Source organism: Electrophorus electricus, chromosome 3, assembly GCF_013358815.1.
Source record: "Electrophorus electricus isolate fEleEle1 chromosome 3, fEleEle1.pri, whole genome shotgun sequence".
Classification (NCBI taxonomy): Eukaryota; Metazoa; Chordata; class Actinopteri; order Gymnotiformes; family Gymnotidae; genus Electrophorus; species Electrophorus electricus.
In genome coordinates, this window is record NC_049537.1 from 4,721,782 (window position 1) to 4,785,000 (window position 63,219).

The window sequence follows — 63,219 nt, forward strand, 5'->3', positions numbered from 1 at the left end:
GAGGTTGTGTTTGTGTCTGTGTGCTCAGGCTGAGGTTGTGTCTGTGTACTGTGGCTGAGGTTGTGTTTGTGTCTGTGTGCTGTGGCTGAGGTTGTGTTTGTGTCTGTGTGCTGTGGCTGAGGTTGTGTTTGTGTCTGTGTGCTGTGGCTGAGGTTGTGTTTGTGTCTTGAACATTACATGGCAGCAAAAGTAGAGCAGGATGCTAATGTGTAAAACAGGGAAGGATTTTGTAACAATCACCATCAATAAGGATAACACAATACCTTAACAAATCTTAACCTCTGCTACCTTACCATTGTATGCAGTGAATTATTATTCTACAGTACTCATTTTTTACATATCTCCATATTCAAGTTACCCACGTCTTTTTAATAAATCCAATGAATAAACACGGCGATCAGTAAGCTTAAACAAAATGACAAAAATTCCTTTAAAGAATCCCTCATACAAAACATGAAAGAACAGCAAAGAGAGGCCAGAGCACCAGCCGCTGACAGAAGCGCTGACCCAAATGTCCCATTTGGATGCCTCTATACAATAAGGGACAGAGCAGGGGAAGAGAGAAATGCAGAAGGAGAGGGCAGTGCCGCATGGATTCTTGGCGAGCTCTAAGGCCGTTGTCTGCTGTGCCAGGGAGCAGCTGGACTGGGTCTGATCAGCTGCTTGTCTCTTGTCTGAGGACCTCATGTCTCACTCTTATCTGATCACCCTTTCTTTTGCTGTCTCTTTTCACTCTACCTCACCTCTCACTCTTTTCTGAGGACACATCTCTCTCTCTCTCTCTCTTTCTCTCTCTCTCTCTCCCCCCACTCTCTCTCTCTCTCTCTCTCTCTCCCTCTCTCTCTCCCCCCACTCTCTCTCTCTCTCTCTCCCTCTCTCTCTCCCCCCACTCTCTCTCTCCTCTCTTCTCTCCCCCACTCTCTCTCTCTCTCTCCCTCCTCTCTCTCCCCCCACTCTCTCTCTCCCTCTCTCTCTCCCCCCACTCTCTCTCTCTCCCTCTCTCTCTCCCCCCACCTCTCTCTCTCCCCTCTCTCTCTCCCCCACTCTCTCTCTCTCCCTCTCTCTCTCCCCCCACTCTCTCTCTCCCCCCACTCTCTCTCTCTCTCTCTTCTCTCTCTCTCTCTCCCTCTCTCTCTCCCCCCACTCTCTCTCTCCCTCTCCCCCCACTCTCTCTCTCCCTCTCTCTCTCCCCCTCTCTCTCTCTCTCTCCCTCTCTCTCTCCCCCCACTCTCTCTCCCCCCACTCTCTCTCTCTCTCCTCTCTCTCTCTCTCTCTCTCTCTCTCTCTCTCTCTCTCCCTCTCTCTCTCCCCCCACTCTCTCTCTCTCCCTCTCCCCCCACTCTCTCTCTCCCTCTCTCTCTCTCTCTCTCTCTCTCTCTCTCTCTCTCTCTCTCTCTCTCCACTCCCTTCCCTCTTGTTGCAACTCACTCTCAGGAGTTTTTACAAATCAGCCCAAAAAGCAAGTCTCCCACCCCAATGGCTGTGGGTTTCCTTTTTATCTCCAAAGCCATACTGTTGAGACACTTTGTGGTTTTTCATCAAGCATGACATAAACGTTCTTACCTCGTTGGGTGACACGCTCAACACACTTCTGCTCTTCTTCATCTTATGTGGAGTCTTCCCTGCCCTGTCCAAAAAAGGCCAGCTCCACTTGCACACCTGGGCGAAAAAAAAAAAGAAAAAGATTTAACATTTTAGAAAAAGAGATTAAATCAATTTTCTCTCAACCTAACTACGTGTATTATGTCCAAGATAAGCAGAAAGCCTGTGGCATATACAAGCCATGCCCACACTGCTATACTGACCAATCAGCTGCCATTAACACTTAGACATAATACACACAGTTCTCTATTCAAAGTTGGCATGGAGAACTATAAAACTAATTTACATAAAGGGAACATAAAGGGAATAAAAATAGAATATTACATTACAAAGGTGAGAAATCGAGGATCACAGTGGCCTGTGTAAATAAAAACTATTGGAAACTAAAGTGTAAAAAGCTCTGAACTGTGAGGTGATACTATAAGTCTGTTTACTTAGAAGTGTACACGTTCCCTTTTATTCTTTTTCTCCAGCAGTCTAGGTTTGTCCAGACCGCTCTAGCAGTTCAAACATACAGAAATTCTAAAAATAAATTCTCATCAATTCTCACTTTCTGTTTGTCTCAGAGTGAACATCTAGATCAAAATGTCTGTAATAACATTAAAAAAAAATACAAATTCAGTCGCGCACGTCCAAGCTTTGATTGGCTTTGTGCTGTGTACTGATCCTGAAACGAAAACATCCAGAAATATGCTACGACGACAACATTATTTTATAGTTCCCTTAACAGTCACACCTCATAAACTGCACACGGGCGTGTTGATCATCTTTACTCTTCCACAATCACAAGCTGTAAATCATCTGTAAACAAATAACCATTCTAATACCACTCCATTCAAATCAATACCTGACCTGCAACTAGCTGCAAAGTGCTATGCTAATACATACTGTAGAGCACACTCTCATCAGTATTCCTCTCACAGAGAGAATGCCGGTCCTTTCATGTTCTTTTGTTGTCTTCCAAACCCATGTCATGCTTTTACTGGCTTGTGAACTAAATTGTTGTGTTCCATTTTATCTAGTCAGAATTTTTCTGATAATGTACTTAAAGGTAAAATCAGAGTTCAAGCATTAACAAGTACCACCAAAGGTACCAGGGTACATCATAGTCTTAAAACATGGTTGAGCATGTTCCTGGATATCTTTTAGCAGGTACAACTGCTATGGTGTCATATGTGTCGGTTTCTCAATGCTGCTTGACCTATGGTTGCGTCTGTTGTCAGACTTTCTAATCTCCAGTACGGTATGAGGGAATGATCACAGAGGATAGAAGCGCCACGCTCATGAGCATGGCTGACATAACAATAACCGCGGTGCTACGGTCATCAGACGAACGTGGCTCCAATCTGCACGTTACACTGCACTCCTAAACACTCTCCCTTTAAGTACTGCACAAGTGCACCATGCTTAGCAGCAATACATTTCCATTAAGTGCTCTCTCTGCACACCTCTTTATAGAACACGTGAAGCTCTGTTTCATGACGAGAAGACGAGGCATCCGTGGACGTCCTTAATGACTGTCATTTTCAAAATGGGACAGGTGCGAATACACAAGATAAAGAGCAGGGAACAAATACAGGGTCCATGACAGGACTATGCAGTTACACTGTCACATGGCTTATACATCACCTATCTGTAGGAAGAAAAACATGCAAACCATTGTCTAGCATTTCAACACACATGTAAGTGAAGGGCGGTCCAAAAATAAAAAGCTTGTTCTGGATATTTCTGTAAATGTAGTTTGCCTTTGTTGATGGGCAGTTTGCCTTTGTTGATGGGCAGTTCAAGATGAAGTAGTCATTTTAGGAGTTTGAGGATTTCTGGATTTTGAATACCAGTGTGATGTACATCTTAATGTTTCATGTAAGAGAAGGGTTTGAATATTTTTAAAAAATTTAATCTCAGGTTGCCTAATACCAAGAGCAATTACCAATGTATAAAACTACAAAACAAAGAGAGCAAATAAAAATCATTTGAACACTTTTACAAAAATCTACACCCACACACACACACACACACACACACACACACACACACACACATGCTGCTGTCATGGGTCTCCACCCACTCACTCACTCTTACGCTCCCTAAACCTCTGTCTTTCTCAGCCTTTCACCATTTGGGTTTCTCAGAGTAGTTAAGACGTATTTCGCATGTAGCATTTTTGAAACACTTCCAAGCAACGTAGACATTTCGAGTTTACTAAACTTACTGCCACCATCATCGGTGCATCAATATCATTAAAAGACTAGAATTAATCACATGTTTTATATAACAACCCCTTGATATTCTAGGCTTTCCCCAGACTCTCATACAATTGTGAACTCAGATTAACAGCACTAATATAGGATAAAGACACAAGAGGACTGAAAAACGTGACAAGTTCAGAAAACACAACCCACTGTAGATGAGTGCAAAAGCATCCTTACCACTCAGAATTATAATGATTTTAATATGAAAATGTAACATTCTTGTGCATAGGAGACCATAGGGAAATTATAAGTAAATTGTTAGTTATTTTAGAGGCCGTGTTATACACTGCTATAATGCTACATTATAGATGCTGTATGGAATAAAGACCTGCTGACCAATCAGCTGCCATTAACACTTAGACATAATACATGTAGTTCTCTATTCAAGTTGGCATGGAGAACCATAAAACTAATTTACATAAAGGGAAATAAAAATAGAATATTATTTAAAAAAAACATTTTCAGTAAATTGTAAGTTATTTTAGAGGCCGTGTTAATAAACGTACATGTAGCACATCTAGAGCGGTGCTTGTGGGCGACTATACACAGTTATTATTCAACTGGTAATTTATCTCACGCTTGACAAGTCTTTCATGTTTTAAGATGATGATTAGATGAGGATGCTTAAAAGGTGATGTGGTCTGTGCATTATCCTGGAATATTTTGAAGTGTTTAAGTATAATATTAGCCACTATTTGATTTGTAGGTTGATAAGAGGTTTATTTTTTTATGTTTTGCTTTTTTTGGCAACTCAAGTGACCTGAATTGCTTAATTTGATTAAATATATCCAATAAACCATGCAAACACTTCACTATCTTTCCAGTATGTGACAAATGAAAAGAGATACTCAAATATGTTTATTAATTCAGGAGGCACAGCACGGGCACTTGACTTTGCCTCTTTATTATTAACATTAAAATCCATGAAAACATATTTACTGATTTCACACTGTGAAGATACCTGTAGTGGCACTACAATAATCTGACTTTACTGTTTAATCTGAGAAGGCCTTTACTGTATACTCTGAGGAGAAAATGACTACATGGCCACTAATCTGCTCCCCACAGTGAGGTAATTCATATTTCTGTTAAAAAGCTGTTTTTGTGTCTAGGGATTTCTTCATCAGTGGAGCAGTAATAACAGCACTGGGTCTTGTTGCGTGTCAGAGGAATTATACACATTTCTGAAGAATGCTAGGGTTCCATTTGCAGTTATATTACTGGGCTAAGGTAAAAGGATACCAGTCACCCTGGGTTTTGAAAAGACATCTGGACCCGCTACAGTTTCACTGTGTAATTGAGTAATGGGGCCTTGTATTGGTTTTGTGCAGCATCAGCATAGTCATATAGTATTTATTTGGAAGAAGTAAAAAGCACATTTTGCAACATTTTGTAAATATACATTAAAGGAATGAAATGTGATACTTTCTCAGCCTTTATATTGTAAATCCCCCCTGTTTGTCTAAAATTGGTAATCCCCATGCTTGTTAACTCTATTATTCATACTTCTAAACTGTTGCAACCAAACCTGGAGTTCTAAATTCATACTGGCTTTAGAAAAGTCAATACAGGGAGTGATGCGGTGCACAGGTGCTAGCTATATCTAGTGTCCCACTGGTGATAGCTGTAATTTATCAAGTTATACCACTAGCATTACTTAACTGGGGCAGCAATTTCCACTACAAAATCCACACCTAAAAGTAGATATTGTATTATGAACGTTTTCTGCTTCACTGGATTTGGAAGAAACATCTTTTAGTAATTATTCCTGTAGGCTGGTTCCTTCATCACACTACCAGCAACGTGTTCCACCCTAGCCTAAGCTTTTCCTCAGAAAGGATTTTATCAACATTTTTATATTATGTAGTTTCTGCTTAAAAAGCTTATGAAGAGGTAACTCCATATCTGCTGATATTGGCTGATACTAATACTCTTTCGCATGACTACATTTGAAACAAGGTAGTTATCAAATTAAACTACATAGAAATAAGTTTCCTAAATTCAGATTTTCATGTTGAGCCCAATCCCATGCAGTTCCCGAATTCCCCGATTCAAGCCAGTCTCACTTCAGAAGAGTGGTACTGTTAACAAGCGCTGGCGCACCAAAGGTTAACTGGCAAGTCCTAGTCTCAATTATCATGCCACTAAACAGGTGCTTCTGAGAGGTGTTTTCCTCCTCCAGATAAAACCAAGCAGGCCATACACCAGGTTCCATGAGACACCAGCAAAGCTTCACCCCATCTGCAGCACAGGGCTACAGTGGTATCTGGTGTACTAAACAGCACTCCACATGGGCGGCTCAGTCAGCCAGGGCAAAACCGGCAGTATTCGCATGTAGGAAATATGTCATTGTTCCACATCAGCTGCCTTATAATTACTCCTTCAACCTGTTGCTGTTTAAGGATTTTGTGTGTGATTAGGGGGGAGGGGGTGTTACTTGAATGTTAAAAACCACTGGTTACTTTTGATTTGTACATTTTGACCATATCTATTTTTTCAAACCTTGGTTTTCCTGCACTTATGTTCAGTTATACACTTTAATTTCACTGCATTATTTCATAATTCACATGCTCTATTATCTACCACACCAAAGGGCTTGTGACTACTCACTAATAAATTATTCTGATGTTGGTTATTATGGCCTATGAACCACCATTTACCCTAAAAAAATCTGAGTGAAATATCCACTATAGGACATTTAAATGTGATCAGCCAATTTAACCTGTTATTATTTAAACTAAATGCATTTTATGTAGTAAAGGCATATGACTTATTAACTACATTAAAACTAATATTAAAGATATATCTGAAAGAGGGAAGAATTCTGGAATCAGGACTGTCTGAATTTAAGGGGTCTAATTTGTCTTTGGCTTACCTGAATGGATTTTTCTAGTGGCAGCTGAAGGAAACTAACACAGCCAAATTCCAAGTTAAAAGGAGAGCCAGAAGTCATCTTGCCTCCCACTGGACTGCAAGCTGTTTTCATGAAATTTCCACAGCACAAACCACATGGAATCTACTGGAAGAAAAGACACTGTCTGTATAGACAAAGTCTCATGCTGTGGTCAAAATTGAAAACAACATTGTGCCTCTCTAATATGTCCTAGTTTCATTCAAGTAACAGAATCTGACCCACCGGTTGCCTAAAGTCCGTACTGGAGATGACGGAAAGACTGTTAACTGCACACTGATGGTTTGGCCTGGTCTAGGCTCAGACCACAGAAGAAACGAAAGGAGAGCACTAATCACTTATTTTATTAAGCAGCAGCAATATCGGAGAGCCGGCAAGGCCAAAATAATCACAGCTGTAAAATAAAACTACCTTACCTGCCTAATCCAAAGTGAAACAAAAGAAACATAGTTCCCTAACTCCCTAGTGATACACAGGTGAAAAGGTTCCCCAGTACTTACACTCATTGTTGGGTATTTACAAATTTATAAAGTATTTATAATCAAAAAGGTCAAATCCAGAATGGCAAAGACAAAAGACACAATCAAAAACAGCCGAATGGTTCCTGCTACTCTTACAACAATAATCAGATTTCCAGTGCATCCCCTCCTGAGTCACAACAAGCTTTAGAGATTCAGCTTCATCAGACCTTAAAAGCCACACTAAGAACATGTTGCGTATCTCAGGAGAAAGACTGGGATGAGCAAATTCCACTTCTATTCGTTTTTCACGACTCTGTTCAAGAATCGTTTGGCTTTAGTCCCGTTGAGTTGATCTTGCTCATTGGGTTCATGGACCTTTGAAAGTCTTACAAGAACAACTCCAGTCTTGAGCTGTGAAGGAGGCACTGTGACAGTACTCCCAACTGTTAGAGAGTGCTAGCTGTCTAAGTAGTGGTCTGGTAACAGCTTCACAACAGTCACCCTACCCAACTGTAGTGCTGGCTTCAGTCTAACGCTGTGAATAGCTCAGTTTTCTTGCAGCTCATTAACATGTGGTTCTAATTTAAATGGTCACTTAATCGCAAACATTAAGGAACAGTGCTGTTTGGTTATACCCACCCATTAACAACATTAGTATGTCTGGTGTATCTAGTCTACTAAAACACATATTGTAGCCATTGTGGGTGAAAGGGGTAAACCCCCAGCCACTCAGTAGAAGCCAGACAGCCTGCTCAACCCAGGCAAGATGAGATGGTGTCAATATTTATCACACACCAGTGAGTGCTATGGAGAAAATCAATGGTTGGGCACTGGGGGTGGTGCTCCATAATTTTACAGCTCACAGGGTAACATGGTCTGCTCATTTCTGAAAACCCAAACAGAAGCTCCAGGATACGGCAGCAGAGTATTTCTTATGCCAAAGGAACAAATCATGTTTATCAAAATATCCCCACACCCATGACTGTTTTTAAAGTTTTAAAATGCCCATGCTAAAGGAGCATTTTAAAAATGAATGAAGGTGCCCGGTGTGTGTGAGGAAATGCACATGCTCACAGGCACGTCCACGGGGCAGGAGACAAGTTTCCACCAGCATGGACAGGGGACCTGAAATACACGACGGGCGAGCGGGGAATTATCACCTGCTGTACACATAAACCCACACACACATACTGGTGACCCAGTTGTCATGACACTGGCCTGATCCCAGACTCACAGTCGCATTACTCTCAGTAGGGGGTGAGCATGTGGGAAACACCTGCCTTCCCTAGCCAGTGAATAAGGCTCAGGATTTAAACAGGGCTTGTGCAATGCCACTAAAATATGAAATTCTCATCATACAGTACATGATAATGTGACACAATGTAGGATGAACAACCACGCCTGTGCGTGTAAGATTACAGGATTAATCATCTCTTAGACATATTGAGAATTAAGAGAAATTGGTGAGGCAGTGCAGTTTCAAATTGTGCCCATACTTAGTAAAGTACAGCACTATAGTTATCCGCACAGGTGTAAATCATAAAGATTAGATTTATCTGTATGGATGTAAATCATAAAGATTACTTTCACTGTACACTATGATAAATACAGCTCTAAGCACAGAACATAGTGTGATTTATGTTTGAGGACGGTATTTCTCCAGCACTTTTCTGAATGAGAATTCACATCTTTCCATTTGCCACAGTGGCACTTTCACCTACTACTACTCTCACTCAGCTGTGTTCCAGAAAAATTACCATTAAACTAATATATCATTGACATATAACACTGGGCCTTTAAAAATGTCCATTAATCAAATGCTATAATGAGGAGATCCTCATTAAAGTCAAGTGTGCACAGCTGTTGCAAAGTATTGATTTGCAAACCAAATGGTATATGAGTGCTTCTTCCAAAGCAGTGTCATATTTTGCTTGAAAATATTTTGATTACAACAGATATGTGGTTATGGTGCTCATACTCAAACACTCATGTATACACACACTTCCACATACACACTTGTTTTTGCTGTTACAATCACAGTAAACATATCAAATGTTTGAATACTACATTAAATTGTATATAGTTCTTTCAATTAGTCACGTTTTGCCTTGATGACAGCTTTATACATTCTTGGCATTCTCTCAACAAGCTTGACGAGGTATGACTATCATCTTTTATATATGTATATATACACAGACATACCACAGAAACAGGATAGTATACCACCAATCTGTACACAGAAAACTGTAGGCTGAGGCTGCTTGAAGTACATGATGTAGAAATGTAGAGGGGAGGCAAACTCCATCATCCACACAGATATCCACATCATCCACAGATATGAATTGGCTTCTAGTGTTGTTGTCCAGTGTTCCACTGGATGGTGTTATGGTGTTATTGGCTTTATACAGACCTAGGCAATTGAGTATTCAGGTGTGTGCCATTGAGTCATATGCTTTCTTGTAGTCTGTCCAGGCAGTGCTTAGGTTGTTCTGTCTGGTTTAGAATCCTGGTAGACAGCTCTATCTGTCAGTAGGTGGTGCTTTGAGCCTCTGATGTTGTTACCAGTCCCCTTTTTGAGCTGTGCTCATGTACTTGCTCATTCAGCTTGAAGGATAGTATTCCTGACAGGAGCTTCCATGTCGTGGATCAGCAGGTTATTGGTCACTGACCAGTACTCCCCTGCCTTCTGTTTGCCAGCCTGGATGCGAGCTGGTATTTAGCAGCTGGTTCGTTTGTTGTGCTAGTCATTCCTGCAGACCTGTTAGGTTTTTTTTTTTTTTTTTAGCTAGTAGTCACAGATCGGGACAAGACCAAGGGCTGTCCAGTTTTTCATGTTTCTGACTCTCTCTTGGACTTCAACTGTTGTAATGCTGACTGGTTCCTGCTCTGGGAGATTGTGATGCTCTGCTCTGAGATCTCTTAACCACTGAGCACTGGTGTTATATGATGATTCATTCACCCATATGCTCATCTAGTACTGTTCTGTTTCAGCTCTGGGTGGATTCACTGACATCGTTCTGTTGCATCGCAACTAAGAGTACACTTTGAATCGTTCGTTGGCAAAGAGGGCATTTACTCTTTCGGCTTTTGCTTCTTTAGTACATCTCTGCGGTCTGGATGCCAGTGCTGTTAACCTTTGGTTAGCAGTCACTATTGCCCCACTGATGGGCAGCCCATTGTATTGCCTCTATAGTCATGCCCCATCTTTGATGCCCTTTATGTCCTTCTGGAGCTCTGCCAGTTTACTGACTTCCATCTGAGTTGTCTTCATCGTGGTTTTCAGCCTTTATTTCCAAGGAGGACAGCGAGAGTTGCCTATGGATTTTGTTTTGTAGCCTAGGGCTAGTGTCAAATATACTGGTTGTTGGGATCATGCTTATTGCTGCATTCATGTTATGACGCTGGGAGGGAAGGAGCAGGATGCGATTGTGGATATGGAGTTGCTTTATTCCCTATGACAGCAAAAGGGGAGCAGAGAAGCACAGTGGACAGCTAGTTAAAACAAAACAGCAATCTAATCAGCTGGCAGAACAAATTCAAAGCACTGTGACGTGATAAAACAGCAGTAGGCCTTATAGCACAGAAGACGCGTAATGCACAGCACTGAAGAAGAGCACCTGTGGGCTTTATATAGGGAGAGGGAACAAACAAGGAATAGGTGAATGTGATCAGAGTGTGTGTGTGTGTGTGTGTGTGTGTGTGTGTGTGTGTGTGTGTGAGTGTGTGTGTGAGTGAGTGTGTGTGTGAGTGGCAGTGGGAATGTCCTTGAGGTGTATTGTCTGGGGGAACACTAGACAATATTTGTCAATCCACCAGACTATAATAATATAACTATAGTAATTTACATTTCATTTTTTCAACATGTGTACGTTACACACATTACAGCAAAACAATAATGAATAGTTAAAAAAACACATTTGTGTGACATTTGGTGCCTTCTGAATAAGGAAATGATGCAGTGTCTGGTATTGTTGTTAAAGCTCATTTGAAGCCAGGACACACACTTCCCTTGTAGCTCACATAAATCAAAATACTGTTCAACAGCTCAATCTCAGATATTGATTATGTAACTCAAGCAGTGTCTGTGTGCTGTCACAAGCTGATCTACGGTTGTAAAACCAACCTTCCCCCAAAGCTATGTGAGCTTCAGACAAACACTTTATGTATGGAGAGAATAAAAGACTCCATTGTGGCCCTACGTCTTTGATGCAGGTCTTACTGGCACATAATTGCTTTTCAGAAAATGTAATTTTGCAAAAACACATAAACAATAGATAATTCATGATAGCTGACCACGAAGCCACAGTACATCTGTGTTTTAGTGGACTCAGTGAACAGCTCGCAAAAGAATTAATTTCCAGCAAATCTTGAATGTGGTTTTTAACACTTTCAATCAAATGGTTTCATTCCTGATCAAAGGCATTTTTCAGTTCAGCAGCCAGTTTCTGCGCTTTAATGTGCATGTCTAGTTTTGTACAGTAATCCTGTGGTGGCTTTTTATAACCACTCAGTGCTTTGCTGTACATATGTCCTTCAGCTGCCAAGCACTGCCAGCCTCAGGGCTGTTAGTTTGGATTCTAACTTTCCACTGTTTAATGCATTACGTTATGTTCTTCTAAAAGTATCTAGTAATAGCATAATCTTATACATTTTAGCTATTTATGCATAAAACAGTTGCATGTAAGCCCAAACTATATAAACCTTGATGTACATCTAAATAGATGGAGGTACAGTGCAGAGCTTTCATCAAGGTAATAAGAATATATATACACCTTTATAGAAATTTTAGGACTGCAAGAAATGTCTGCTTTATTGTTGCTTTGTTCTAGACTGGAGAAATTATGACTCAAATTCTCATATTAATATAGTAAATTGAGCCTCACAGGCATGATAAACATAACAAGCAAATAGCAAGGATTGACATCTTTTCCTTTAAAAAAAAAAAAGGCCCTCTTGTGCAAATGAGTATCCAGAATATCACAGAAATTACACAGGGATAAATTATGATTTGAAGATAGTGGAGATCACATTCTGCCGTTTATCTTAAATGGCCTGACTGAAAAATCCAATCATAGCCACAATTTACATTCTGTGTAATTCACCTAGGGCTAAATTTTCCCACTTTCATTCAGTTTAACGCTTCAAACATTTGGCAAAACATTTTCTTTGTTGTAAATATATATGGACACTGGCTTTGCGAGGCTGGTTATGAGTGACATCCTGTTTGGTTTGTAGGCACCTAATCTTTGCATGCACGGTCATGCTCTGGTTGATCGCATCAGTGTTTAGTGAAAATCAGAAAACGGCAAATAGCCGCTGGATTGAATATGCTCTATTTAAGCTAAGATACTTCATTACTGCTACATTTACCAAACATAAGTGAACAGGTCATGCCCCATCAGAACCCATTGCATCATATAAGACCCACAGGCAATTAGATCCAAACTCTGGCAAAGGGTAGCTTTTGCCTGGACAATGCACAGGGCACCAAGTCAAAAATAAACTTTTCTACTGAGAGCATATCAGCAATGTACATGCCAAGTGAAATCAAATTACAGGAAACTAGGCAGAAAATAACCCCATTTTCAGTGCATTCATTTACATTCAGATTGGCAGTGGTTTACATGCGATTGGGCACCTTTCTCCGAGGACGAGGGGCTGAACTGTGAAATGAAATGGAACGGAGCTGCTATGCTGAGTGGAAAAATTACAACTGCTATCACGCGTCAACTCATTTCACAAAAACTCATACCTTGCTTTTTTTTCAACCAACCAAAGAATGTTAATTGTGAGAAGAAACATTCACAGAAGAGCCTTTCACTTAACAAAAAAAATGCAATTTAGAGATTATAAAAACACTGAATCCTGTTACACTTCTGTTCTCTTACATTTTTATGACTGCGATGCTACTGGATTATTTACGAGAACCTTCAGGACGAGTTTTAGGATGAGTTGCATAAGTTGCATATTGTTTTAAAAACACTAGACATGCACAAAAAAGCTTTAAGCAGTGCCAGTCTGAGGCTTTCAGCTATCATAAACTCATGTCCTTTGTCTTACTCTTTCATGGTTTTTAAAAAACTTTCACCAATCAAACAACAAACTTGACTAAATCACCATAACGTGAGATGCCTGGTTCATTCAAGGTTACAATGATAATACACAGAGAGTAGGAGTTAATAGTGACCAATACAGTGGATGGTTAGTGACAATACAGCTTTTCTTGTGTTATGACCACTAAACAAGGTAGATGCTATATTAACACACATGGTTTCATTCTCCCCTCAGTCACATACATGTCCATGTGTACACCTCTTATGCATTCTCCTTAATGTCGTTTTCAGTAAGCAGGCCAACACAATCACCTGATACAACACCTCCCCTTCTAGAATGTAGCTTTTTCAACTCAAAATTTTCAGGGACTAATATAACTCTGTACCACACATTAGATGTTAATTAGGATTATTCCTTCAAGAATAATACACCATGCACCTAGAACAACCAAACAGGCACACGTATGCATTAGTTATCTTGTAATCTCCCTTTTTTCCTTTTACAACCAGATTAGGGTTGTTTTTTTTTGTTACCCTAATCTGACTGCATATAGGGATTATCCCGTGCCAGTGGGACACTCAGTTCCCAAAAGGCACCTGCCATTAACAAACTAAGTCTTTCAGGTGCCAAGGAAGCTGGAGTTGCCTTTTTAGGTATCAGGTCTCTCCATTCAACACAAGTTGAGATGACTCCTTATCAGGTGGAACCATATCAGGAGATACTGAGGTATCCTCCATCCCTATGAAGCTGTTAGGAAAACTGATCTGCTTCCACATCTGGTGCTCTGAAGCATACTTCTAGGTGTCACTGTGAGGGAGGACAAGGTTGGTTGGTTCCTGACAGCACTGTACCTTTTTCTTTTATGTCTTTGATCTACACAAATGCTCCTTTGTTCAGATCAGACAAATCGTGTGTCCTGAGTCTCCTGTGACATTCTCGTTTGAAAATCACAGTCGGTTGAAGTGAAATCTCCCAAAAGGTTTTATAAATGTAACTTCTTAGGGGAGATGCACCAATCGATCGGCCAATGACCGGAAGCGGCTGGTTTTCAGCCAGCCGGATTAGTCTCACATTACCGATTCTGTGCCGATTCTGTGCCTTGATTTTTCATTTGTATTACCTGGTGCACTTGTTCTCATTTGGAAAAGTAAAAATATTGCTCTTTATTTTATTTGTAGGTTTGTGAAAAGAAAAGATTTGTCCTGTAACCTAGTGCACATTTTTATGTTGAGATGTAAGAAGTTTCCATTAAAAGAAATGTCACGGAACGCTCGCCTCCCGCAAGGCACGTGGTTTTGCAAGCCACGTGCAGGGGGAGGACTTTCATTTGTGGCCACACCTGCACGTTGTTTTGTCTGTGTGTATTTAAACTTACGTCAGGGTGTGCGGTGTGATTGGTCATTGTCGATGTAACTTGTTGATGTAACGTGTTAATGTTCCTTCGTCCTTGTGAAAGGGTATGCGTGTGAATCATGTTTGTTTAAATGTCAAATTGTTTCATGTTCATGTTTATCATTTGTAATAGGCGTGCGTGCCACTGCCATTTATGTAATAAATGTTCGTCCCTGTCGAGGGAATAAATGTTCGCATCCTGCTCCACACCCTGCGGCACTCAGGCCAACACGTGTTACAAGAAAAGCTGAACCAAAAATGTTTCTGTATGCTCAAATTGTCCTAGTGTATGTTCCACAGCAGGTAATATGTCCCGCTGTTATTTAGCTCATTTAAACGCACTTTGACCAGATGATATACCAGCACCAAGTCTTGAATGGCCACCTGCGCAGTGTGTAATTCTTCTTACCTGGAGTGAGGAATAGGTGCTTTGCGGTAACCGTGATGCGTGGAGTTAGCATGGAGTGACACAGACACTATTGTGGAAACTCTGAAGGTCTCATTTATCCTCTACCCCAACTATACCAAGCCAGGTGACACGGCTACCATTTTTACATAAAGGAAACCATATAAAGCACTTTACAGCATGACTATTTACACATACAGTATTTAGCTGACACTTTTTATCCAAAGCAACTTACAGCTCTAACTGAACACAACTAGAGCAACTGAGAGTTAAGGGCTTTGCTCAGCGGCCCAACAGTAGCACCCTGGCAGTGGTGGGGCTTGAACTGGCAACCTTCTGACTACTAGTCAAGTAACATATCTATAGAGTCTCCACTGCTACCAAAAAACATTGAGACCTGCAGCAGAGCATTTGCAAGGCCCTGTAAGACTGAGCTGATTTTCCACACCTTTTGTATGCTACACATCTGATTATTTTGCTTTGCAACAAGAGGTGATGTCTTCACATTTCCTTTTCTGTACTTTTGCTTTGCACCCTCCTCTCCTAATTGCATTAATACTGTCCACCATTGCTGTGATGTTGTCACTCTAAATATCCTGTTGCTTTTTTTTTCGCTGGCAAACCCTTGCAATTGCCCGCTCCACTCTGGGTCCATGTGTAGCTGCTATGAGAAGCCCACTACAAGTCTGTCACATTTTGCTATGTAACGCACCATATCTGTAGTGCTCTGAAAGACAGTAGACAGTGCTGACAAAGCTGTCAACAGTCTCTCGAGCTTCTTGCCGTTTTTGGTTAAAGTTTGCTTGTTCATAAATGACATTCCTCAGAACTACAACGTGGGTGTGAAGCTTGGCTTTAACTACGCCGCCTCCTCCACCTTAGCGATGTCAGACCATCCTCTTCTTGTTTTGCAGCCCTCCAGAACCAACACCAACTACAATTCCCAGAATCCTCCGGGGATATCATCGTTCCCAGAATACTAATCCAGCACACCTGTGCATCATTACAATCACCTTTATATACGCTGCTCACACGCTTCCTTATTATGAAGTATTGCCTCTTGTTACTTGAGCATTACTGAGTGTTGTACATTGACCTATTTATGTTTCTAGTCTGTTTATGAGTTTTGCCTTGCCCTTGTTACTCATGTTTGCCCTGTCCTATTGCCTCGCTATCTGCTACTCTGATTCTGTATTTGCCCTTTGGATGTGTCTGCCTCTTGAACTTTCTCTCAGGAGTTTTACATGAACCATGCATTAAGTTAATAAACTGTTTGCCTTTTGCCATCCGCCAGCATCTGAGCTGTCTTGCTGCGTGACACTTCCCCTCTGGTGTCAGAGTCTTAACTTCCTTTTCCTCCAGTGAGTCTTCCAAGCCAGAGACTTCTCTTGAAAAACTATACACACTTCGGCCACTTCTGGTGTGCTAAAGTTAAACATGGCTGGTTGTGGAAACTGAAACTGGTCCATCTTGACCTCTGCCACAGAGCGCTTTTCCTGAATTTGAAACCAAGTGCCACCCTCGAGGCAAAACTAGTCGCCAATGTCCTGCGGAGCTTGTCGTGGATGATATGGTGTAGTCCAAGTGATGACTCCTGACACTGTGTGTGTCAACATCAATCAAGGACAATGCTACATTAACATATGTGGCTTCATTTTTATTTCAGTCACATTCCTGTCCATGTGTACACCTCTCACACACTCTCCTTAATGTAATTTCCTGTAAGCAGGCCAAAACAATCACTGTTAAGTAAAAAATGTTAAGCACTTTACCACTGCAAGTGCAAGGTAAATCTTACCCAAGTATTTAAGCAAAATCATTTATTATTATTTTGTCTGCATAGCTGTTTCTAATGATGACTCTTGTATTTTAAATGCTTGTATGGAGAACCCAGTGAAGTCCTGGTAACTACATGTGCGATGGATAATTAGTGATCGTCACATGCTGTTCAGGGAACAAGTGTTAACAGCCAATGATTAATCAATAAGCAAAGGATGCCAGTCATTGAAATGAGATTATAATAGCGAATGTCTCTTAGCACACTGACAAAAATAAATGATGTGTACTTAGATGATAAACATGGTACAACATAAGACTAATTCACTAATCCAAAACTGTATTTTTTCATCAGTAATCGGTTTCTGACCACATGTTGGCTACTGGCTTGGTATTTTGTGCTAGCAGATCTCTCTCAATTCAGTAGTAACAATGGTGTGTCAAGACGTCAGCTGGTGGGCCTGACACGCTTGTGTAAATGCGCAACTCCCACAAGTCCACATGTCAGTGTCACTGCTGGGTTGAAAATGTTCCACCACCTGAATAATATCTGGTCAGCAGTGGTACTTTGGTCAAAAACCGATCATTGAGAACACATTAGAGGGTGACTGACAAATTAGGAATGGCTTCAGGTATGCTACAGTCCATGTCTGCACTTCTAAGTGTACCTAACAAAAGGCCAGTACGTGTAGACACAAAGTAGGTGTAATGCAGCAGCCAGTGAGTGTGTATGGGCATACGTGGGGATGTGAAAAATCTAGAGCCTTTAAGCAAGTCATTCAGTATGTCTTGAAACTCTCGACTCTCAGGGATCCAATTTTGGAAAGTTATTATTGTTTGGAACCACCCCTCAGCACCACCACCAACACCACCCCCTGAGTAATTCCTTCTGCTGTCTCCTACTCATTCATTCAAAAAGCAGAATCAGTATGATCATCTTTAGCCACAGGCTTTTCCACCTCAGAGCTTCCAGAGTCAGGAAAGAGGCAGCACCAGTAGAACGGTAAGATCTGCTTTTCCAGAAGTGGGATCACCTGTGGAAGCACCTGTTCTGTTGAATAAAATGTTCCTTCTGCATATCACACCAATTTAGTTCAAATTTTTCTCTCATAACAAGCACCCACCTCTGTTCTTTCCTTGCGCCTAACCTTTTGATATACTAAATCATTACTGGACCATTTTAGTCATCCTTAACAATTTTCATGAAATTTAACCTTTTTAGTTTTAACAGCTATGAATCCCTTCACAAGCGCACCCACACAAAATGCTAATGTAAACCACATGAAATATGTATTTCAGAAATGTAATGCCACCCGCAACATTTCCGTAGCTCCAGAGTATCCGCACCACCCGGGTAAGATGCTCACTGTCCTCTGTTAACCTGTGACACTGTGACACTGTGGGCTAGTTGGCAGGCCAGCAGACAGCTGGTCCTGTGGAGCTTTGGTAGGGCTGGCAGCATCTTTAGCTGACAAACCTTTAGCAACTGTCACATTGGAACATATGGTTGAAAGTCAACTGGTCATTCAAGTGCTTCTCCTAATGAATAAACTCCGCTGCTGGGCACAGGGAATTTTAATGGCGGCTTGCGGAATTTCGAACGCTGTCCACTGCTTTTCTGCCATTGCCCTTTTTTTTTAATGAAAGTCTTTCATTTTCCAAAAGCCTTCAAAAAACATCCGCATGGATCCAGATAGGTCTCAAACCATTCCAAGAACACGCAATCATTCCTTATTTAGACTGGTGATGAAACTTGAATGGCAGCTGCCTTACCGGGTGGGGCAGGCAGACGTGTGGAACCAGTGGCCCTGGGGAGGGACGGCTTCTCCCTCCTCACACGCACGCTGCCCACCATAAGGCTGCAGCTCGCTAGCCTGATACAAACATCCACTACTCGAGTTTTAGTCTTTTCCCTGTTATAAATAAACAAACAGATAAATAAATAAACAGTAAAAAAAAAAAAAAAAAACACGTTGTAATGCCGAATGCAGAAATGTAAGATGAAGACGATCTGGGCGACTCAAGCAGGCTCGCTTAGATTCTAAAAAATGCACCAGTACTATTTTACTACAGCTTATATCTTACTAACACCTTAAATTAGAATGATAGGAGGTTGGGGGATTTAAAAGGTTTGGCCTATTTAACTGTCAAAATTGAAGGTTGACTGCATTTCTGCGCTGATCATATTAACGACACACTACTAGTCACATGGTTGTGCGCATGGATGTCATGCCACAGTCATAAGACTGGCGGGGGGGAATGCAGCTATACATCTCTTCAACTCAGTGTGAGCTTTTAAGCACTCCGATTGTGCCAACTCAACACCAATATATTTTTGATAAAAATATATGGAGTTTACTTTTAGCCTGTGTCTGTGATGGAGACTGTGATCACATGAAGGAAAGGGCAGTGTGACTGACCACCATCCAGGAAGGTAAATGCCAGGGAGCTGGCATTTTGGTCTTGTGGTCAGAACACCTGTTCACCACCTAGAAGACCCCCAGTGGAAGATGTTGCTGAACTGCCTGAAGCTGCGACTTCAATAGACAATGCTCTACTCTGAGGATGCTACCCATTATCCTCACAAATGATCTTTAAACTGCGAAGGCTGCTTTTTATTTTAATGAACTGAATGAATAATTGCTGAGTAAATTCACAAAGCCTGTGACATTTGATTGAACAGAGCTGGTCTGACTGGTACTGGAAAGAAAGCAGGCACATAAAACCGAGCGCTGGAAAGAACGGACGAGCTCCAACTCGTTTCGCTGTCTGCACAGTCGCCTCATCTAATGAGCCATCACAAAGCTTCCCCACGTCTTTCCTTTGGCACTTTGACAAAAACTTGCCCCATTTTCCAACAAGGACAATATTGACGTTTACATTTTATATTATAAAAAATGTATGTATGTATGGTAAATGAAGCATTGCATGACCTACCAAAAGCCCTAGCAGTAGACTGTAATACTACAGATAAAAAACAAATGTCCGAATTCTTCTTTAAGATGTTCTTTCTCAAGGAATCATCTTGCCTTCTGTAGTCTAAAAACATCACAAGGTGGGGGATAAAAAGATCATTCAAAGCCAATTCCACTGGGCAGAGGCACTGGTACACCATCATGAGTCTACGGAGCATGTCCCCACAACCACATGTTCTCCTTCCTGAGGAGATCTCTGAGACGTCTTGTCTGCTCCGCAATACAAGAGATGAAATTCGCTTGGTGATTCATCATATATCCAGAAAGCCTCCAGCCTTGCTGACATTTTCTGGTTCCTGCATTGCTGACACTGCTCGTTCCTTTATCTACATCAATGCTGACTCCAGAATCCTCCACTATCACCTGGTTCTTGATGTTTGCTGAGTGCAGCTACAAGCCACTGGTCTTGTTTTGTTTGTGTATCTGCGAAAATTAGCATTGAGCATTTATAGTTCTTAGAAAGAAAGAAAATCGGAATTGACCAAGACTTCGGCACATGCCTACTTACTACATCCCTAGAGAGAGGGACTTGCCAGAATATGTGTCTAGTTTGGAGAACACTTACACCCCCTCAAACTGTCCTAGTGTGTGTTCTAAAGCAGGCAGTCTTTTTACTGAGTCATTCTGCTTAGTGAAATCAAAGCAAATACTCACATTGTTATTGGACTCATATGACAACCATGCCAGCACACCAGTTTGAGAGCATAGTCTAACATCACAGGGGACAGTGGTAGCACAGTGCTTAAGGTACTTGACTTGTAATCAGTAGGTTGCTAGTTCAAGCCCGACAAAGTTGTTCTGAGAAAGGCCATAAATCGCTCAAGTTGTACTTAACCATTGCTTTGGATAAAAGTGTCAGGTAAATGTGATTCAAACCAGTACTGCCAAATATAACCAATACACTTTGGGCACTATAGTAAAATAATTATCCTTAGATCACCATGAATATGTTTATACACTACAGTCACTCTGTATGGTATCTGCAGTATGTAATTCATCAGTTCTCAAGTGTCACTCAAAGCCACATTCACTGTTAAAAAGTCTATGCATTGTAGGTGCACAACCCTACTAATTATTGGGTTTGCATCTTTCAGTATAAAACTATTCAGCCATGCGAACTCCACAGACAAACATTTGCAGCATTATGGGCTGTTCTGAAGAGCTCAGTGACTTTAAATGTGGCACCATCATAGGATAACACCGTTGTCACAAGTCAGCTGTGAAACTTTTACCCTGCTAGATCTGCCTATTACTGTGAAATGGAAAATGGGAAAAAAAATATTATGGAAGTATCTAAGAGCAACAGCTCAGCTCCAAAGTGCTAGACCTCACAAACCCAAAGCTGAAATGCTGAGCACTGAGCACATGGCGTGTAAAAAAAAAACAAAAAAAAAAAACCTCACTGCAGAGTTCCAAACTAGAAGCATCATGAGCACAAGACCTGTGCATCGGGAACTTCATGAAGTGTGCTTCTACAGCTGAGCAGCTGCACACAAGCCTAAGATCACTATTTACAATATCACGCAGCGACTGGAGTGATGTAAGCACGCTGCCACTAGACTCCGGAGTAGTGGAAACATGTCCTCTGAACTTGTAGATCACACTTCACGATCTGGCAGTTAGATGAATGTGAGTTTGGCAGATGCCAGAAGAATGCTCTCTACCAGAGTACGCAGTGCCAACAGTAAAGTGTGGTGGAGGAGTGATAAGTGGTCTGAGGTTGTTTGTCGGGCTTTTGGGCTAGGCCCATTAGTTCCAGTGAAGGGCAGTGTTAATACAGAGCACAGACACATTTCAAACAGTTCAATTCTTTGAGGAGAGCTCTTTCCTGTTCCTGCATGGCTGTACCACTCATCAGGAGGAGCTAAACGAGACAAACGGGTAGGACTAAGGCTCTTAATATCATCACTCATGCTCTCTGGTCTTAAACACCTTTTTATTGTATCATTTTATGCAGAGCCGTTCTGTTACTAAACCATTTGATTTTTAGCTTTAGTTTGTATAATCTATATTTATTACACACCTTGTGGTTTTATTATTCATGCTCTTTAAATTGTACTTATTGCACAGCTTTGACAAACATTTCACTACAAATCTTATACATCACATATTTCTAAGAAAATAATAAGTAAATTTGAAACTTGAAACAAAGCAAGATCTTTAAAGACAAGGTTTGAGGTGTTGAGGAATTGCATCGGCCTAGGCAAATCCGTGACCTCAACCTCACTGAACACCTTTGAGATTAATTGGAATGTTGAATGTGTGCCAGGCTTTCTTGTAAATGAGTGGTGCCTGACATCACAAATGATCTTTTGACTTAATGGGCACACATTTCCACAGATCCACTTTGGGCAGGCAAAGCCTGTACACAAGAGTGGAGGGTGCTCCAACTACAAAGGGAGAATAAACTCTTAACGCTTATGGCTTCGGAATAGGATGTCCAACAAGCTCGTATGGGTATGACCATGTCCATATACTTTTGGCCATATATAGATAACATATCTATATGTGTAATCTGAACCTGCGTTTGAAGATTTAGAACGCAAACTGGGAGAAGACTTGGTAAAAAGTTAATCAATAACCTTAGTGGCTCTGTACATAATGAGATCAACATATGGATGAGCTCAGGCAAGACAGAAGGCAAAACTCCCTGGGGAGAACACTATAAGAGTTAAAGCAACACTGCGCTATGAAGGAAAAGGTCTGCTTGCCAAAAGCTGTCTGTCCCAAACCTGTAAGGCACACAATAACAGTTCCAAACCAGGGAGCCATTAAAGCGAGGCAACTTGTTGCACGATTCAGCCAACCTGCTCTTTCAATCTGCAGTATGAGTCACGGATAATAAACTGAAATGTAGCTCTTTTTGTGCATTTCAGCCACATTTACCTCAGAAATGAGCTGCAGTACGCGGTAGGTACGTGAGGTGCCAGAGCACGTACAAAATAAAATTCAAACAATCAAAACACTCTGACAGCAGGTCAAAAATTGCACCATAAGCCTGTTTGCAGAAAAGCTACTTCATAATTGTTTCATAAAGGTAAAGGTCATCTTGGGCATTACATAGATTTGTAGACCTTTATGCCGTAGCCAACAATTCACTTTTTACTTTTTGAAATCCTTTCATGTACACTGCTGACACAGAAGATTTAATTAATGAGACCCATTTAGAGCCCCAATCAGTATAGAACAGTGTCGGGAACAAGCGTGTCCTCTAAATGTCACAGCGGTCAAAACAGCGTCGCCTGCGATTGTGTCTGATTTCAACAAAAAGGAGGAAAATGCCACAAAGACGTTAACAGCTTCAGAAGGAAAAATGCCTAGAGATTAAATTAATCATCTGGATGACAGTCATGATTCTCAACTGCTGGAATTCATAATAGATTACGCATGCACGCAAGATGCGAGTGTCCTTGGGCTGTTTCCTTTCAAACGGAATTTGTGCTGGAAAATATAGGGAAGTCTTCTTTAAGAGATTAAAAAAGTTACTATAAGATATTTCCAAATGCACAAAGTCAGAGCATGTCACTTAAGAGTGCCATTAAGTGAAGACTTTAACCTGGTATGAGACCCGTATGTCGAGCTCCTCAGTGCCCTTAACCAATGTGTCCAGGTGGACCGCAGGTTCTGACTGATGATCAGGGAGATGACGGCCAGTCAACTGTGAGAAGAGTCTGATCTCAGGCACAGCCTCCAGCAAATGAGGGGATATTAAATCCACATACCCATTCACAGCACACACTGAGACACACAGAGTAGCTCCAATGGCAGTGCTGTGGTTTTTCTCCATTATTTTCTATTACTAGGTGCACAGTAAATTGTCCATTAGGGAATCATTTTCAGTCCCCATTGTGCCCGGTTCTGTCCACAGATCATACAGTAAGGAAGTAAATCACACTCTAAGGTCAGGATAATACACTCTGTTTCCACTGTCCACAGCATGTATGCGTCATACCTGAGATGAGATTTTGGTCTGAACGGGGATAATGGTCATTTAGCTGGGATCTGTTTGTGTTCATCAATGAGACTCGATGATAGCACAGCATCCTTCATCTGCCGTCATCTACTCATCTTCATCCGAAAGCAGAAAGTAATATCACTTCCTTTACCCCTTTAAATGCCCATTAAATATGTTCTAGGCAACCAAATTCAGAGTAAACATAAATCATTTGTTTACAATGTGCTACAACACATTTTCTGAAATGATATGATATTATATCCCATTTTTTTCAAACCCATAAACACAAATCCAAAAACTTGAACTCAGATCATCAAAATCTCTGCCTGGCTAAAACAAACTATTGACTCAAAACAAGTTAACTTTGCCTTTAAAATATACACAAATCAATCGAATGCTACACAAATCAATCAATCAAATGCATAGCTGCTACTAACCATTAACTAGACACTAGTGCAATCAGTTGAAAACAGTTATCAAAGCTGATATTGATCATATGTAACAACTGTGCAAAGAAAAAATAATAATAAAAATGAGTACAAGAGGATTCATGCAGTACAAAAAGTGCTAGATCTAGATCTCGTCTTGTTTATGGTGATACAAACGAGCATTTGGAACAAATGGATCAGAATACTTATGTAGTAATCAGAAGGTTGCCAGTTCAAGCCCAACCACTGCCAAATTGCCGTTTTGGATAAAAGCATCAGCTAAATGCCTGAAATGTAAGTGTAACACCAACAGATATCATAATCCTAAAAAGAATGCCTTTAAAATGTCTACTGAAAGAAATGATTTTATGAAAAAGAGGAAGCTCTTCCGTAATTAGCAGGCTGCCTCAGGCAAGAACAAATAATAGTTGAAGCAACTGATCTGAAGATCTTACAAATCTTCAGATATAGCTCAGGGACATGCCATGAAGAGATTGAAATACAAACAATACAACTTTAAAGTGCATTCTGGACCTAAGTGGTAATCAGTGAAGGGAGGCAAGATCAGGAGAGATATTTTCTCTTTTCCTGGTACCAGTTGGATGAATAGCCACTGCATTTTGAACCAACTGCAAGTAAGGCAGGGTTGTCGGATATAGTCCCAACTACAATAATTAATACACTGATTACACAAAAATGGCAAATTGCTGATGCATGTTTTTTTTTTGTTGCAGCGGTTCAAGTGTTTGGCCAGAACGAACCTCCAGAAAGAGGTTCAAAGGCCTCTGGCATAGATTCTACAAATCTCCGGAATTCTTCCAAAAGATATTCCTTTAGCTGAAGTTTTGATGGAGAGTAATGTCTAGTATAGAAGCCCAAAATCTCCCATAAGTGTTGATCTTTGCTGAGATCTGGCAACTGCACGGTGATAGAATATGATTTACAGGATTTTCATACCCATCAAATCATTCAGTGATCTCGTGTTTTGTGGATTTGGGCATTGTCCACCTGGAAGAGACCAGTCCCATCAAGCCAAAGATTCTTCATAATTGGATAAAGGTGATCAGTCAGGATAACTCTATTGACCCGCAGTGACCCTTCCCTCTAAAGGGCCAATTGATCCTGACAGCATAAAGCTAATAAATGCTTGGTATGAAAGTTATGCTTCTGGTTATGCGAGATATATTAGGATATCTGCTATTGGTGTGTATTAAGTGAATATTGCCTAAGGTTGTGCCAAAAAGCTTTCCTTTTCATAACTGAAGAAAACATTTGTTGGACTGTATTCAAGGTATCAAGATTTGTATGTTAGTGTTACAAAAACAGTAGTAAAAGCAGAAGTAGTAAAAGGCAGTTTGCAGTCTAAAGTTGAACTACAGGCTGATGGATCATTGCTTTTAAACAGTAAGTGATATGCTGTAAATATAGATGGCACAAATCCAATATCACATATCGAAATCAGGTGGATATCGGGAAAAAATGCTGGATCCGATATTGAGAGAAAAACGTAAGTTAACCAATCCAATACCATCATGAAACCAGCCTGAAAATAGCACAGAATTGGTTTGCAGCAGCACACCACATGTCACATAACAGCCAGTTTAGTTTGAGCAGGTCGTGACAACAGTTTGAGCACAGTTTATGCACAGATGTAGAGTTTAAAAAGAAGGGTTTTCTTCATATTCGTGATTTTAAAAATTATGTTCAAAATCAAATATCCATGCACTCGCACTCATGTGATGACTTGCATTGCTATCATGTAATTTTGATAACCCAGTGTGGGCGAAGAAGTTCTCCGCCTTCTAGTGAGAGCATTTAAACAAGACTAAAAATGATCAAAAAAAGAACATTTTAGCCATGAACACCACCATGGAAAATTACCAGTGCTGGTTTAAAGGGGAACGATCAGCAAAAACCTGACTACACTGAGCCTGAGAGGAGAAAGAAAAAGTAAAAGCACTCTCTTCTCTAAATCCATGAAGTTAATTACTCTGTGGCTTCAGTATATTCAAACCATATAGAAAGCGGGAAAACTGCTGAGTTTGCTGTTGGCCTGCTGAGTTTTTAGGTGGACTGGAGAGTTTGAATAAGAAGATGGAAAATAAGAAAACTTCAGCTAACTCTTTCCATGTTTTTTTTTCAGTTAGAAAGAATAGGAGTCATTTCAGGAGTTAGTGAATGAAAAAGCTCTCTGTGTGTGTGTGTGTGTGTGTGTGTGTGTGTGTGTGTGTGTGTGTGTGTGTGTGTGTGTGTGTGTGTGTGTGTGTGTGTCTGTGTGTGTGTGTGATGTGTGTGATGTGTGTGTGTGTGTGTGTGTGATGTGTGTCTGTGTGTGTCTGTGTGTGTCTGTGTGTGTGTGTGTGTGTGTGTGTGTGTGTGATGTGTGTGTGTGTGTCTGTGTGTTGGGGGTGACTACAGTACAACTGAGAACCAGGCAGGTGATGACCAAGGAAATAAATATCATCTCACTAAGGAAAACGCTGTATAGCAATGGAAGAAAAAAAATTAGTGGCTTAGTCTTGTAAACAAGTAATTTTTAAGATTTTTTTTTTTATCATTTTATTCTTATTTCTCGGTTGTATCCATGCATAATACCTGTAAAAAATAAAGTATATGTAATACATATCACACAAACAAATCCCCAACAATCACCCAAGCAACTGAATCACAGCTCCACTGCAAAAATACTGGATCGGTATTGATATCGGGTGTCATTCAAATCCAAGATATCAGTATCTGTTCATATAGAAAAACAGATATTGTGCCATCTCTAGTTGTAAATGATACAGCTTTACAGATAATATGTTGGTCGTAGGTGCTACAGGTGAATGCAAAAATACTATTTGTGAGTTTCAAGGCTACAAAACTCTAAAGCCAATCCAATATTTTTACATACGCATGTACAATAGTAAACAAAGCTTTCCAAGTATCATTTGGAGCCTTAAAAAACTAGCTGTATTTCTACTATAAAGAGCAAGGATGATGTAGACATCAAGAGTTAGAGGCATTTCCAGGGGCTAACTATCTTGCATTTTGCATCAAAGGATTGGAATGAGGTACTCTTGAGACATTCCTCTGGTCGATAGGGTGGTGTGCTACAGGGAACAACTACCCCCTACCATATTAACCTGGTTCAAATGGACAGGAAATAACAAGTCAGAAATATCCAACCTCTTTTGAGTAACAAGATTTCAGTTTTCCTCTTTGCTTCCAGCTGAACACTTTCACGAAGAAGCTTTAATATAGCCACGTTATAAAGATACTATTTCGTCTCATAGTACATAACACATGTATGCACATACGATAAGCAAAGATATGCGTACCACTCAAATCTCAGTAGACTCAGAAAGCCAGTAAGGACCTGTTAAAAGCACAGGCACATCGGCGAATGATCGCTGCAGAGCTCACATACCTGTATCTTCTGTTGCAGCCGACTACTTCTGGATGCGCTAATATTAAAGTGGAAACACTTCTGTACTACTTAAGTATCCTAGCTATGTGAGCCCTTGACATGTCTACTTTAGTTTGAATAAGTGTATTTCTGAGTTCTTAAGAAAAGAATGTGGGATTTATTTATGGAATGTGCTAAAAATGGATAAGATGAACCACAAAGAACCAACATCTCTGACTTACGTGGACTATGCCAATATATTTCTAAACAGCACTCGGCAGAATGAATTGATGCAATCAGTAGCTACACATGAATCAGTGGGGATACGTTTAGATTTTTTAAAAATATGACCTTGGATTACATTTAGGTTTTTGATCATTTTTAATATGTTTTGACTTAACTATTATGCCCGTGAAATCACCTAGGTGTAGCTACTGCAGATCATAACGTTAGTAGCCCATGTTTGGATGAACTCTTCTGGTACTGAACAGACACTTTTACTCGCAAAGGGTTAGACTACATTGACGGCTGGATGCAAATAAATGTAAGCAGTCAGGTCCAAGCAGACGGGTTATTGCCTACTTGAGCACATTTCCCTCTAACTATTAGGTTTTTGCACTGCACAGAACCCAAAACCCACTGTATCTTGCAGCCTTATTGCCGCTGATAGTAAAAACAGAAAAACAAGTTAATCAATCGCCACTCCATAAAACTCCTTAATAGCGCTGTATTCAAGATAACTACCGTAATGACAGGAATCTTACAACTGCAAAAGGACACCAGTGAAACATTTAGACAAATACATTGCAATAACGTGTACACTTTAAACAATAGAACAAAAGCGCCGGAGAATCTTGATAGCCCGGACAAAACCCTTACCTCAAATAACAATCCACTTTTCTCACGCTGGAAAGGGAGCAAGAGAAGGTTTGCAATCCGGTCAGGATGTTAGTGAATGAGCGCTCCTGCTCCCAAACAGGAGGTCAGTGGCGTTGCTTGGATGTTTTTGCAGCCCAGGAGGCAAGCTGCCCACACAGAGCCAGCATCAGCGGGGTAGAGCGGGCTTTCACCCAGCCTCTGTCCCGGCGTCGAGAGCATCAAAACACCACCTCCTCCTCCTCCTCCTCCTCCGGCACTGGCGGTTTCGCTTTAACGTTAGAAAGGGAGCGAAAAGGCGAAAGGCGCAATCTTAACAGGTTATCCCAAGGAAATGTTAACCTTGAACTTTAATTGTATGGTTTAACGCTGATGCATCGCTCCATCAATAGAGCAAATCAAACATAGGAAGGGAGGTAGAACCACGGGCAACTCGATGCGAGAGTTCAGTCACTCCGGACTATGGAAACGGTGACCAAAGAATACACCTCCTGTCGCGACAGTTTTCAAGGCGTGTAGGCTATATTTCAAGCACGTAGAAATATGATTGCAGATTATTTCGCATGCTACTCATTTTCAAGCGTCTGTTATTCTGGATTATTTACTTAGGCTACTGATTCGCAATGGAAGGAGCCTTTTAAGACTTACCTAAATATGAAAGTTTGCCTATATATGTGGAACCACAGATGATGAGTTTATACCTGTAGGAATCGCTAAAGAGATGGAAAGTACATTTTAAAAAACGGAACTGGTTGAACAAAATATGGGTTATATTTAAAACTCATTTAAATAACCTGTTACATGTATATATCGCTTTCTCAAATCTACAAGAAAATAAGTGGGGTTTTTTTTTATTTACTGCTGAACAATAGATTTTGAAATATATATTTTTTACTTACGTTCGATCATTGGATAACCACACGGATGTTTTTTTTAAAGAGACCAAGTTTTTAGTTTTCCTTGCTCAATCACACCTATTTAAACCTAAGATTATTTAAACTGTCACAAGTTAAAATATGTTAGAGTAAAGAAGATAGTTTAAAAAGCAGTTTAAACTCAGCATGTGTGTGATAACCCTGCAGCAACTTATCAGGGCAGGGACGCGAATCCGCAGGCTATGGTGGCCATGATTACGTTACTGATTACGGCTTGTACCCTGCTGCAGCTGATAGTGGTAGTGTGTGCTGAGCACTGCCACTGCTACTCCAGACCCTGACTGCAAACTGAGACTATGTTGTCTTATCACACTATAAGGTCAGTGTACAGTAGACAGAATGTTATTGTGCAAAAGGGCTATTCATAGAAGAGGGCGTTTCAAACACTGAATAATTTAGCAAGTACTACACTCGTGACTACACTTTTCCTTTACCAGAGTTGGACACAGTAAGTTAGGAATGGGCTTTATTATTATTCTAGGTTTCTCATTCTCTGATCCTGGTGTTTTATGAGATGTCTAAGCATGAACGCAAAATTTAACTTAACATTTAATGATATAAAATGCACTGGAAAACACAATCAGTGTAAGATTATGTTTTGGTCAGATGGGTGTATACACTGGTTTACTTTAAGTTACAAGACTTTCTTGACAGACAACACCTTACTTATATCACCTACTCTTAACAATATTTGCTAAGTACAGTACCTGTATGTTTTGTGTTACTTTTGTGCTATAATTTTCTTTTTCCTTATGTATGTTTAGTTTTTTTAAGTTTGTATTATTTGCTGACCTATAAGGCCAATTTAGATACCAAGTATTAGAAAACCCTTTGTAAATAAATGTCCAAATCTCAACACACTTGCTTCAAACTGAGTCTGGTTTGTAAGTACTTTCACACAGACTTGGTCATGGGGTTTAGGCTGGAGCATGGCTTATAGTAATCTGTAAAATTGGAAAAAAAAAAAAAAACAAAAAAAAAACCTCCACATATAGTAAATTGTAATATAATCACTTGCCTTCAGCACTTAACAGGGTATCATCTCACGCATGACAACAAGAAGCACAACGCAGTTGCAACTATTAAGTAGCTAAACCAGTGTCGCAGTCAGAAAACCCAATGATGTGAAACTCGAGTTTTCAGTGTTGAAATTCTACACCGCTTGCCGAGTTTGAAAATGTGGGTGAATTGAAAAGAATTCCAAGGGATAAATCCTTAAGCTCATGAGAGCTTTGCCCTAGGATGCTGTGTTCAAAACTAGTCGTAATAGTGTTTGCCATAATAAACAGGAGTGAGGGAGACACGAACCGAGAGCTGGTGGAGGGAAATGGAACAAGGGAAGGGATGAAAAGAGAAGGAAGGAAGGAAGGAAGGAAGGAAGGAGGGAGGGGCTAAAGCTCCTCCCCGGCTGGATTATTTCAATGAGGATTTGGTACTTAAGCACCACGGTCATGATTAGAAATCAGGGCCATCTGCTAGTCTGTGGGAAGGGAGAATGGAGATATCCCCTACACGCACATGTAACGTAGCCAGCTACAGAGCAGAGTTTGGTTTGTGCTTCTGATTGGAGTTCACAATTAGGGTGAGTCATTTACAAGCACTGAAAATAATCGAGCTTGCGATGTACTGTTTTAACCCTCATGTGCTGTTGGCCGATTTAGTGCAGATCAGAATGTCCTGTTTGGTAAGGTAATATGTTGAGATTTCGTATTTAAAAGAATGCAGACTCTACCATACTCTTGGTCATTCAGTCTGTCTCACGATCTCTCACACACAGATATGGATTCACATACAAAAACCACACATAGGCACTGACTGACATGTCTGACACGACACCACTGCCAAGCTGATTTGTTATTATATTGAGTCATATTACACCAGGGCAGGCATACAGCCTACTGCATGCTCAGAATAGCAGTGGAGTTCATTCTTATGTCACTGTTGCATGTTGCATGTATACAACCCCTGCACAACGTCTGAACACATGAACACGCATGTATGTTTAGGTTTTACTCTGCGTTAGGGCTCGTCACAAAGCGTATGATATGCGTAAAACCAAAAGGAGTTTGTAAGTTGTTGCCTAGCAACCACCTCTAGAATTAAATATAGGCAATGCAAAAGATGGATAATTCAAACTTCATTGCCTCATACCCTCAAACGTGGACCCCCATATAAAACACAAGTTCCATGTACACAAGAGACACGGGTCTGAGTGCACATTCCTAAAACGTAACATGACACGCAGCGGGTCTCAAATCTAGAGAGGAAAGAAAGTGCCAGTTCCAGGGTCCCACTGGACACAGTGACACACGCGTGCACACATACAATCGCAGGCTATCTCCTCTCATCTGTTACCAAGTATCACTCTCCCAGTTAGCTTGGCTGAAAGTGATATTTGCGTGTGCTGGGAAGGCTGTTATTTTTTTGTGTTTGTGTGTGTGTGTGGTTGCTTGAAGTTGCATTTTCATTGTCACATAGAGCTGCACTTCTCACATCACGGATTCTTGCGTACTGACTGAAGGAAAGGATTCCCTGACCTCACCTCTAAATCTTAGGATGCATTTATATTTGTAGTTGGTTCCAGAAAGTTGCACATTGTCATGTTTTAGTCCTGGTTTGCTCAGTGTGCACACTGATGTATCTACCATCAAACCAAAGCAAAGAGGGAGGAGCAAAATAAGTATGGTCTCATCCTGAAAGAACAGCTTTTATGACATATTTTGCAACAATAACCTACAAAAACAAAAAAAAAGCTCTACGCTGGGATAAACGCACGTGTGGGGTGTGTGTATTGTACAAGTTTCAAACTCAGGAGCAGGTAAAATGCATTAAGGAAGCAAAATGGCCCAAGGAATTCCTCCACTAAGTCCATTTGGATGTTTTTTGTTGTTTTTTTTTTTTTTTCCAGTAGGTAGAAAACAAATGGCCCAAATGTTAACAGAGCTTTGCACCAAATCGCTAACCCACATTTGACCTCTGCTCAATTTTGCTACCAAAACTCTGATAAAACTCCTCTCATATGGTGTTTAGGATCACATCTTGTGACATCACATCCTGCGTTTGGCCCTTTTGGGGCCTTTGGCACCAGAGCTCAGTTGGAAACGGACTGTGACTGACCTGCTTAGGGGGTCGTGGTCTGCTTACATGGTGCACACCAGGGTTGAAAAGACGGCATTCTCACTTGTTCTAATGAACCATACTAACAGAGCAATCACAGCAGGACTCAGTTTAATTAAACAAAAGTCTGAATGCACCTTCAAGTCGCGCTTTTGAGGCCCATGTGTTCCGGGGTAGTGGAAGCTTCAGGTTATGTCATTGGAGCGCTCCTCGCAGTGAATTTCACACTGAGCAGGGAAAAGCTACTCATCTAATAGAAGACATGCGCACAGGCACAGCGCATCCACCCACCTAATTTGGAGGCCAACCACATGCTCAACCCTCAGAGATGACTCATGAGTCTTTCAGAGCATCATCACACGTAGGCCACCATTTAGTCTTACTGTCATACTTGCATATGTATTGGTCTTTGTCTTTCCCTCTCTCTCTCTATCTCTCTCTGTTAATGAGTTCTTATAATTTGTCTTATGAAAGTTGATACTGATGTGTAATATTTCCAGTTTACAACATTTGTGTTCCTTAAGGCTTCCCTAAGACTTTAAAAGGAATGTTTTAACAAGGTAAATAAGCTAAACCAGCTAAAGAAAGCAGCCATAACTAGCCTCATTAACACTACCATTCAGAGTATGAACCATCTGCAAGACATTATCAGCAACAAGCAAGCATGATGGTGAACGTGTCACCTAAGCTGCATTTGAGATGTCTTACTCCCTCCCTGCCTCTATACAAACCCAATCTCCGTGCTGCTAAATATAGGAACCAAATGGATACAAACACACACGAAGACCTGCCAAACACGCACAGGAGCTGATCAGCTTTTCAGCAAAACCTGCCAGTGTGGGAGAATTCTAATCAGCGTCTGGGTTGCAAACGAGTGTGACACTTGTGCAATTCGTTGTTACTAATTTCGGTGTTAAAAGAGATCATGCAATACCTTTATTCTATAGAACCACAGGAAAAGACAGTCTAGAACTGCAGTATTGTCCAGTTCCCCCAGAAGTCATTCGAAGGCACCATTTTATATAGTTACTCTCATGTAAATTGGTATTCATGGTTCGGTTAGAATGAAGAATAGTTCATTCATTGTCATGTTTTCAAATGCATTCTTGAATCTAATGAAGTATGTCACACACTCACAGAAGCAGCACACCACTCAGTGTAGTTGCACACCAACAATCGAGATTTTGTTTTTTCATGTAAGACCTAGAGGTGTCAATCCTGTACTTTGCTTAATTAATGGAAAAAGACCTCTCTGAAAGGACAAGGGTAATTAGCACTGTGTGCCAAACAGAAATCGCTGTTAATGTTGATAGCACCTCTGCAACACTACTCCCCTGTGCCCAGGTTCAAAAGGTGGACTCTTCACTGTTTACTAGTTGACGGATGGAAAAAAAAACATACCATTGGACCTTTTAGCTTGTTGTTGCTATAATAAGTCTTCACAATTCCTTCACCCTTTCACATCTCTGTACTTCAACCTCGGCTCAGCCAATGGCCTCCCTCCCTCCCTGTGCACCCAGCCAACCTTTCCAACTGAAATCACTTTCATCCTCACCTCTCGTCCCAACCCCCTTCTCACTCTGTCTTCCCATCATTCTTAACTCAACCTCGGCTGTAATTCATCCCAGGGCTTGAGCTAGTCATCGACAGCGTGGTGGCTGCTGCTGACTCGCTGAACTGCTTGGACTGAGCTGTTTAGGTTAGTCACGGGCGGACACCTCATCCCCAGCGCCGGTGCCTGATCCAGGGCGGCTCCACTGGGAAAAAGACTCGGACGGTTTGCTGCTCCCACATGAAGTTCAGAAGTTGTACTCCAACCTGACCAAAGTGCAGCCAGAAGAGTATTTTGTGGTAAGATGCCGAGAGCGCTATGTAGATTTACATACGAATAAAAAACAAAACAAAAACCAGACCCAGTGCAGGCTAAGCAACTGAAGATTGAGGGGCAACTGTAAGGGTAGCTACGGTTCTGGCAGGGCTGCACACATCCACATATGAACAGAACAATCTGTGCCAGATGTAGAATCCAGAAGTGCACTTTCTGACTGTGATGGTAACTGGTTTAAATGGGGCATTGTATAATTGCTCCTGTGTGGGTAGGAAAGGGTCAGAATGTCACCGTGCTCATCCTGCATTTGTCATTTGAAATGGGCTTTGGGGTCACATCTCTCGCTCAAGACCTCAAATTCTTCTAAATTTCTGAATCTAATGCTGTATACCTTGCAGGTGCCCAATTAATTCCTCAAGAAAGATTATGGATCCATCTACCACCCCTTGTGCTTTTAGAATCATTATAGCATCAAAATTCACCTTGAACTTTGGAACGTGGCCATTATAGAGACCTTGTGATTTGGCAATGGTTATCAATAAGGCTGGCAGTATTTCAGCAGATTATTTAGTTTTTTTTAAATGTCTGAATATATTTAAAGAACATTCAACATTTCAGGTAATCTGTTCAGTCATTATAAAACAATAAATGTCTTGTATGTAAACGATCCTGAAAAATCCTCACCCAGAATAACTGCATCACGGGATGTTGGCGAGGTGCAGATGGTGCTATGTAAACAACAAAACTTGTTGAAAGAGGTGGAATGATTGAATTTATAGTACTGTGAAAAAAGCCTTAAGATCTGTTGTTTTCCCAGTGGTATAATGTCCAAATATAATTATTTCTCAGGCTCTTTATTAGGATGGAACCAAGAAAGTTGCATGCAGTATTTTAAAATACAGAAAACAAAAATGAGAAAGAAACAGCTTGTATAGGCTACAGTGGAAAGTATTTAGAACCTGGTGTTCTTAAGCCTAAATGGGATGGAACCTGAATATGAATTCAAAAAACCTCAGAACAGTCTCCCCAAAAGAGTTCAAGATGTGCTTATTGGTCACACTAAATACTGACTTTTGCCTGTAAAAGCCATTTTGTTATGAAAATTGTTTTTATTTAAATTTTTGTATATATATCCTGTATTTTGTGGTTCAATCTCAATAAAGAGATTGTCCATTATATATGCTCATTATTCCATTCCTAAAAAAAAATCTAATGGTTGCCTAAGACTTTTGCACAGTACTGTATGTCAACATGATCTTTTTGAAGAACAGTATTTATGTAGGTTTACTGCAGAATAATAAATTACCTATATAAATCTTTCATGTGACACAAAATGTTTTTCATTTTGCAGAAAGAAATACCACTCTTTTGTGTATTAGTCAATTAGGATCATTCTCCAATTTAAACAATTTTCCTATATTAAACAATACAATTCACACACAACCTTTACAGTTCTCACATTCCATTGTCTACTCTGACCCCTGCCGGTGTTTTTTTGGGCACTCGAGACCAGGAGGAGAGGCGGCACTCGGTGTGAGGGCACGGTGACCGTCACAGCTTGGCTTTTGTGTGTCATGCAGAACAGAGTTGCAGTGACCCAGAACAGCAGGGTCATTTTCCAATTACAATTCCAGCTAATGAGCCCTCGCTGTCTCCCTCGTTCCCTCTGTAGCACGGGAGCTCCCTGTGATGCAGGGAATACATACGCTCCCACAGCCAAGAGCTTCTTTAATGAGCTGCTTTCTCACAAAGCAAGTCTACAGCTGTCCAGTAAATTGTTGTTCTCTTTTTCATCCCCCAATCCCACCGGTACACTCCTAACTTTCCAAACTGCCTTTCACTGTGTAGCCCGTTCATATTTCCTAACACATAGGTTTCCTTAAACTCATGCATTAGCACTGTTCTGTCTTTACTGAATGCCTAATGTAAGTTGCCACAGTCAGTTATAGTTTCAGTTACTATTTGTTATCACTTGCAGATTTTCTGGTGCTAACAGGGCATTAAGAAGAACATATCTGATTTCAGAACTGGAACATTAATTCCAGAGATCAAATTTTAAGGCTCTGCATCAAGGCCATAGCGATAGCTAAGCAAGCCATTTAAGTGCACTTAATCTGCTGTAGTACATACCACACAATCTGGATTTATCTGAATCCATTTAGTGCTTCCAGCAATCTGCAAGCTTCTCTCACCCTACTGTGTCTCATTTATGTACAATGGCTTGGGATCTGACTTTATACAGACCTGAGCTGTTATTGCAGTTTCCCTGGAGAAAACTGAATAGAATTTTGATATGTTTTTGTTTTTTAGTAAATAAATGATCATGGCCATTTGTTCCTTAATATAATGCAGCTGCCTGCCAGCTTACCAACATTCTGTTTCACAGCAAGTTACAAACCTACTAGAAAACCACTACATGAATAACCCCACAGTTGTTGGTATTTATGTTACATTGTGGTAGGAATGTGCTAGGAATATCCTACTTACAGTGCTGACAGCAAAAATACAGGTTATTTCCTACTCCAGTTCCAGCTGCATATGCTACTAATCAGATCCACTGGTGACCTCTCCTCATTCTATATTTGATATACCAACACTAACGAGAGCATCCTCATGGGGGAACATCACAGTCTGGTTTGGGAACAGCACCAAGCAGGACAGACAAGTACTCCAGAGGGTGGTGCGTTCAGCAGAGCGCATCACTCATATGGAACTTCCTGACCTGCAGACCATCTATTACAAGCGGTGCCAGACCAAGGCCAGGAGGATTGTTAAGGACCCCACCCATCACTTCTCTCTTTTGAGGTCATTGAAACGCTTTCGCTCCTTGAAGACCAATACAGAGAGACTGAAATGGAGCTTCTTCCCACAGGCCATTTGGGCCCTGAATCAGGGAAACTGATAAACTGTGGGGACCACCACCACCATGTAAATCACATATATCCATATATACATTGTACATTGTGTATATATACATATTATACATATTGTACATGCATTGTAATATATATATATATATATATAAATAATATATTTCCTTATGCACCTGTTTTGTTTTGTTTTTCCCCTCAGTTTGGACAGAGCACTCTCAAACCATTTCACTGCGAGTTATACAGTGTATGACTATGTATGTGACAAATAAACCAAACTTGAAACTTGAACTTGTACTTGATATTTGTGGTAGGTCGTTCTAGCTTTGATGTTCTGTTTGGCTATATGCTGAGTCACATTACTGACATCTGCCTTTGAACTGACTTAGGAAAAGGGAACCCCGAATAAGACCAAATCCTCATTTGCAGTGGGAGTCAGCTACCCAATGCAAAGAGTATACAAATATGAAGTGCTAAAAGTAATATTTAACAATTAAAGAATAAACTACTGAGTACAACATGCCAAAAGTGAACATACCAACTTTGTCATGCCAAACATTAATACATTTTATAAGCTAGGTATTTTTAAAAAGCTGAATAATATCTATGTGAGTATTGAGAGATTAAAAGATTTGTACAGTGATTTTGAAAAATTGTTTATGTATTTATTTTTAACAGATTTTCATGCATGGCCTTGCATGGCAAATATAAAACAGCTTAGACTGAGACAAAGAAAAAAAATTGCAAATAAGAGTGAAAGAAAGGAAGGGCAAAGAACAATTAGTGAGAAATTACTTCCACGACGCTATAGCCTTTGCTAAGCATGGATAAGTGTCCTCAGACATGGATAAGTGTCCTCTGAAACTGCACAAGAGAAGCAGGCAAGGGAGCATCTACAGCCTCCCGTGACAGCGTTACACACCATAAATCCACAAGCTTTATTTCACTCCACACTGATGAAATATCGTGTACATTCACGACTTTTTCGATCCCGTTTAAAACAGTGTACATGTACTAGCACCTAAAATAGCTGAACTGAAGGTCACTTTTTTTCTTAACAATTCCAGGCACAGATCCAGCTGGCAGACTTACTGTAGGGATTAGAGAAAACAGAGACGGACAGGTGAGGCCTGCTTAACTTTATGTAATTAATGTGTGCACAAACATCTAGTCACATGTAAGGGTATGTAAATAGCCCAGTACTACAGCGGGTTTGATTTAGGACCCTCATCACAGACTCATCAGCTCCTTGGAGTGAGTTGAGCTTTTATCTACATTTACATCTACATCAGTTACATTGGGAATGTGACTAATATGACCATGAGTTCAGGAATAGGAATACACTAACACATATGAGCCAGCTAAATATTTTACTGCTGAGAGACCACAAATGATATTGTATAGATGCAATGGAACTCAATTACTGGGGGAAAATGTTCAGTATTATAGCACATAGCAACTAGTCAAATGGTATTTATTCACCTCTCAACATAATGGTGTTAGATCGCCATCTATGGGTGAGATCAAGGCAGTGCGAGACACTTTCTCATTGAGATCAAACTTAAGTCAACATCACACTGACTCAATAGCTGTCAAATGATGGTTAGTTGTCCTGTTGTCAATCCAAACAGTGAAATCACTTACGTTGAAGTAATCACAATTACACACAATGTGGTGTTTGAGATTTTTTTGTACCTTCAGTTCCAAGTAAAAGCATGGCTCCAGGTGTGGCATGATCCGAAAGACGACACGGCATCAAACACTGTGGCAACATAACATGCTGACATCCATCAACATCAACATTCATGGCATATACAGATGTGGAATAGACATTAGACTTAAGATATTCAGCTTTGCAAAATCCACCTGCATTTTACACATTTACATTGCATTTCCATTTTCGGCATTTAGCAGGCGCTCTTATCCAGAGAGACTTATAAAAGTGCTTTGTCATTTACTCATTGAATGTATCCTAGCCTGTACAGTAGGTTAGAGTTAACAGTTCAAGATAACATTGAACTAGAATACTGTTGAAATACAGGGATCAATGCTGATGCCTAGAAGTGTGAAACAAGCATAAGCTCTATAACAGACAACTATAAGTACAATAACAAACAACTTCCAACTATACGTTCTAGAGTTTCAGTTACACAACAGATGCAGGATCAATGGTCATTCTAAATATTCCACAATTAAAAAAAGCCTTCAGTCTGTGTTTGGAGACAGCAAGGGACTCTTTTGTCTGGACAGCCAGTGGAAGTTCATACCACCATCTGGGAGCCAGGACAGAGAATAGTCTCAATGCTTACCTTCCATGAGACTCAAAGCATGGTGTTTCGAGCCGAGCCTTGAAAACACCCTTTCAAGCACGAGTCACGCACGCCCTTTCATGCGTTCCTTTACCTCTGTACCCCAGGCTCTCTCAGCCTGGAAAGGTGAAGGTGAGGTTGGGCTCTCCCTCTCTGTGTACCCCATCGGGGATTAGCGCGTATCCACTGTGCCGTGCCACTGTTCAACATGTTACGGGCGTCCTTCCACGCCCCCACCATGGTACAGACTCCCGCATGGGGGGATGATGCTCTGATTCTCACAAGGAACACCTGGGCATCTCAATCTTTCTGCTTCTTAAAGGTAATGTACCTAAAACGCCACAAGGTATAAACCATTTGAAATTAAAACACAGAAGAGTCCATATCTAGATAAGAGGAGTACACCTGCAGCTGGAACACAGTTTAAGTAAGAATAGAAACTTACTGTGCAGTGATGGACAGTGCTTGCAATAAATAGTTTATTCTGACCAAAAAATAGACAGGAAATATTTATACACTGTACAAACATTCTTTAGTCCCATTATAACATTTGTAGTAGACTGCATCACTGTCAGTAACATTCAGTGGTCATCATAAACTGTTGGCAATACAAAATGTCAGACAGTGAAAATAGACAGACATTTCACACTCAATGCTTGAGTTTTCTTAGAATGTAAACATCAACGATAAAATAGACATTTGTATTCAAATGTAAATACAGGAATATCCGTCACACAGTTATAGTCTCTGTGGATTTCTGCATGCCTTTTGAATCATTTTAACCTGCACAGATTGCACTTGTTTATAACAAAAGCACCGAAAATACTGTCTGCTAAAGCAGAATATTCCTGTGTTTGTAATGCTTGAGAAGTGTCCTCTTTTCTGCTCCATCAAAGCACTTACTTCAGTCAATAATTCCAAGTTTTACTTCGGCCTTTCAAAGCATGAGACGCGACCCAAGAGACAAGGATGAACAGCAGCAGATTCCAGTAATCACAGGTTCAGCTTCAACCTTCAGTTTGACATTCACAGTCACACTGTGTTCAGTCCACAGGTATAGTCTGATCCAGGCACTGTTCAACACACACACAGCTTGATCCAGCAAATGTTTGGCTTGTTTCATCTAAAGTTCCACTTAGATTTAAGGTCAGAAGAAGGATATGGTGAGATAACCACAACAAAGTGGGTTTTAGAACAAAAATTAGGTGATCCAATTTCACTAGTCCTTCACTAGTTTATCAAAGTCTTTCACTAGTTTATCTGATCCAAAGATGTTTTATCTGATTTACTTGTAAGGAACGAGGTTAAGGAAGAAATTACACAATCTAATTCTAATTCTACCCCCCACTTTGGGGGTAGATGGTTTGCAAAATATATCTTGTGATATCATTTCCATCTAGAGTAGAGAGACCACTACTCCTATCACAGCTAGAGGGTGTTGTTCTCCACAGTCTCTCTGAGGTGTTTAATGGCTGCAGTCTGGAACTGAGGCAGATAAAGAGGAATGCTTCTCTGGGATGTATAATTGGAATCACAGGTGCTGGAATCCTCGCTTCCCAACTGAGGACTGGAATCGACACCCCCCGCTCTTCGATCCATGTGATTGTGCACCCCTGCCTCTCCTTCTTCCTCACAATCCTCATTCTCCTCTTCCTCATCATTCACTCCCAGATAGTAGAGCTCTTTGGCCACCTGTTTGCTCTCCAAAGCTTCATCCTCTTGTTCTGAAATTTCTGAGAACTCTTCCACCGAGTTGTAGGAGTTGCGAGGATTGGTGCCATCAGATCCAGAAGGGTTCTCAAGCTCCCAGAGGCCTCCAGGGAAGGAGCCTGAGATGTCCGAGTTGTTGGCGGAGAAGTTGCCCTCGTCGCTGGAGCTGCTCAGACTCTTTTGCTGCTTCATCAGAAGTACCGGCTGATCAAAAAGCAGGACGGCTGAGTACGTCACAGACGACTGGCCAGACGTCTCCGGGGTGGCGGCCGCGGTGGACACGTCCAGCGAGAGGGGCTCCAGTGACCCATCCATTGTCGTCAGATTGTCTCTCCTGCTTTCCATGAAAAGGAGGTTCTCCTGCTCGTGCTCCTTGTCCAACGCAAGGAGGGGGGGTTTCTCCACTATCTCCACTTCACAGATGCTTTCAGAGATCAGCAGAAGTGGGCACGCAGTAAGGCTTTCTGGATGACCGAACACATTCTCTGTGCCATCCAGCTACAAGAAACACAAATGGTTCAGCATCAACATGTGTTTGTCATTTTGATACAGTAGAGAGACATTCAGTCAGTTACCTTTTTTTTCTATTACATAACTGCTATAAGAAAATATTAATAGAGTAAGTAACCTGAAGCATAAAAATCAAAAATGTATCCAAGAACAGTATGTTTCCTTCACAGCAACAATGCACTGAAAGTTTGACATGTTTTACTTTCAACAGCAACTGACCATTCTGAAATCCATTCTCTTGGCCCAAGAGCAGTTGTTAGGATTCGGGACATCTTTCCAGATCATCTTCTTCATTCTGGAATGTTAAGGAATTATGACACTTAGAAAAAACAAACTTATTAGGTATCAATTTCCAACTCACAGTAAGGTACAACATGTATGATATTAGAATGGTGCTCAGAGTCTCTGTTAGCTAGTGACATATCTGTCACTATCTGCTAACCAATCTTCTCTTACACACTGCACATTTGTTCTGGGTTATGCAGTCTCAGGCTGATATGTGGTATTGCAACTTAGGTCTGTCACACACTGGCCATGACATCAGTATTTTTCTCAACAAAATAAAAGCATAGTTATGAACTGGTGAGGTCTCAGAATGATAAAAAACCTTTAGAGTGTTACCTGATGAAAATCTAATGCAAAATGGGTTTGATAATTTGCCTCAATTATGATTAAAACATTTCATATGAGTCATGTCATGCAATACCGTGAGGCTCCACTAGGATGTGCCCCTTCACCGTGAGAGGCTATCCCTGGCCCCAGGCCTAGGAATATCTAAAACCTCACAAGGTGAACCATCTTACACATGAATGAACATCAGTACAGTCAGAAGGAGCAGAGACCCACACTTTCAAAGCACATTCGTTTGACATATTCAACTCATTTATGGCTCTTTTCATTGCCTATGTACAGTAGTAGACTTCATGTCATTTACTAGCACGAAGCTGCAACTCTACATAACAGATGATGCACAAAAATCTCTTAAGGGATGCACATAAACAGTAAGCTTAGCTGTTTGTTGAGAGTACCAGGCCCAGTAATCAGACGTATTGCCAGAGCTCAGGTCCACCTCATGACGCACATCCCCTTGAACAAGTCTAGCTACTTGCACTGTGCCCCCAACACTCTCTCCACTCTGCTCTCCTCCCTGTCACACCAACTCCCTCTCTGACTCGTTCTCTTCCCTACGCTACTCGGACTCTCTGACTCGTTCTTTCCTACATTACTCTGACTCTCTGACTCGTTCTCTTCCCTACATTACTCTCTGACTCGTTCTTTTCCCACACTACTCTGACTCTCTGCCCCATTCTCTTCCCCACACTACTCTGACTCTCCGCCCTGCCCTCCTCCCTACGTTACTCTGACTCTCCGCCTTGCCCTCCTCCCTACGTTACTCTGACTCTCCGCCCTGCCCTCCTCCCTACGTTACTGACTCTCCGCCCTGCCCTCCTCCCTACTTTACTCTGACTCTGACTCGTTCTCTTCCCTACATTATTCTGACTCTCTGACTAGTTCTCTTCCCTACATTACTGACTCTCTGACCAGTTCTCTTCTCTACATTACTCTGACTCTCTGACTCGTTCTCTTCCTCACACTACTCTGACTCTCCGCCCCATTCTCTTCCCCACACTACTCTGACTCTCTGACTCGTTCTCTTCCCTACATTACTCTGACTCTCTGACTCGTTCTCTTCCCTACAATACTCTGACTCGTTCTCTTCCCTACATTACTCGGACTCTCTGACCCATTCTCTTCCCTACATTACTCTGACTCTCTGACTCGTTCTCTTCCCTACAATACTGACTCGTTCTCTTCCCTACATTACTCAGACTCTCTGACCTATTCTCTTCCCTACATTACTCGGACTCTCTGACCCATTCTCTTCCCTACATTACTCTGACTCTCTGACTCGTTCTCTTCCCTACAATACTGACTCGTTCTCTTCCCTACATTACTCGGACTCTCTGACCCATTCTCTTCCCTACATTACTCTGACTCTCTGACTCGTTCTCTTCCCTACAATACTCTGACTCGTTCTCTTCCCTACATTACTCTGACTCGTTCTCTTCCTCACTACTCTGACTCTCCGCCCCATTCTCTTCCCCACACTACTCTGACTCTCCGCCCTACCCTCCTCCCTACATTACTCTGACTCTCCGCCCTGCCCTCCTCCCTACGTTACTCTGACTCTCCAGTCTGTCCTCCTCTGTCCGTTCTCTTGCCTGCCTCTGCTAAGCTCACACTCAGCCAACCATCAGCACACTTCCCCGCTGCCATCCCCTTTCGTCATGCCCATCAAAGCTGAACTCGATCAATAACAATCATCCAGTGACTGCTCCGACCTGCTGCAGCCTTTATCCGAGGCTTCCCGACAGACAGGGCTGTGGATGTTTATGTGCACACTAAAAGTGGACTAGACTAGGCTGGCAATATTAAATGCCAGAACACAATGAAAGGCCTCACTTTTCAGACATAGGCCCAAGAAACTGATTTTACTTCAGGCTACATTTCATCCATTTTTTTTTAAATCAAATACAAAAATAATACTTGCACTCGGACTAGTGCTAGGACTTCTTATGTGGAAAACTTACTGGTTTTGTGAGACGATCAGGGTGACTAGCAACACGACGGAGAGGAAGGCAATGATCAACAGAAGCATGTAGGCGGCAGGGTCATTCTGTGGAACTGTGAAACAACACTCAAGCTAAGCACTTTTAATGGTGAGTTTAGCAGTTTTGAACAGTTCAGTAGTCCTCAACATTTCAATAGTCCTTAACAGTTCAGTAGTCCTGAACAGTTCAGTTGTCCTGAACAGTTCAGTAGTCATGAACATCACGTCTCTCTGCAGCATTCTCCTATATACTTACAGAGTGTTCACACTACAGTAGGGTCAGACCTTGTCAGGTCATAAAGAAAACTTAATAGTGTGAGAAATATTACTCATATATCTGTAATTCAACACAGTAGAACTCATCTGTAACACATTTAGAAATCTGTATTGCAACAGTTGCAGGGACAGTTTTTGAGCCAGTTTTTAAAATTCTCTGCAAGGTTTGTATTGTTGAGCATATTACTGGGTGTTTCATAAGACGTAAGTGTGCAGGCGTACTTCTGCACGTCACTGGCTCCCCTTCTCCATCCGCAAACACGGGGGACAGTCGGAACTCCTCCACACCGTCTAAATGTTCTGTGGGAAGCATCACCAAAATTGGGACTACTGAGAAATGTTTCCATTCAGAAGAGGAACTTCCACACAAGCACACACAGAAACACCAATCAGCTGTAACCTCAAACCCACCTGCCTACTATTTTGCAGGACTCCCTCATGACAACACAACTGCTCACAAGCTCACAATTTTTTTAATCAATACTGTTTTGTAAAATGTTTATGCTAAACCCACAAATATGAAAGAAATCCTTATCATGATCAGAATACACATTTTTAACATGTTTCATACAGTTGCCTTTATGCCACACTGCAAAAAGGCAATGTTTGGTTAAATGTTCTGCATAAAAGTGCACATTTTAACCATCTCTTAAAGATAATGGCAGAACGATCACTGCTTTACTTACTTTACTTACCAAAAGGTATTCTTCATAGTACAGTGCACATAATAGCATATAGCACATAATATAGCAAATTGCATATAGCAATTGTGAATACACAGTTTAAACATAATTTTCTAATTCGCATTTGAATTTTAAAAAGTCCGGAACGTGTTACCATACCAACAGGTCACTGTATGTAAACTGGCAGGCAGCCTGAACCATATGCCTCAACCCCCTCCCTTCAAAGAAAAACACCAGTCATTTGACATTTCTTTCTTACCAAAAACAAATAATTTAAAGATTCGCTGAACACCTTATTCGGAATTTGCTCCACCCCAACTTAAGATTCAACACCTTGGTCGTGTTCCTTAAAACACTGCTGAACAATTTTTTGCAAATTTGCCATGCGACAGGATGCGTTACCCCGCTGAAATCATCCACTGCCATTATGGAATACTGTTGCCATGAAGGGGTGTACTTGGTCTGCAACAATGTTCAGGTAGGTAGTACGTGTCAAAGTAACATCCACATGAATGCCAGGACCCAGGATTTCCTAGTGGAACATTGCCCAGAGCATCACACTGGCTTGCCTTCCCATAATGCATCTTGGAGCTATTGCTTCCCCAATTAAGCAATACAGTCGCATCTGGCCTTTCACTGGATGTAAAAGAAAACATGACTGATCAGACCAGGCCACCTTCTTCCACTGATCCATTGTTCGGTTTTGCCCATTGTAGGCACTTTCGTTGGTGTACAATGGTGTGTCCGTGCACTCTGACTGGTCTGTAGATGCGATAGGCTACACTGTGTGTTCTGCAAACTTTGTGCAGTTTGTGCTACAGTAGCTTTTCTGTGGAATTGAACCAGATGGCTTAGCCTTCACTCCCCATCCACCTCATGACCCTCTCGCCAGTTCGCTGGTTGTCCTTCCTTTGGCCCCTTTTGGTAGGTATTAAGCACTGCAAAGCAGAAACATCCTACAAGACCCAGTCATCTAGCTATCACAGTCTGGCCCATGTCTAAGTCACTCAGGTCCTTATGCTTACCCATTTTTCCCGCTTCCAACACAACAACTTCAAAAACTGTTCACTTGCTGCCAAATATATCCAAAACTTTGAGAGGGGCCATTGTAATGAGGTAAATCAGTGTTATTTACTTCACCTGTCAGTGACTAAGGTTATGGCTGATTTCTGAAACATTTCACTAAATATACAGTATACGTCAAACACAACACTCAGCTCCTAATCATCTGTAACTCTTGACGACATCTGAACTTTATCGATATGTTGCTGATAGAGAAAGAGTGATTAAGAAGAGAAAGGAACAGAGTAATGTGCAGGCTGTAAACATACGGCAAACTTGGAGCTCCCTGGTGGTGGGTGGGACTCGGAGCCACTCGATGCTCCCAGCCAATGAACCGTCGAGCCCAGCGACTTCCTTCAGCTCCACCCATTCGATAACGAAGGAAAATGGCGAGGGCTGTTCAGACACCAGGGCCCAGGAGAGAGACACACAGGTAGCATTGGCTACTGCGCGGAACCAGCGCACGCAGCGTCCTGAAGACGGGAACCGAAAGTTCAGTGGGGCGGCACAGGCCTTGCCGTTTTCACCCGAACCAAACACTTAAGACATGGGTGTGAAACCATGACAACAGCCTACCCCTGAACACTATAACAGTGCATTTCTGAAGGCTACATCTAATAACTGCAACAAAGGCTTTTCTGCTCTCCCTATTACAGGAAATGTGGCATGCTTTATAATCTAATAGACAAGCCTCTGTATCAAAACAACAAACAGCTTTCCATCAAAGTAATTAACCATAAATGAAAATATGTAATAGGACAGCAAAAAAAAATAGAACAGAACAAGACTGGAAGCACACAAGCAAAAAAAAAATGTAAACATTTTTAAAAGCTCTGGCACAATTTAAAAAATATTCCTTCTCATTAGCTAGAGCGATTTGCTTAAGAGTTGGTAATGCTGTTAATAGGTCCCTGTCAATGGAATTAATGTTATAACATTAGGAACATGTTAACTCACGTTTAGGCTGACGCACAAGGGTCAAGTTACTATTCTTGCCTGAGGAGCCTAAAGAGTTATGAGACATGACAGTGATGGTATGGACATCTTCTTTCCAGTGGAATGTGTAAAATGAGCCAAGGTCTATGTCATCTGACCACACAGCGCCCCCAGAGGCCTGATGTAGAACAACGAGTCCAAGCACACAACGTTCTGGGTCCGCTGCTGGGATCGGCTAGAAGACATTAGGGAAAAAAATTGATTTACCAACCATTATTTTAAAAATAACCTCACTGCAAAAAACACAAGCACCATTAATTGATCAAGACTATAGCCAAGAACAATTTTGACTGTACACTTTATTACTGCTATATTTTTGCTTTTTGTAGACATTGTTCATTAAAACGTTTGAGGTATTGTACCGACAACCTCCAAGCCCTTCTCATTTACGGAGCAAACACGCTCAGGGAATAGTCAATCAGAAGCAGGATCCAAGTCTTACCTTAAAGAGCAGAGTCACGTTTGTGAAATTCCCTGCATTGTCTTCCTGAATAACTCGCCAGAAATCTGGCCCCATCATTGGTGCTACAAACAACCAGACAATATCCCCTTAGAAGCAACAATCATTTATATGGATCTAAAAGTGGCAAAGGACTCTTGCAACAGAAGTATCTATCAAGCAGAACTTGTCATATCAGGGTTATGAGTTGAAGCGCCACAGAGAAAACAGTGCAGAACATTTCTTACTAAAATTTATTTCTTCACACAGGAGAACTTCACCTTTAGAACTGTAAACTGAGGAGATATGAGACTCGCTCCAGTCGCTCCAGTAACCAGAGCCTTCAAATCTTCGACAGCGTACTTCAACCTTGTACTGAACACATGGGTCTTGGACCAGAACAGCAGCCCACGGCTCAGAGACAGGACCAAAAATCTGGGAAAGAGAAATCTGGAATTATATAAATGCAATATAAAATTGCAAACCAAAAACTCATCTGATGACAGACCATAAGGTATTTTCTTCCTAATACAACTGGCAGTAAATGAACTGAACCACAAAACAGCTCAGGTTGACCGGTTCTGTAAATAGCCCGTCTGTTGTAAAATACTGAGGTTGGTCATCATTTCAATCTGAGCTCAAAGTACATCCATTACACAGCCACAGCAGGTACAGGTCAAACCCAACTATAGCGATGCATGCACCTCTGCTCGATTGCTGGCGGATTACGATACAGGACATGTGCACTCAAAACGCTGCCACTCTGTTTGTGTCCAAAGCCCAGCTGAGGCCTCGGCCTTGAGAAACTAGGGTTGGGCAATGTTTGCATGAAACAGCGCGATGGACGATGGCATCAGGGGTTAATGGGTGGAGTAGCGGAAGTCTTACAGAGGTTCTATACAATTTTTTTTTTTTTTTTACATTTGTGGAGGTAATCACATTTTTGTACATTCCTGGGTCATCCATATGAGATAACCCTACCAGAAACCTCCACCCACCTTCCACTGCAGATCTGCTACCTCCTGGGAGGCGACGTATCGTAGTTCATACTGCAGGTGGTACACAGGCAGGTAGGGACGTTTCCACATTGTACTCAGCGTTTTGTTGGGCCATGTGACTGCTGTCAGGTCTGAGGGCGGGGATGGTTTCACTGGAGGACAGAGATTGAAACGCAAATATCGTCATTTAGGGCTTCCATTTACGTGAGGGTAAATTGAGCCTTTTTATGATACTTTAAACACTCACCGTTTTCAACAGGCGATACAAAAACAGGGAGGGACCTCACTTTGCCATGCCCCCCCTCCACCACCAGCCAGACCCTGTAGCAGGAAAACAGGCTCAGGCCCCGGAGGGTGCACTCACGAAAGTCCCCCGCTCCGTCCGGACACTCCTCCACCCCGGACAAAGACTCCTCCCCCATCTGGGCCATGGAACGTTCCTCATGTGGTATCTCCTCACACATTTTCTTATAGCTTCTAAAAAAGCAAACAGAGTTAACACAAATGACGACTTCTTCAATACAATAAGCCAGGTTAACGATCAGGAGAGAAGGGTACGATCCTTCATACCTGTACAGGAATCGAACCACAGCCCATGCACTCTTATTCCACTTACAGGTCATGGAATCATCTCTTAACCGCTGATCAGACTGACATGTTATGTTTGCATCAAAAAGTCCTGAAAATAAATGCACAAGAAACTCTTCAATATTTACAGCAGTCTCTAGAAAAAGGACAGAACAAAGTAATATCCCATTCTTCTATCTGAACCAGGCAAAACTGAATCTCTTTCAAGATATTCATGCACTAAAATCCTATTTATAACTTTTCATTTATAGCAAAAGAGCATAAATGACATCAATGAACCTTATAAACTTCACTGTGTGCACAATTATTAGGTAAATTGTATTATTGAGGATTCATTTTATTATTGAACTACAGTGCTCTCACACAATCCAAAATATTAATAAACCCCAAAACCGAATATTTAAGAATGTACAAGTGAGGTTTTGGCTTTTTTTTTATCCATGTGTGCAAAATTACTGGCCAACTATTAGTGCCCAGTATTATTATTAGTGTACAGAATTATTATGCAACTAAATGAAAAATGTAAATTTTCCCATCTCACTTGTTATTTTCATCTTTTACAGTGAGAATATTAAACAAACAACTAAACATTTACAAATAAACATTTTTTTAAAAAGTGACCAATATAGCCACCCTTCTTTTCAATAACAGTCGGAAGTCTGTCAGTTTTGTAATCTGTTGACAATCAACTGTACTGTTTTCCTTCAGTGTAAATCTCCCATTTAAGAAGGGACCACAAATTCTCAATAGGGTTTAGGTCAGGTGAGGAGGGGGGCATGTCATTATTTTTTCGTCTTTAAGGCCTTTACTGGCTAGCCACGCAGTGGAGTACTTCGATACATGCTATACACTGCTTGAAGAAAGTGTCTTCTAAAAACTGGGAGTAGGTTTGGGAGTTGATTTTGAGTCCATCTTCAACCAAAAAAGGTCCAACTGGCTCATCTTTAATAATACCAGGCCATAGCACTACCCCACCTCCACACTGCTGGCATCTGAGTCGAAGTGGAGCTGGAGAATATGCATTAAAATGATGACATGGTCAAAATGCTCTCGTGCCTAATAATTGTGCACACAGCAGATGTGGTTTAGACAGGACAAAGGCCGCGTCTCACCTTCGGTGTAGACTTTGGCGTACGCGATGCTGCACTTATATTTCTCCCCCCATGAGAGGCAGCACATCAGAGTATCAAATCCTGGATCTTTTGACCTGACGGTGACTGCGCTGACCCTGGTGTTGACCACTTTGTACTGGCTTTCTGGGATGACCTGACCGTTCAGCATCCACACCACCTCGCTGGCCGCCCAGCCATGGTTGTGAAGCACTCCATACACAGTTGCTTCATCCCCGGGCCTGGTGAGCACCTCGGTAGGGATGTAGCTCACTTTTGAGGTGTGGGAAAAACAAAGAAAAGAAGACGTGCAGTTTATATTGGCTCTGGCTTTACAGATCAGCTTTTTAGCATGATCAAACAGACCAGATTTCTCTCAAAGATGCCATTCCACCATGGTGTGAAAAAGTAAGTTTGAGGTCTTGTGCAAGGACTTGAAATTGAGGCATGGAAAACACATTCCTCTAGTCTACAGACAACGTCTGCACAAAACTAACTTCTCCAGTTAGCCAGCTTATTCAAAGCTCAATGCACCCCTGTAAAAAGGTTTCCCGGATCCCTGTTGCTGTTCATGTAATGCTGGAAAACCTGGCGCAACTCCACATGTGAGTGCTCCTCTATCAAGCAGCCTCTAGTAGGATATCGTAACTGTTTCTGATGCCATTTCTGATGATCAGAGAGAATGCAGGCACTCCTAATCCTCCTCATTTCGGGGTATGGCAGTTCTTTGTCCTGCCTGGCATATTCATTAGTGCTTCACAAGGGCTGCACGTGTATTTTACTTCAGATTTTGTAGCATTAGCAACATAATGAATGTTGTTTGGGGGAGGTTTACAGGAAGCAGCAGCACCATTCCTGGTATGTTTGATGTTACAAAAAAAACAATTTAAATAAATAAAAAAGTTTTATAAAAGTGTAGTCCATTAATGAAGACACAGAAACAGTCTAAATAACGCTGAGTGGAGCTAGGCACCTGGGACCTGCAGGTATACAAGTAGGGAGGGTTGGTTGTTTTGAGGGTTGGTTCTTTGGGTTGTTTTGCCCCCTCAAGTGAGCACACTGTAGCCTTCCATTTCGGTTGCCATGGTGACTAAACTTAATAAGCATTTGACAAAAGCACTATAATCCTACTAGCTTACTAAGAAAAAAGTACTCAGTGAAATACCTAACTCTTAATATGGGCGGATAGTTTATACCAGCGAAAAGCATCTCACACACACAGTAGAATGGATCTGCCGGTAACTCGCTTAATGGACCATTCACATTTATTCATATGGAAATTTTAGCTGGAAAACAGCAATTTGTGTGTCCTTTGCATTTTGTGACATACTGTTATAACTAGTGCAGTGTTTCTGAATGTTTATTCATACAACTACTGCTTTAAATCTGGTTCACGATCAATCTTAACCCTGTGAAGGGTTAGGACTAGAGGCTATTTGTCTGTGAAGGTACTGCACAGCAATGTATATAGAGTGCAGTGTATAAGTAACTGGACAGTGAGACAGTTTCTGAATTTGAAATGAAACAATGACTTTAAAAGCAGGTAAAGCAGACTATCAACTTTAGTTCAAGGTTAAGTATGTCCTGAGTTCATGCAAAATGTGCTTGGTGGCAAAGCCTGTTGTAAAAAGCCCTATAAAAATATATTTTTCAATTAATTTTGAATGGTACAAGTTCAGTCAGTCATTGACTATTAAAAGGATTTGCAACCAAGGTACTGAACATTTGTGCTAATCTTAAAGAATTATGTTAATCTTAAAGAAAATAATTATTGTATAAACATTTCAACTTGATATAAATGTTAATTCTCTCAAATTAATTCTTCACATTCTGCACTTTAATTCCATAGTTATTATCATAGTAATTTCAAGTACAATGAGCTAGAGGCTGGAGTAGTGGTTGTCAAATATGGACCTCCAATAAAGTCTGGGTTTAACACCCTTGTGGTTGATTATCTAGGCTTATCTAGGTTTCCGTCATATCTGACTCTTAGATGAAGTGAGGGTGGAAAACGTCTACGACCTAAACCTTGAAGTATGTGCCCGTGAATAACAATGAAAGTCTGAAAAACTGTTAATTTAATAATGTCTATTACTTATGGACTGTCTGTGCGACATTCTAAAGGCAGTGCACGCACACTTCTTAGAGTGAATCAGAGTGGTGGGTGTTATGTGGGTGGTCGTGTCAAAAGGCACAGACACAGCAACGAAGAAGGATCCATCTAGAAATGGTCAATAGACATGAAGGTAATAAAAACCGTTGTGTGTGGTATGTGTGTGTGGTATGTGTGTGGGGGGGTTGAAGTGGGAGAGAGAACCTGCGCGTGTATAAACTACAGTTAATCTTAGAATTCAGAAACACTGCAAGGCTTCATTTGCACTGTTTCACTCAAGTTGTCATTTTATGAAGATATTTTCTAAGTATAGAGTGAGTCACTCTGTTGCTCTACGTCTGTGTGTGGCAGGTTACCCTTGAGATCCTTGATAAGAAATTCTTTGTCATTATTGAAACATTAATTATTGCTGTCTGGGTATGAACACACTTAACTCCTGCAAACCACTTAAAATATTTTGCTGGCATGTGAAAGCACAGAGACACACGCACACACACGCAGATACATGCACAGGCACGAGCATACACGCGCACGCACACGCACACACACGCACACATGGGACTCTGTGAAGCCCAAGGGAAAGTTTAACAAAGAAATCTCATTCATAGAATGTTCAGTTCAGAGGGGCTATGGATGAATAATAACAGAGCCAAGTGGAGCTTTGTCCATCAGCAGGACAGCACTGAGTGGTCAGATTAATTAATCTACAATAGCCTGCTTTATATTCGGGGGGCTCAACAAAGAAAGTTCTGCAGTCAAGACAGCGCCCATGGCAGCCCAAAACGGCAGAAAGCTGCTTAAAATACCCTGCTGAGTTATAGCCACATCACTTTTGCACTAAGATGGTAACATGCAGTAAGAGTTATTCTTTGAGCCTTCAGAATATTTTTCATTACTTTACACTTATGTTTTACATTTGCATTTTGAACCTATGGCCTATGTCTATGACTTTACTAAAATGTTAAACCTACTACCTAAGCTAGTACAGTCTCTGTAATTTTAATCTTAGCCATGCTAGCAGGTTTTAAAGAACTTTGCACAGTAATACAGCCATCTAGCCACAATATACTAGACTAGGGCTGAACAATAATTTGCTAATATATATGTATATTATATGTATATAATATATGTAATTTAGCTCTCTCAGATATTTGAGACTTTCTGGGTGTTTTCATGAATCATTCTTGTGATTCCAACAAGTGCAAATCACTTTGGTAAAAAGAGTACCTTTTATCAAGGGCACACCACATAACACAAACCATAATGCAAAATGGTAGCAGTATAATTGCAATACAGGAACCCAAGACAAGGCTGAAAGCCAGCAAGCATAAGGAGCGTGAGCTGAGAACACGCAGCGGTGGCCATACCATCGAGTGCCAGGTAGAACGGTTGGCTCCAGTCGCTCCAGGCCAGCGGCTCACGCAGCCTCTGGGAGCGTACCTGTACGACGTAGCGGCCTCCGAAACTGAGGGAGCTCAGAGCCACCCACGGATGCTGGACCTTTAGCACCTAACAGAGAAGCATACGCGTGCTCCTTTAGATCGGCTGTGGACTCAAAGACCAATGCAAGTACACAAGTAACCCTTGCTAATATATCACAACAAATCGTACCCATTGATCTACCTAGAATGGAAAACTAGAGCAGATATTTTTAGACATGTCACCTGACCCTTAATGATCTGACTATTACTGATCTAAGATTTTATGACATTTTACTCACCTCCAGTGTTTGAGAGAAGTGTTGGATGAAGTAACGGATTTCGTAGTTAAGTGGATATCGGCTAGTGGGTGAGTCACTCCATTCAAATATCACTTCTCCCTCAGTGCTCACATTGTAATGCAGGTTCACTGGTGGGTGTGGCTTATCTGTGAATGGTGGTAATTCAATCAATATCACAAATTATGTTACACAGAAGCAGGATTGCTATGCTCAGTATGATTGTGATCCGTTGGCTAAGTGGTGCCATAGCCAAATTTGCTAGAAACTTTGGGGTAAAACCCCTGTTTAGTTTGCTATTCTTCACTTCTTCTAGTCTGACCACAGCTAGCGGCTGCACGCTCTGATCTCCCATAAACTCCACCTCCTTCTGTGCTCTTGGTGATTTCTTCGACTTAATATTACTATAGGACAGAAAAAGCTTCGTGTCATAAAACAGCTATGTTCAGGGTAAAAGCCCAGCTAATACACCCTTGACTGACAATTCTAGGAATTGTAATATTGAGTGCTAGGCTATGCCTTTTCTTCTTGAATCATTATATGTAATCATCTGGCTTCTAGCTGTAATCTATCTGGATGCTCATTATTTCTCATTCCATTTATAGATGTCCAGAACAAGACAATTTTGTTTTTTTAAACAATTTTAACAACTCTATAATTATTAGAGGCAAGGAACATTTAGTTTGATACTGCAATATCAATAACAGTCAAAACACCTGAGCTTATTAATTACAACTATGTAATTAATATACATACACTATAACCACAATAACTATAACTCAGTGTCATTCACTCACTGAATTTATCCTTCACTAGCTTTCTCTTAGATAGGCAACTACTGTTTCTGTCTTATTGAACATGAATAGGACTGCATTGATTGGATATTTTTGTTCATTTACTTTTCAGTTTAACTTTGTCAGTGAGGAGGATGAAATATAGATAATCTGTCAGGAGCCAGTAACACTAAACAGAGAAACATTTTTCAAAAATGTACATAAATGGACTCAAATATATTGTCCTTTTTGCTATCATTAGCCAGCTGTAGTGGTGAATGAACTCTTATAGTGCTGATCTCAGAACTCATAGCTTTTTGCTGGCCTCCTTTAAGACCATTAGGAGTTAATCCAACATTGGTGATTTTACTGTGAAAATGACCTCTCATGTATCTCATCTAATCAGTCACCCTTCACTAAACTCAGCAGTAGAAAAAAAGTAGCTTCTATAGGAAAGTGGCTGTTGGCAACCTAGTCTGTCGTCTTACAGCATAAAGAACGCTGATTTTGTAAATATACCGGGCATACAAATGGTTTTCCTATCAGAGGATATCTCCCCTATCACCATGGTTTCAGGGACAAATCAAACACACATCTCCCTCCCTGCAATGAGTGTATAATGTTTGAGAAGCATTTTAGTGTAAAATCTGTCACTCACTTAACGACATGTCAGACCTCTAAAATGCATACCACACCTGGAACAAAACACTGTGTATGCAATTAAATGTGATCCTACTGAGAGCACTTTCAATCAGTCATTTAATTGTTTATATTTTCAACTTTATTTATTTTATTTTTAACAGACAAAATGAAAAGCTATATTATATCCTGTTGGTGTGATCATTTTTTTCCAGTCTGGTGACTGGTCATAATTACATACCATTAGGTACATTTGATTCTTCATATTTTTTAAGCTAAAATGTTTAGTTTTCTTAAAGCACAAGAAAAAACTATTGTGATTTGTAATTTCTCCTCCATGCTTCAACTTTAAATTTACATCCTATAACGGTTACATATCAAGGCTGCAAACCTTTTAATCTGCAACGTTTCATTGCCTACACTCACACACACACACACAAAAACACCCCCCCCCCCCAAAAAAAAACAACGGCCATTACCAACCAAGCAAGCTCTCTGGGTGGTAAAATTAATTTTTGCCTCCTCCCAGTTTCTACATACATGAATGGTAGCTTCCTGTTGACAAGGTTGGTGTAAACAATAATGAACTTAGGTTACTGTAATAGTATCAGCCAAGCAGCATACAGTGTATTTTTTAAACTGTGCTATGGTCTGCTTAATGCTCTGGGTAGGGAATTGTGATCAAATAACACTTTCAGAGGACATAATAAAATAAGTAACAAAACTGAAGTCTTCTAAAAATGTCATGCTTTGCAAAGTTTCTCCTGATTCTACACATGCAAACTATGCAAATTAATGACTATACTACTATAAACATATAACTCACATTATACATTTACAGTACTTGGTAGAAGCTCTTGTCCAGAGTGATTACACATATGTATAACTACAGAAGTGAACCTATTGGTGTTGCTAGCATTCTCTACATGCTACAGGAACGCAAAGTAGCACTGACACTATTGTTGTTCTGTGCAATTTTCATGTCATTTGTCGGGTGTCACTTACATAGCTGATGGACGTTGATGTGCATGTCTGGTGCCAAGAGAGAATGGTCATTCAGTGACCCGCTGACCACAAGGGAGAAGGAGACGTCGCTGGCATGAAGGGTCACAGAGCACGTGATGGCCCCATCCCCAGAACACTGGGATCGAGGAGAGCGACCCATTTCACTTGTCTGCGAATCCAACTCCATTCTGGAACGAGAGGGAAGCACCACCTTTTACCCCTTTAACAACATAACAACTTCTACATATAGCAAATGGTAAATCATAGACAGGTGGCAAGACATCCAATGTGACGAGGTTTGGTAATGATTTAAAAAATATGCAAATATACAAAAGATATTCCAAAAATAATCCCCAAAACTGAACTGAAAACAAGCATCTTATTTATAAGCACTGCCTGAAAGATCAAGTTCAATCAGTTAAGTTAAGAGAACTGTTTGCCTTGAGTCATATTGGTTGCTTTTTATTAAAGCTGGACTGTTTCCCATTTATTGAGTATGTGTGCTGTCCTTGTAAACAGCTAAATGTAGTAAAAACAACCAAAAAAAATTCAGATAAATTATTTACCTGAAATCATAAGAATTATCTCCGCTGTGGGGTTTGAAACATAATCTGATAGGAGACACTAATTATGATGTCAGTAGGGGAAACTTTAAAAATCTTTATGCATTTGCACTAAAACGGTCTAAAAGCATTTGTGTAAGCTGAATGTGCTCACACTGTAAGGACAGCGTTTGTGCTCGTGTGGTAGTGGGTGTGTGGGACTGGAAGAGAGAAATTGTTTTTTGGCTTTTGATCTTGTTTTTTCTTATTTCCATTTACTATTGAATTTGATGAATAGGCAGTGTGGGAGAAGGGTGCTTTGGAAACAAAAAAAGGAGAATAACCATAATAATACCATCTATAGTGATAATAGTCAAACAATAAAACAATAAGAAGGCAAGCCAAAACAAAGATGTAAACGGGCACTCTGTAAAAGAGGTAGTCGCTGATTGGGCCAAAAAGGAAAAAAAACACACGCACTTTCCTAAACCCTCATAGGTCCACAGCACTCAGGGTGCTCCATGGTTACACTCAAATCACACTTAAGCCTATGCTCTTATCACTTGACAAGTGGTTAAAGTACTTGACTTTTAATCAGAAGGTTGCCCGCCCCGCCACTGCCAAGCTGTGCCCATGAGCAACACCCAACTGCTCGAACTGTATTCAGTAATAATTGAAAGTCGCTTTGGATAATAACATCAGCTAAGTGCCATAAAAGTAAATATCTATCAGTTCACTCAGCAACTTGCTTAGAATGAATACACCTGCACGCTACATCAACCTAGTAGCTTAAAAGTACCCCTGGGAAGTGTGGAGAAAGAAGGAACTCACGCTACAGCCTGCAGGCTAACAGTAAGATGGTTGGTAGAGGTGGCATCAGCTCTGTGGTGCTTTATATAACAAATCATGTTAGCTTGTTTGTCTTCAAGCCAGCACAGGATGTCCAAGCAGTCTGCTAGAGAGACATTCAGTTAGCACAACACTTTCATTAAGTCTCTTCATTCAGTGAGAAAGCCCATGGCAATTAGCAACACCAACGGCTAGTGCGGGGGTAATTAGGCCTGTCAAAACAAAGCCTCATTACAATGTGTACATTTATGTGGAAAAAAAAGGTAAACTCTGAAAGAAAAACATAAAATTAAATTAAAAATGTAAAAAGTTACCTAATGTCGTGTTCAGGGAATGACAAGATCAAAAATTTTGGATCTCAATAGAGTAGCTTTGGATTTTGTTGTGATAAAACATTAAACTTTAAATCCAACTAACCCACATTTAAACCCATAAGTGCTGCCTCACTCCTAACACAGTCACAGCCGGTTTCCACCGCAGTAGCTCCTTTCGTGGATAAGACCACCTCTCCCATCCTATCGGCCAGCTTCTGGGGTGGCGCCAGCTTCCATTTAAACCAAGCAGGAGCCTGTGACCCCAGGCCCTTACACAGGTGGGACCTGGTGTGCTCCTGCCTGGTGGAGCTGACAGCAGCCCACAGCCCACTGCAGAGACCAGCTACGGCTTACTGCACTCTACATGCAAAGGGGTTTCCTTTATTAAATGATTCGGGCTAAGAAACGCCAACAGTTTTGTTTTTTAGTATGCTATTCATTTATTTGCTTCTAATTATTGTCGTAAAAGATAGAACAAGGAGATTAATGGGAACTAATTAGCATGCACAATGACCTCTGCCTATTGATTGGATGATTAAATCTCTATTCCCAGTTCTCACCACCTGCAGCTGGGAACAAACAAATGAGACTCTTTGACTATAGCTAAAGAACCCCAAGTGGTGATGATGCAAGAGCTTTGGATTGCATGTGGCTGTGGTCATTTTGTGATTCAATTTGGTTTCCATTAACAAGAACGTTTCATGTTACTTCTGGTATTCCTGCACGTGCAAATTTCAAAATACTACAAAATAACTGAAAAAAAATAATGTTCATAGCAGTTTAACAAAATTTAGCATTAATACTCCCCTAGGTCTCCTCCATGAGCCACACATATTTTGTATAAGATCACTTTTTTTGAACAAGTATATCATTTTGAATAAGTATATACAATCTTTTGCTTTGAAATACATTTTGTGTTTTTATGAGCCAAACCACATGTAGTATATAATAAGAGCTCTAAAAAACAGCTATTTTTTAGACTATTAACACTTAGAAACAAAATATTAAAATTTATACTGAATCATGATTTTAAAATCAATTAACTTATCAAAATTAAAAATGTGTGAATCATCACACTGTTTCTTGTCAAACAAATGAACTGCATCAAAGCCAAAGAAATGAAAAAACAGCAAAAAAATACTGTCAAATCTAATCTATGTGCCTATGCTACTGTCAACACCAACCTTGTGATTCACTGGAGGCTTCCACACCATTTGTGAAGTTTTGGATGTGGCACTGATACAGGTGGAGGCCCCTGCTGTGACTGAAGCTCTGATTCAGTGCCTTGAAGTCGGCACCGGCCCTGCGCACCTCTGCCTGGAACCCGGAGCCGACTGAACGCAGCTCACAGCACAGCTGAGCTCTCCACTCAAAGCCCTGATACTCGCCAGGCCAGCCACCTACGGGACTCAAAGCTGCCTCACCTGAAAAAGACGTTTGGGTAAGGTTCCACGGGACAATCGGCACAAGTTTAATTGGGTTTAGACATACATTCAGTGCTAAAAACTACATAAAATTCTATGAAGCACCAGAATCTCTGTATGACTATAACTAAAGGCTGGGTGCAAGTACAGTGAGCACAGTCCTCCTTTTTTCCAACCTCCTGTGCTCCTCCCCCCGCATTCCTATCCAATACTAATATGTTTCTAAGGTGGGGCTGCTGACAGTTTGATGGTTTGCAGCAGACCACACCACTGCCACATGTCAGGAAAGAGAAAGAGGGAGTAGTATGACATCAGTGGCATGATGTTCACGCTATGCAAAGAAATCCTGAAATGTGCCAAACACTCACCATGTAAAGCAATAATGAGATTCACGACGAGAGCCAGAATCACACAGAGAAACCTGGAGAGGATAGAAAGCATCTGTTAAACGACTGCAGTCGTGAGTCAGACTCTTGTTTCAGGCGCTGGGGGTGGTAAAGCGCTGGTGTCCACACATTGTGACTGGGCTCCATCACCTCTTTAGTCACTCTGCAAGCTGCAGAGATCCAACGGCCCATTAATTCCTGACTGCTTTGGCCATAGGTACAGTCTATAGTCCAAATGTACTGCACAATCAGACTACGCGTCTCCCGATGCACCGATGAATCACATCCGCATGCTCCTGAACCAGGGGGGCCTCGTAAGGCTGTTTACTGCTACAGAGGCACAATAGGATCTCTACTGGTTTGACCCCCATGCAGTGAAATAGCCTGGGCTTTTAGGCTAATGATCCTCATTTCAGACATACTCATTTAAAGAGAACAGAGAAAGCTCAACCTAGCCATGAGACCTGACCCATCATGTGCATGCAGTGCTAACGGGCAAAGAAAGGTCCACATATCATGATAAAACACTGTCAAAGGTACATATTCGTAAATATTCGTAAATCCGCAAATAATACTTTAGCAGCCACATCCGACAAATCACAAACCCAATTTTTTATAAACGGACACCAGTAAATTAGAAAATTAGAACCACAATAACACAATAATTAAATTCTGAATCACTTTCTGAAAAGTACGTCATACACTCAGTACACATCCAGTCAGGAGTTGCAGAAACCGGGTGTCCAGTTACCACTATTTTATTTGATGGTAACCACTGTGGCCTCCTCGTCCTGCTCCGTGTTAGTAAACTCTGAATCAGTCTTGGACATCAGTTTCAGCATATTCTGACTGGGGCTTCAGCAGCGGCTTCAGTCACTTTCTCGTATATTAGATACACCACAACCTTCACAACCTTTATTTAGCTCGCACTAAGTTTACCAGTTCTACCTTCTCCTACGCAGCTGGTGAACTGAAGAAAGGGTTTAGTGAGAATGGTGCGGAAAAATGAAAGGCAAACAAGTGCAGGTGACAAAAACAGCTTGAGGACCAAAGGGATCAAAGTTGAATGGGAAAACTTGGCCAAGCAAACAGGAAAATCACTCCCAAATTCAACACTGGTGTGCAGAATTCCCTCTCCACTCATCACTTATCGGGCTACAACAGCCACAGATCACGTTGGACACTGAGGTTGTCTGCAAAGAACTAGAAAGCACCAGTGAGTACAAGAGCATCAAAGCCGGACTGTTGGGGAGAGGAAAAAAAAGTTGCCTGGCAACCGAATTCAGGTTCCTTTTGCGGAATGCTAGGGTTAGACTTTGATGCACGCACCACATGTCCATGGAACGTCTTGTTTGGTATTAACAGTGCAGTCTGGTGGTGTGGGGAATGTTTTCGTGGCACATATTAAGGTTCCTGAGTCCCAGTAAAGAATGTCTGAAGAGCATAGCATATCTGCAAATATCTGCTAGGCACAGGGTTAGGGTTCATCCCTTCATGGATAGTTTGTCTTCATTTGTATGGACACTTCCAGCTTGAAAATGCACCATTAGAAGAGAAGCATCTTCAATCAATGGTTCCAAGAATATTACCGTGGGTTTTCATTGCTTCAGTGGCCTATACAGCCCCTGGGTCATGACTCTATCCTTAAGATGAGGTGGAAAGGGCTATTTGCAACAATTTGCAACAACTAGACACTGTAATCATTTTCTTATGGTATAACATTCCTTGCAAAAACCATTCAGCATCTTGCAGAAACCATGTCCAGGTGAATTAATTTTGTTCTAAAGGCCGGATGATGTGCAACGTAGTAGTTGTACCCAATTAACTCATCACAATTGTATTTCTTATAGTGAAAATGCTTTCTATAACATCCACACTCTGTGCTTTTCAGCTGCAGTCCTAGAGCCCCACTACCCTGCCCAATTTCAAGAGTTTACGTCCTCTGGAACACTTGATAAAACTCATTAAAGGTTTGACAATTGTATGATGGATCGGGTATGCACTTGAATTGGGTATGCAAGGGAAAACTGAACTGTGCAGCGTAGTTGAGCCCCAGCCCTGTGCCAGAAAACTCTTGTGCTAAGTTATACTACATACTTACATTGTGATATTCTTAAAGCAGCACCATTTCTTGTGTTGATGGTATAGATGGAGGTAACCTGCAGATGGTGGAGAAAGAAAAAGTCAATCAGGGAAGGACTCTTTGACAGGTCACGGCAGGTCTTTGACAGGTCACCTAGGGGATTCCACACACACCTTTTCTCCACAAGGGGAAGAGTAGAAGTCGTGTCATTCACTCATGGAGAACAAACCCTTGTTTCTGTTCTTAACTCTTTGACAGCAAAATACAGCTCAGCAGTGAATTTTATCACTGTAAATATTCAGTAAGTTCAAACAGTGGTGTGGTTTGTTTAAGGCATTAGGCAATAATGATCTTCACATACTAGTTCCAGATGCTAGCATTCAGCTGCAAGAACCAAACTATTTGTTTTATTTGAAACTACTGCCCTCAACTGTCAGAGGAGACAAATGATCTCTTCAGACTCAAGGTAACGACTGAATTTACTGGTTCTGTGAATTGGTGATATAGACTACTCAAATGGATTCCATTTCATTTTTTCCCTTCATTTTCAGATGCTGCAGATAAGATTCAGTGCAAATTTAGATTCACAGTACAGTATACTGTTTGTCAGAGGGCATGGAGACAAATCTGCTCAGGGCAATGCATGGCCATATTCCAGCAAAGGCACTTCCTGACATTGTATCCCACACAGAGTTATGCAAGGTATAACCTGTTAGAACATAACACTACCTGAAGGCAATTTTTGATATGTACTGTTGCTAACTGAAGTTAAATTCTTTAGACAGGTGCAGCCCTTTCATGAAAGAAATGTAACTTTTAAGGGTCATATCCAATGTATTTTATTTATTATTCAT

At 41.0% G+C, this 63,219-nt stretch overlaps 2 protein-coding genes and 2 long non-coding RNA genes across 4 annotated transcripts in view; 1 reads left to right on the forward strand and 3 right to left on the reverse strand.

Moving 5' to 3' along the window:
- The window catches only part of pde4ba (phosphodiesterase 4B, cAMP-specific a), an 87,522-nt gene extending 85,905 nt beyond the window's left edge, over window positions 1-1,617 (reverse strand). The window contains exon 1 of the mRNA XM_027027065.2: window positions 1,564-1,617. Within this exon, the coding sequence (XP_026882866.2) occupies window positions 1,564-1,605 (42 nt within the window). The 5' untranslated portion in view covers window positions 1,606-1,617. The remainder of the gene's footprint in view (window positions 1-1,563) is intronic.
- A 19,996-nt stretch (window positions 1,618-21,613) lies between these two features.
- LOC113588050 lies at window positions 21,614-25,478 on the forward strand. The gene is made up of 3 exons (XR_003411820.2): window positions 21,614-21,710; window positions 22,170-22,286; window positions 24,947-25,478. It is a non-coding gene; the product is annotated as an uncharacterized LOC113588050 (long non-coding RNA).
- Window positions 25,479-26,787: 1,309 nt separating this feature from the next.
- LOC113588051 lies at window positions 26,788-29,643 on the reverse strand. Its single transcript, XR_003411821.2, has 4 exons — window positions 29,379-29,643; window positions 29,128-29,192; window positions 28,483-28,750; window positions 26,788-26,807 (listed from the first exon to the last, which is right to left on the reverse strand). It is a non-coding gene; the product is annotated as an uncharacterized LOC113588051 (long non-coding RNA).
- A 10,355-nt stretch (window positions 29,644-39,998) lies between these two features.
- Window positions 39,999-60,337, reverse strand: lepr (leptin receptor). Its single transcript, XM_027027072.2, has 18 exons — window positions 60,265-60,337; window positions 59,657-59,896; window positions 58,141-58,264; window positions 56,768-56,955; window positions 54,354-54,499; window positions 54,001-54,142; window positions 50,524-50,793; window positions 49,394-49,502; window positions 49,071-49,300; window positions 48,824-48,975; window positions 48,107-48,260; window positions 47,829-47,911; window positions 47,348-47,561; window positions 46,660-46,863; window positions 44,868-44,945; window positions 44,350-44,443; window positions 41,978-42,053; window positions 39,999-41,746 (listed from the first exon to the last, which is right to left on the reverse strand). The coding sequence occupies exons 1-18, from the start codon at window positions 60,335-60,337 to the stop codon at window positions 40,967-40,969; spliced, it is 3,357 nt and encodes a 1,118-aa protein (XP_026882873.2). The 3' UTR covers window positions 39,999-40,966.
- Window positions 60,338-63,219: the final 2,882 nt, after the last annotated feature.

Bases quoted from the DNA above. Each gene is read 5' to 3' on its own strand.
- lepr (XM_027027072.2), bottom strand. From the start codon at position 60,337: ATGCTTTCTATCCTCTCCAGGTTTCTCTGTGTGATTCTGGCTCTCGTC. The intron at 48,261-48,823 runs GTGGGTGGAGGT...TCTCTTTCCCAG, and splicing joins TAGCAGATCTGCAGTGGAAG to ATTTTTGGTCCTGTCTCTGA. The intron at 47,562-47,828 runs GTAAGACTTGGA...AATGTCTTCTAG, and splicing joins ACGTGACTCTGCTCTTTAAG to CCGATCCCAGCAGCGGACCC.